We start from the raw sequence: 72089 nt of genomic DNA, 5'->3' as shown, positions 1-72089 counted from the left end.
GTGGAGGTCTTAAGTTCTGTGGTATTGCATTATAAACATTATTAAATCTTGCACAATAGTCCAATACAGACTCTTGAGGGCCTATTTTGATGGTGTCATATTCAGATAATATGTGCAAGGGGTCTTTCTTTTTCTCCCATCTGTTGATAAATGACTGATATAAGGCTTCTGGGTCTGTTATGGAATTGGCTGTGAGTGCTCTAAACCAAGTCCTGACATCACCTGTCAAACTTTGGACGAAAATCTTCATTCTCACGCTATCATCATCTATCTCGTAGTTCTCAAAATAGTCTTGCATCTTCTTTGTATGCTGAAGGGCTGTGCAAGAACCAGTTCCATCAAAATATGTGATTTTAGTTTGATAATCCTGAGGCATAGCCCTAGGATTTGCAGGTAATTGCAGGGGTGCATATCTATTAGCCATGTTCACAGGGATAAGTGGAACAACAGGAACAGCTGGAACAGTTGTAACAACAGTGGTGGTAGTGGTAGTATGTGCAGTGAATGGAGGTGTGGAAGGAGTGCTTTGAGAGGTGGATGATGAGTAAGGGGAAGTAGGGGTTGAACGAAATAAAACTTTGACAGGGGTTGGAACACAGATCGGCTGGACTGTTTCAGGACTAGAGTCAGCAAAATCTTCTCTTCGCTCTGGTTTCCTGAGTTTCCTTGGGATTAAATTGGGATTTTCAAAAGCAGCTGGGGGATTTGGGTCTGGGTTTGACCTTGTATAACGTGAGTTCCTTTTGGGAGCCAGATTCTGAATTTGTTTTGGTATTTTCTGTGAATGTTTTTAGAATTAGCAAGGAGCTGATCAAATTTTGGAATAGCTATCTATAGTGTAAAACTAGCATGAAGATTGACCGAAGCAGCGTTTATCTAATCCTGTAAATGCAAAGCAAGAACAGTTTCAAAGGGTCCCTGGCTGACATTCAGGCTTCATCTGTAGTTTTAAGGAATATACAGAAATTGGAAAATTCATTGGTCCCCAGTGGAGTCGCCATTATGTTATCACTCAGGTTGTTCCCTTTGACTCCCAAGGGAATACGACCGAGGTAACCACAAACCAATCTTTGGACTGCAGGTTCTAGCCCACCTGCAATCAGAGAGGGCTCTCTCTTTATGATTTAGCTTTGTTGATGATGATTTTAGGCTAGTTAATGAGTTCAAGGGGTTTTGTTTGAGTTTTGGTGGGAAGGATGATGCTTTCAAGTAGAGAGGTAGGTATAGTGTGAGAGTTTCAAACCATTGGGCATGGAGTCAAGGATTAGGACTACTAGTGCGTTTTCTTGGTCACAAGAGGGATATGGAGCAAGATAGCTACACATGAAACAATGATTCAAGCTAAAAGGATGGAATGAGGGCTAAGGAATGAGAAGCAATTAAGAATTTCTCATTCAGCTTAAAAGAGGGAAGGTGAATGAGCTCTATCTAGGAGCAGTAAAGAATCCCTAGATAACTGTCAAACATGAATGAAACAGAGCAAATATGAGCCATGAGGAATTCATATTTATGCCTGAATCAGAAGAAAACATATAGAAGTCACAGAAACTGAGCATAGAGTGCAGCCACGCAAATTTTAAGCTAATCTTTCTTTCTGTAACTTAGATGGTGATATATGTATGAATAAAACATATATGAATTTAAAACAGAGATAAGAAACACTTATTGAGTCATGTTGCAGCACAAGAATTTGATATTCATTCTTCAAAACAGTAATAACACATCAGACAGTCCATCTTCCAAGCTTTTCAACAGTCTTTGATTAAAGAAAACATATCAGAAATACAGAGCGAGTCTCTCTTGGAGAGCATTAACCAACCAACCCTCTAAACAGTAAATTAGGGTGGTTTTATAAGCAAAATATCTACAAGAATCAGATCTGATGCAATAAGTGTCTTTAACCTAACATATGCCTGAAATAAATGCTCAAAATATCTATCTAATGCTGCGCCGGGGGCAGCTGCCTCAAAAAACGAGTAACTATGGTGTCCTTTGGAGCTCTGTGCTAGCATTTGGCCATAACTGTGCTTTGATCTCTGATCCATTGTTGTTCGGTGGCTTTAAATGCTTTAACTGTGATGGGAGAGCCTTGATGGGCTTTCGTTGCTTTCTTTGACTTTGTTGGAGGCCATTCAATGTCACCTACTTTGGGAAATAAAGATTTCCGTTAAAAACATTTAACTGATACTCTTTGCCGCTTCCTTGATATGCTTTGGCACTGAATGTACGCCTTTTCTCACCGTTGATACTCTTTAAAATGTCCCATCGACATTTTAGGGTTGCTGCCCGGCCCTCTGTTTGCCTTCAGAACTAACTTTTCCCCTTTTCCGAACCTGTGTGAAGAAATTCCCGTCATTTTGTGAATTTCGGGCCTGCTGGTAGCCGCGCCATGAGAGGGCTTCCATTTTGGCCTATAATCGTGCATCAAAAACTGCCTTGGTTTTTCATTCCGGGCATCCGTTGGTGCAGATTTCGCGCTTCGCGCCCTTTTTGATGATGACGTCAGCGGTGGGTCCCAGTACGGCGGTGACGTGGCAGGGTGACGTCAGCAGTACGGCCAGGTGATGTGGCGGTACGGTAGAGGTGATGACATGGTAGTACGGTGGCAGCGACGTGGCAATGATGTGGCAAGGACACGGTGGCAGGAGGCCGACGCAGGATGATGATGTCATGATGACGTGGTGCTGACGTAGGAGGGCGGAAGGCGGTATCCGGTTTTCTCCCGCACCGCTTATCTGCGTAGGTGGTATTGGGGGAGGAGCCTCCGAACATGTCGGGAGGCTGACACGTGGCGGGGGTACGACGGGGAAACCGCCCATCCCCCGGACGTTAACCTCCGGCGGATCGGCAAATGAAAACGCCCACCCACCGTAGGATCTGAAGTGTCGGGCATCGGACGGCTGGCTGGCTGATTGAGGTAGCGTGCAACTTAGGAGCGGGGCCCGCGCGAATATAAAAATAATATTATGCCGCGGGGGTGAAAACTTTAGAAAATGGGGGTTTTATGTGTTATGCGGGTTAGGTTTAAGTGGGGGGGAAACGATAATTTAATGTTTAATGAAACCTTTAAACATTAATTTTGGGAAAATGACTGCGGAAGGGTAGGAATATGAGGTTTTTAAGGGTAAAGGGGTAGATATAGGTTATTGGCCTAACCAGAGGTTTAGACCAATCCCAGGGTTATGACATGGATGGGTTCATAATAGTCCCAGGTGGACTATTATATCCTAGAACTGTATGTACATAGCTATAGTGCTATAGGGTGGGATATGTACATAGGGGAGTTATTTAGTGTTTTTAGTAAGGGGAAGGGAAAATAGATAGGGATTTACATAATAATGTTAGAAGTTAATATGAATTGGTGAGGTGAAGTGTAGGGGGGCTAAGTTTGTGAACTGAAACTTAGACATAGGAAGTGAATGGACTGTGGAGACATGATTTTACACAAGAAATGTGGCTTCTTGTCACTGAAGAAAGTCAAAGCTTGACTTGGTATTTTACAAAAGTGAAGTAATAACAGGACTGGTTGGGCAGATCCCAAGGTCCTCAAGGGGATGTTAGTGAGTGATTTGGGGAATGAGAAGAAGGGGGAGTTAGACATGCCTCGCTTGAGCTCCTCCAAATGGGAATTGCTTTGCACTTGTGATCTGAATAAATATAACACTTGAAAACATGAAATGAATCACACAGCTTGATTCTGCAACCACAAAACTACTTACCCAGCCTACTTACCTAGCATTTTTTCTTCTTTTTGCATGGGTGCACTTGGACTTGCAGACACTGATTATCCTTTTTTTTCTTTTTGCTGCCCTCATATCTAAATCTACACTTATTTCTTTGAAGGGCCCAGATTAAGTAGTTGGGCTCCTTTGTTTCTCTACCTATCTACAAATCTGCCAAGGTTAAACTGTTTGGATAGATTATCATTCTCTACATTCTAGAACAAGAAATTGAAACCTAGGGAAGCCAAGATTAAGCTGTTTGGCCTTCCCTTAACAGAAAATTCTTCAAAAAGGAATAACTCATCAAAATTGGAATACAGTAGTGGCATTTAGACTGGCACACTTTCATGACCTCTTCTTTGGCTTCTTTTGGAAATATGGAGCATTGCAGCATGCAAAGTATGACATATTTGGCACTTTCAACTGTCAATCATGAAAGATGAACACCTGTTGCAATAGGAGGCTAATAGAAGCGTTATACCAAATCTCCCACAGTGACCTGATTACATACTAGTTTAGTAGAGCGAACTTGCACAAAGTGCCACGTGTCACCATTTCGACCTTAGTACCTGAAACTGATATACAGAAAACTACAGGTCGTACTCTTTCTAAAACTTCTTACGACATTTCAATATGATGCTCAGAACAAAAGTTATGACGATTTTACTGAGGTCACCTGTTTGGAATGTAATTTGGGAGTCTGCACAAACCCTAACTTCCTCAAATGATATCTCCGCAAATATAGCGAGAGAAGCTCTGAAATTCGGACCCAAAGTTCAGAACAATTTCAGCTCAAATGGGTTTTTTTTTAGCTTCTGAAAGGTGAAAAAAGTTATAGCGAAAATGCCACGATGACCTATTTGGAGCAGTGAAACCCTAGAATCTAAAGCTCTGATACCAAATGTCATGAAACCAGCTCACAAAAAGATAGAAAAGATAGGCCAACGCCTTAGAATTCAACCTCTTCGAGGGGGAAACCTCCTTTACATTACACAAATGAATAATTCTTGGATGATACAAATGACTAAACCTCCCTTCTATAGATAGGAGTCTAAGGGGTCACAATATATGTTGGAAATAATACTGAGAGGGGGGGGGTGAATCAGTATTATCAGATCAATAAAACTTTTTCATTTCATACTTAGAAACATATACGCTACTTCAGTTAAGTGAACCCGTGTGTACACGCTACTGTGTTTATTGCAACTAGCGTATATTAAGAGATCTTATGATTCAGTTAGCTTATCTTCAGTAAATGCATTAGAACATTATTAACCATATTAACAGTAAACAGGTGCAGTATAACAGAACAGATCATCACACAATAGCCACACACATGAACACCATGATATAAGGTGGAAACCCAATGTGGGTGAAAACCACCTGCTGCAATTCGTCTCTTTCTTCTTTAATAAGAAACTTATTTTACAATGTACTGGTGCAGTCCTTTACCAGTACGCAGGCTACAACCTGCAGAGGGCTACAATCCTCTTAGCTCTTGTACTAGCCGATCCATTTACTAGTACGTAGGTGCCTACCTACAGAATGCTCCAACCTTTACTCCCCTTGCTCTTGTACTGGCTGATATGTTTACCAGTACGTAGGTGTCGGCCTACGATCTACCCGGGACCACGTTTCATACATTTTCATACTGGATCCATAAGACAATCACCTTGTAGTACAACCTGCATCATTAATCACTGAAACACTGAAACACTGAAACTCTGTCAACAACACAGTCACCAGAACACAGAGCAGACACAGAACTCTGCAATAACCATCAGACCCATCTGCAACTTCAAATATCAAGCTTTACAATGTACATGCTACTTGGATGAACCCAACCTGCGTGTATACGCTCTTTTTCCAAGGCCAACCCACGTACAGATCTAAAAATATTTCCTTATAACTTTGCAGCTGTACCAGACATCAATCATACTATAACACTTATAGAACATTATTTGCGTCAGTATGCAGATCTAGAATAAGCATAATCAACCATATAAAGATAGTTCATTTCAAACCATTTTATCCCGATCTCTCCTTAGATCTTGTTCTCCATCAACCGGTGAGATCTCTCCTTAGCTCAGATCAAGCAATGCATCATCAACCCATAACCTGCATACTGGATCTAATACTTCATCAGATATTCAAGACATTTCAGATGCCTTTACCTAATGATCTTCTTCTCCTTATATAGCCTTAGGCTTTGCTCAATACCACGGGCCAAAACCATAGAAACCAATACCATCAACTTCAAAACTAGGGATCAACACGTCCGTCGAGACACCATGGTCCAAAACCATAGGCACAACTTCCAAGGAATAACCGCCACGGACCAAAGATAAGTTTTCCACATACACGCTCTTTTACTGAAGCCAACCTGCATGTACACGCGACTTGGTATATAGCTAACCTGCGTATACGCGACTTGGTATATAGTGAACCTGCTTGTATACGCGACTTGGTATATAGTGAACCAACGTGTATATATTTTCTCTTCATACTTGTAGTCTGATCATCAATTCCTTGCTGCTATCCTTCTGCACTATGATTTGTCATCAGTGTGATTTTCCATCAAGGACAACACTTGTCTCATAATGCCAACAATCTCCCCCTTTGGACTTGATGGCAAAGCTAACTTGTTACACTTAGAACTATCATCTGATTCCTTTGAGTTGTCCTCCATCAGTCACATATGACATCTTTTCTGAAGATTCATCCAGTTATACATAAGTGAGATGTTCTTCTATGAGAGGGTTGCCATCAAGTACAACACATGCATCATAATGCCAACAATCTCCCCCTTTGGACTTGATGGCAACAAAACCAAATCACTCTCCCCCTTTGACATCAAGGGCAAAGGGTGGACCAAGATATTCTCTTCCTTTGCTGAATCATTCCACTGTCCATACTCCCCCTGAGTACCTGCTGAAATCTCTGAATAATCTCCCCCTTTGTATATGCCAAGGTGTACCAATCTGTCCATGCTCCCTCTGAGTACATGCTGAATCTCTGTTCTTGCTGAAGTGTGGTGATCATGCTCTCCCTGACTGTAAGCAAAGTCTACAAAAAAATGTTCTACAAGAAAGAACACGACTCTATACATCATAAGTGACCTTCCTAGCACCAAAGACTCATACATACATCCATCTCCCAATCAAGTGGGGATATACCAAAAGTTTACACATGATAATTCAAGAGTATAACATCATTCATCCCAGGCATAGTGGGGAAACCAACATAGGCCGTTACATGACCTTGATGAAAATACATGATCGAAATATTTCAACATTCATCAAATGACCAGAAGAGATTTCATCAACTGATTACAATAGATAGAGACACTCAATTACTTCATGAGTCAAGAGACCAGACATCTAAGTAAGACCACGATAGTCATCAGCAGCTATCATACACAATGTATGATTTGTTCCATAAGCATCTAGTCCAACAATTATATTTTCTTTTTGTTCTCCCTCTGCATCTAAGGTAATGCCAACACTGCATCATTATCTGATCCCTCTGACTGTACCAGATGGTCTCTGTTAGACCCATTTCAGAATCTTTTCATTCAGAGTTTGCCCTTGCTGTTCAGAACTCCATATACGCGACTTCACCTGCATCAATCAGCGTATATACGCGGATATCCCTTAAACAACACGCGTACACCAATTTCCATATCAGCAACCTGTAAATGTCCTGTAGAGAATAAGTCATCAACCTATAACAAGGTATGTCTGCATCAATTCATCCCTTTGAACAGAATTCAGAGTCATTCACATTATATCATGTGTGAAACCACCATAGCCATTTCATCAAGCTCTACATGATCCAAGTATCATTACTTGGGAACATCTGCATCAACCAACATATGTAAGTATAAACCTATCATCATATAGATACGAACTCATCATCATGTCTCCAACAAAGTGACTTTGAGGAGTCATCCATGTATCAGCACTATGTATCTTGAGCTCAAACTCTTTTGACAAAGCTTCTTGATATCATCATCAGCAACAATCCTTATCCACATGAGTGCCTGCATCATAACTGTATGATGACAACAACAGTATATAAGTGACTCATCATCAAGTGAGGAAGATGTGTATTCAAGCTTTGTACTTCTCCTTGTCCTTATGAAGATCACCATGTAAGCACCATATATGCATCATCAAAGAATCAACCATAAATCTGATCTGAACATCTTCTATGTAACTTCAAGAATCATATGAGAGTTTATCATAGACAACTCACAACCACATCATAGCAAGATATATCATTTAGCCATATAAGAATCATCACCAAGGATTATTAACCATAATGCCAATAATGAATTACTAAAGGCATATGCTCCCCCTCAACCAGTGCCATCTGTTAGATCTGATCATGCATATATCAGCAATAAGCATCAAAACATCATCATCCTCAAGTTAGGATCAAAACACTTCTAGACATCATACAAGTAACAAAACATTTCCACACATCCTCAGCAGACTGTAACCAATAGAGCAAATAATAGACTGAATCATATCAAATCCTTTTTCTGATCCTGTCCCCACTGCTTTTCCTCAGACTGACATATACGCGACTTTGCAGTGTCTAACTCGCGTATATACGCAACTTCCCTTTAAGGAACTTGCGTATGAGATTCAGAACACTGAAGTTTTACACTTTCAGCTCCCCCTGAGTCTGATATGTCTGTGCTGTGCTGTGTCTCAGTACATTGTGCTGACTGTACTTCCTTCTTCCTCCATATCTTCAAGTGTGATGAGGTTTTCTCCTTTTGGTGTGATGTCCATCCTTTGTTCCTGCATTCCTTTGCTATATGTCCAAGCTTGTTACATGCATAACATCTTACATGTTTCATATTCCTCCTGTAGCAATCAGCAGCTTTGTGACCAAACATATTGCAAGAAAAACAATATCCATTAAAGTACCTTGAATGTGATGATCTTTCTACATGATGGTCTTGAACCCTTCTTCTTCCACATCTAGCTGCAACATGTCCAAGATTATGACATACATAACATTCAACATTATTCATAGGAGGAGTAAAAGATTTTCTTTGAGGAGTCTTTTTCCTTGAATGTTGATGGGGTTGACCTTTCATCTCCTTGTTGATCATTTTAGTTTTCTCTTTAGAGTTCCTTGCCTCACCTTGTGAGCTAGATTCACCTTCAACAGATTCATGAAAACCAAGACCAGTCTTGATAGCAGGAGACCTTTGACTACTAAGAATATCATCCAAGGCTTTAGTACTATCTTGAAATCTCAAAAGTTTATCCTTTTCTTCTAATTTACCTTTCAAGATATTTACCTCAACTTGAAGTTGTTCCTCCTTTTCTAGACATTTCTTCTTCATGTCTTCTCCATCTTTCCTTCCTTCTTCCAACTGATGCCTTAGTTTGAGAATCTCCTTTTCTTGTTCTTCATTCAGATCCTGCTGCGTTTGACGAATTCTGAGAGCACATTCCAGTTGAGATTTTAAGCTGATATCTTCGTTTACCTGTTTTTCAATAGCTTGGAGTAGATCTTTATTCTGCTTCTTTGATTCTTCAAGATCTTTCTTTAGCGAGCGGATCGTGGCTTCAAGACTTTCATAGTAACTGGATCTATCTCTGAGTTTCTTGATGGTTGTGCTTCTTTCATTGACTTCATCTCTTAATGATGTCACTTCACCCTGCAACTTTTGACATTGATTTTCCTTGTCCTTGAGTAACTTTCTTACCTTGTTTCCTTCCTCTGATTGAGCTTTTAGTTTGGTAACTTCTTCTTTGAAAGCACATTCCCTTTTTTTCAATAGATCTTGTTCATCTTTAACTTTGTCTGTAAGCCTTCTAAATACTGCCTCTATTTGATACTTTTCTTGCTCACCCATAAAAGCATGTTCAGTAGTTTCACTATCACTTCCATCACTTTCACAAGGAAATATAGCAGAAACATCAGAGGATAACACATTCATACCTGATAATGATTCTGAATCTGAAGAACTTCTTATACCTAATCCCCAATCGACTCTCCCACTGTCATAGATCTTCTGAGATGTCTTCTTCTTCTTATGAGCTTTCTTCTTAAGCTTCTTTCCCATTGTTCCACGGATCTCCTTCAAGCGATCAAGCTTCTACCAAAGGACCTGCTCTGATACCAATTGTTGGAAATAATACTGAGAGGGGGGGGTGAATCAGTATTATCAGATCAATAAAACTTTTTCATTTCATACTTAGAAACATATACGCTACTTCAGTTAAGTGAACCCGCGTGTACACGCTACTGTGTTTATTGCAACTAGCATATATTAAGAGATCTTATGATTCAGTTAGCTTATCTTCAGTAAATGCATCAGAACATTATTAACCATATTAACAGTAAACAGGTGCAGTATAACAGAACAGATAATCACACAAAAGCCACACACGTGAACACCATGATATAAGGTGGAAACCCAATGTGGGTGAAAACCACCTGCTGCAATTCGTCTCTTTCTTCTTTAATAAGAAACTTATTTTACAATGTACTGGTGCAGTCCTTTACCAATACGCAGGCTACAACCTGCAGAGGGCTACAATCCTCTTAGCTCTTGTACTAGCCGATCCATTTACTAGTACGTAGGTGCCTACCTACAGAATGCTCCAACCTTTACTCCCCTTGCTCTTGTACTGGCTGATATGTTTACCAGTACGTAGGTGCCGGCCTACGATCTACCCGGGACCACGTTTCATACATTTTCATACTGGATCCATAAGACAATCACCTTGTAGTACAACCTACATCATTAATCACTGAAACACTGAAACACTGAAACTCTGTCAACAACACAGTCACCAGAACACAGAGCAGACACAGAACTCTGCAATAACCATCAGACCCATCTGCAACTTCAAATATCAAGCTTTACAATGTACACGCTACTTGGATGAACCCAACCTACGTGTATACGCTCTTTTTCCAAGGCCAACCCGTGTACAGATCTAAAAATATTTCCTTATAACTTTGCAGCTGTACCAGACATCAATCATACTATAACACTTATAGAACATTATTTGCGTCAGTATGCAGATCTAGAATAAGCATAATCAACCATATAAAGATAGTTCATTTCAAACCATTTGATCCCGATCTCTCCTTAGATCTTGTTCTCCGTCAACCGGTGAGATCTCTCCTTAGCTCAGATCAAGCAATGCATCATCAACCCATAACCTGCATACTGGATCTAATACTTCATCAGATATTCAAGACATTTCAGATGCCTTTACCTAATGATCTTCTTCTCCTTATATAGCCTTAGGCTTTGCTCAATACCACGGGCCAAAACCATAGAAATCCAATACCATCAACTTCAAAACTAGGGATCAACACGTCCGTCGAGACACCATGGTCCAAAACCATAGGCACAACTTCCAAGGAATAACCGCCACGGACCAAAGATAAGTTTTCCACATACACGCTCTTTTACTGAAGCCAACCTGCGTGTACACGCGACTTGGTATATAGCTAACCCGCGTATACGCGACTTGGTATATAGTGAACCTGCTTGTATACGCGACTTGGTATATAGTGAACCAGTGTGTATATATTTTCTCTTCATACTTGTAGTCTGATCATCAATTCCTTGCTGCTATCCTTCTGCACTATGATTTGTCATCAGTGTGATTTGCCATCAAGGACAACACTTGTCTCATAATGCCAACAATATAATCAAGCCGACATAATGGTAATAACATAAGGGCACAAGAATAACAATAGTGGGTTTCTATGGGGCACACTAATAACAATATGGGGACAATAGGGGCACAATAATAACAATAAGGGCTACAATGACAATAGTAATGGGGGAATCACTAGTATTATAGGGACCTAACACCACTCTTCGTTATGCCGCCTACTTCTTCACTGCCCTCATTCACGTACCTGCGCTCTCCCTCTTTTCATGCTCTGTGGACTGCAAGCTTAAGTACATGTTGGAAGGCGGATTTATCAGGGTTCTGACCATTGGCACAATGGTAATTCTGGGCATTAATTGAGGAGAGGTTGGGGGGATCAAATCCCGCCCCTCCTTATTTAGCATACAGTTTGTTTTGTGGAGTCGCCGTGTGGGTGGGGCTGGCAGACCCGCCGGCAGTTGGCTCGACTCCCACTGGTTTTAGTGTAAATAGGTATATATGTTATACAACCAACCGATCACATTGCTTTGTGATCTATGATTGCGATAGCGCATCGTACTTTGGCTTTGTCAGAGCCGATTCCTTAACCGCCGCTCCTTGTGATCTGTGATTGCGATATCATATCACACTTTGGATCTGTCAGGGCTAATCATCACATCACATCTACTGGGGCTGATCATCGCATTGCACCTACTAGGGTTGATTCATAAAGCACTACCCCTTTGTGATTAGGATATGCAATCTCATCGCATCCTGATCTGTCGGGGCTAATCATCGCATCGCATTTGTCGGGGTGGATCATCGCATCGCACCTGTCCGGGCCAATTCGTAAAGCACTTACCCTTTGCGATTGCAATATGCGATCACATTGCATCCTGATCCTACCAGGGTCGATTCGTTACCACTGACTTGTTCCAATATGCGATTGTAATATCGTAAATCGCACCCTCTTGGACCTCTGCATGTGTTTGGAGCCATATGGATCACTACACTAAGACACACTCTCCAGGCTTTACCGTACATCCCATCCCGAGACAACTAGGTCCAACGAAGAGAAATCCACCTTTTGGCTTTACCGTGTATCCCTCCATTCACCAACAAGGATTCCTAGGCTTACGGAGGCACACAATCTGGCTTTACCAAAACCCATAGTCTAGTTCTGGGGTTTCTAGGCCAGTGGCTTTACCCTGATCCACAGTCCAGTTCAGGGACCACTAGTCCATGTGTTTTTCAGTTCGGAGATCCACCCGACTCAACTGGGAATCCATCCAACCATTCCACATTAACCAAATATGAGAAACCCATTTCATCAAGCTATCAGGAAATGGCAATGCTAGGCTGAAGAACACTATCACACCTGGCAAAACCCATGCCATGATAGAAAAGAACCACATGCAATACCATTCATGCCAAATATAGCAAGGAAAATACACATGCAAGTCGATACCTACAATGAAGCCTGTTGTATCTGCTTGATCCTGCCTTTCCCTGCTTGATCTTTGCTTCGTCTTACCTTGTTTTCCTTTCTTGCTCCAATGCCAAAGTGCTCTGAGAAACTCTAAGTGTCCAAGAGTGATATATAGAGAGAGAATAAATAGAGAGCTCCAAAGCTAAACTGACAATTAGTTACCAACTGATCCTGAGAAGCCTTTTTATGAATAAGGCCTCTATTTTCTTCATTTTCCATTAGTTTCCTTTATTTTACTCCTCACATGCAACCTATGACCTTTCACCTCCTTTTTCTCCTAATTTCCATTATTATCATAAATAATTATGCCAAAAATGCCATTTTTCCTTTCCAAATCCTTGTCCATTTCCTTTTCCAATTTCCTTAGCCATAAAAAACCAAAGAAGCACCCCCTAGGATGTCTTGCAAAACATTCAGCTTGGAATAAGTGCCCCATCAACTGTGGTTATTGTTTTTAACTTTTATTACATGGAATTTTCAGCAGGGCTATTATAGAAGCCTCCCTCTTGGGGGACATTGTCCTCGGTGTTCAATCACACATATACCTCAGCAACCCACTAAAAGAATACATACTGCTCATGAAGCTTTATAACATAGCTTATTATAGCATTTACAATGATCATCCTGGTGAGTTCCAACCCACATGACATTATATCATCATGATAACATAACCATATGATAGCATAGTAACATGACAACATAGCCATAATGACATGACACCCATACTACTTAGTGGAGCTTTATAACATAGCTCATGGTAGTATTTACATCAATATACATATCTAAATATAGTAATATCACCAAAATATATACCAAAACATATACCAGAACCTCATATCAAAAAATATAGCAAACCACCATATCAAAGCATATACCAAAACACCATATCAATGTTGCTTTGCCTCAACCGGTAAACAAGGAAGGATACATAGCCCGCATCAGATCCACCATCTCACATGTAGCTTCATCGAGCCCAAAGTGCTTCCATTGCACTTTAACTTGCTCGATTTCTCGGTTCTGGAGCATGAGCACCTTTTTTTGCAATATACACTGAGGCTCTGACTGGAATTCTCCATCTGGTTCCACCTGCAATACAGACCAGTCAATCACATGATCAAAATCCTTAACATACTTCTTAAGAAAAGATACATGGAAAACATCACATACTTTCACTGTCGGAGGAAATTCAAGTTGATAGGCTACTGACCTAATCCTCTCAATGATATTGAAGGGTTTGCAAAGTCGTGTTTCCATCTTGGCAGATGATCCAATCCGCAAGGAGCTCTTCTTTGGTTTGATGTGCAAGTACACCTGTTCCTCGACTTGGAACTCCTTGAACAACCTATTCCTATATGCATAACTCTTTTTCCTATCTTGTGATGCCTTTAGATTCTTCTTGATCACTTGCATTTCCTATTCCATGTCTGCCAACATATCTGGTCCAATCAATACCCTACTAACCGGATCATTCCAACTGACAGGAATGTTACAACTACACCCATACAATGCCTCAAAAGGACTCATCCTCAATGAATCTTGATAACTATTGTTGTATGTGAACTCTACCGAAGGAAGATACTCTTCCCACTTTCATTGTTGATGCATCACATACATTCTCAACATGTCCTCCAATTTCATGTTGACCCTCTTTGTTTTTCCATCTGTCTGCGGTTGATAAGTTGTACTGGAGGCCAACTTTGTTCCCAAACCTATAAATAACTCCTTTTAGAACTTGGAAATCAACTTCGCATCCCTGTCTGAAACAATCTTCTTCTAAACACCATGCAACTTGACCACATCTCTGATGAATACCTATGCTACATCGCTAGCTGAGAATGTAGACTTCACTGGAATGAAATGTGCAACCTTTGTCAACCTATCCACGATAACCATGATGGAATCATGTTGTCTCACTGTCCTCAGAAACCCTATGATGAAATCCATGGAAATCACCTCCCATTTCCCTTTGGAATCGCGATCGAATGCAGCATTCCACCTAGATGTTTACACCCTTCTTTCACTCGCTGATAGTTGAAACACCTCGCCGCAAACTTTGTTACATGCCTCTTCAAATTTGGAAAATAGTAAAGTCTCTTCACTATTCTCAATGTCTTCTGATAACCTAGGTGACTCGAATATGGTTTTGCATGAAACTCCCTCAAGGTCACCTTCTTGAGCTCACTGTTATCCGGTACATATATCCTATCTCGGAACCTAACCAATCCATCTACTGTAAGAAAATAATCCATACCCTGTGCACCTGCATCTATACCCATACCTATGCATTTACCTATACTGCCACCGGTACCTATACCACTACATGTACCTGTACTTGTACTATCACCTATACCTGTACTAACACCTTGCTGCAACCTATGCACAATCTCCATATACCTGACATTCTACTGACCTTCCTGAAAGATCTTATCCTGTAGATCTGTCCCATAGGAGCTCATACCTGCCAAGTGATTTACCTGTACCCATCTGCTAAGAGCATATGCCACCCTGTTCTTTGTACCTTTGATGTACTTGATCTCGAAATAAAACTCGTTGATCGTGGCCAACCATCTAACCTACCTGACATTCAGATTTGGCTATTCAAACAAATACCTCAACCCAATGTGATCACTCATAAGTACAAACCTCCTGCCAAGAAGATAGTGTCTCCACATCTTCAATGCATGTATGATCGGTGATATGTCAAGATCATGTGTTGGGTAGTTCTTCTCATGCTTGTTTAGTTTCTATGACTCATAACATACCATCTGTCCATCCTGCATAAGGAATCCACCAAGCCCTCTCTTGCAAACATCTGTGCATACCCCAAACTCTTTGTCTGGATCTGCAATCTGTAGCATTGGTGCATGTGTCAACAACTACTTAAGTTGCTCAAAGCTAGCCTTACACTCCTCTCTCCATTCAAACTTCTTACCTTTCCTTTGCAATGATGTGAGAGGATAAGCAATTTGCGAGAAGTTCTTGATGAACCTCCTGTAATAGCTTGCCAGACCTATGAAATATCTCACCTCATCCACACTCTTAGGAGCTACCCACTACATGATGGCCCTTATCTTCTCTGGATCTACTGCAGTGGCCTCCTTGGAGACAATATGTCCCAAGTAGTGTACCTCACTCTGAAAGAAATTGCAAATTTTGAGCTTACAACTGATGCTCCCTCAACAACCTCAACACTATTGCTAAATGATCTGCATGCTCTTCCTCATTTTTAGAATATACCAGTATATCATCAATGAACACAATAAAAAAAATTATCCAAATATGCACGCAACACACTATTCATCAAACAACTACATGTAGTTGGAGAATTAGTCAAGCCAAATGGAACAACAACGACCTCATAATGGCCATATCTAATTTGGAACGCAGTCTTGTAAATTTCATCCTCTTTGATGCGTACTTGATGGTATTCAGATCTCAGATCAATCTTTGAGAACACTGTTACTTCCTTCAGCTGATCGAACAAGTCATCAATCCTCAGCAAAGGTTACCTATTCTTGATGGTCACTTTGTTCAACTATCTGTAATCGATGCATAGTCTGAGAGTACATCTTTCTACTTCATGAACAATACTGGTGCACCCCAAGGTGATACACTTGGCCTAATGTATCCCTTGTCCAACATTTCCTTGAACTGAAAATTTAACTCAACCAACTCAGGTGTGCTCATCCTGTAAGGTGATTTTTCTGTTGGAGCTACCCCTCGCAATAACTCAATTGAAACGTATACCTCCTTATGAGGTGGCAACTCTATAATTTCCTCAAGAAATACATCCTAAAACTACTACAAAACTTGGTACTTTCTCAACCCATCTAGATCTTCAACCTCCTTACCCTTATCACTAGAAATGTGTACTGCAAATAAAATACACCCTTTCTTGTGGCTACGCTTTTCTTGCATAGCTATCACCATCCTAACTGATGTGGATTTCTTCTTACCCTGCAAGATTCTTGGTTCCCCATTATCATCAACACACTTAATAGCTTTATCATAGCAGCCTATTCTGGTTCTATGAAGATACAACTAATCCATGCCCAACAACCTACTGTATGATCCCAACGGTAATACATTTAGATGTGTTGCGGTATACATACCATTCAAGTCAAATGTGCAAGATCTTACCCAATGATGAACTCGCTTCTTTGCACATAGCTATAATTAGATCTTGGGTCAATCAAAATAGAAATAACTTGATCACAAAACTTACTGTCCATCTCAATAATAGATGCCTGGTGTTCTGCCTGTATATTATCAATTGTTGCATAAATATGAGGAATACTAGAGCCAACATCCCCAACAGTCTGCACCTCTTATGCATTGTATCTCTTAGGCCTACCACCCTGATGCTGCGGACAATATCTTATAAGGTGTTCCTCACCACATGTCCAACACTCCAACCAACCAATGCCCTCACCTCTATGTTGTTGTTGTTGTGACCCATGTCCTTGTCTAGCTTCATTAAACTTCTTTTGCAGTGTCATATTTTCTTTCCCATTTGCATTCTAAGGCCTTGTTCTCTTGGGCTTCCATTTACCTCTACCTTTGTCTTTTCCCTTCCATCCTTGTTGAGATTCATTCTTACGCTTTGAATGTTCATAACAATGCTTCAATTTCCCAATGACTTCCTCAAATGATCGAGGTTCGTCATACTCAATCCAAGCTCTAAATGCTAATGGAAAACCGCTAACAAATCTCTGAACTTCAACCTTCTCATCAGTATGATATGATACACACCTCATTAGTTCCAAAAACTTGGTCGTGTACTCTTCATTTGGCATTGATCCCATCTTTAGCTCATAGAATTATTTGGCCCTACTGTCGCAGTACCTTTCTAACAAGTACTTCTTCCTAAAAAGCCTCTTGAACTCCCGTCAACTCAAGTCATGTGTCCTAATGTCTCTCAGCTGCTTAACATTTTCCTACCAGATGTCTGCTTTACCTTTTAAGCTAAAGATAGCTATTCTAGCCTTCATGTTATCTGTTACTCATGCAACTCAAATAATTTGTTAATCCCAATTATCCAAGCCTCCTCATCTTCCCGCTTCTTCACATCTCCATCAAAAGTAGGTGGTTTTGGTTTCTTGAATTCATCCAGCAAGTATCCCCTGTCACTCTTCTTGTAAGGATGATAATGATGACAATCATGATGTCTATCAGAACCAGAACTAGAATACTACATGTAATCATCGCCTCTCCTATACGAAATGTCCAACAACCTACCATCTCTTATTGTATCAGATTTATCCAACCTATGTCTACCAAGAGACCTACTTCCATATGCCCCATTAGTTCTATCCTCTTATCCATGGCTGATCTGAAGTGGCCCTTGTCACTGCAAGTTTGACAAGCTCTGAAGAAGTGTTGCATTAAACTCTGCTTTCTTCTCTATTGCCTATATGATCCAGTCATTATTTGCATTACAACTGCTTATCTCTTCCTTCAAGCTCCTCAATGTATCTGCCAAATCAGAAGTGTGCCCCACACCACACTTCTCATCTGATGCGTAGGGAGATTCTATGTAGTCTACCATCTTTCTAGCCATTTGATCATTTTCCTGTAATGCATAATATGTTAGATAAACCAAATCACAATAAATCAACGTACCTTAGCATAATTCGGGGAGGAACCTCATTTGCCAAATCAGCGTGATACATGTATAACATAAACATAATATCACATAGACATACGCAAATAAATGTATCAACACATAAACATCGTTCTAGTTAGGGTTCAGTCATCAATGCAAGGCCATATCAACAATGCATGCTATGACCTCATGCATGACAACAACCATTACTCCATTGTACACATTGCCACATGCAACCAACAACATGCATAAGCAATGTCTAATCAACTACACATATGCATAAACACATGTAGTCGAACATAAGCGATCAATTCTTGTAATCAACCTACAAGGTTGATACATGTAATCAAATCTACAAGAATGTAGCCTAACATACAAGGATGTAAGTAGGAGACATAAAATCAACATGTAAGTGACATATAACAATATGTAACCAGTCATATACTCATGACAAATTCATTCCACAAAATCAACATCAAATTCAACATGGAAACCTTACTACAACCATAATCAATCATCCAACAAATGCAACAAGCACATGGAATGCAAGTGTAAAAGACATAGATGCAACTGACATGAATGCATGACCATCACACACATACCATCCAGACCGAGGGGTGAATCATGCTCTGATACCACTCTGTAACACCCTCCTCCCACATCTACCCAAGTAACTAGATAACCAGGATAAACATGTGATGAGAGGCTACTATTATTGGATTCTACCTCCTATGTGACCTTAAGGAAGTGGAATCGATGGAAACATCACACACAGTCATCCAACATCAGCTTCAGGACCTACAGAAACTAATCCAACACTTCAAACAACTTGCCCTTAGGTCCTATTGAAGGTTTGACCATCTTAGGCCTCAGTTGCTCTCATGCTATAGGCATGATGTCATTTAGAAATCCAAAGTTGCTCTCGTAGGCTTATATGCTAGCATCTAGGGATGCAATTTGATAGTTTGGTGCCAGTGACCCTGCGATTTAAGCCACTTTTTCAAGCCCAGAGCCTAATTCACTGCCTAGAATGGAGTGATAGCTTAAGATCAGTAAAAGAACAAAAAAATAATTATGCCGAAGAAATAAGTTAAACAATACCTTAACCAGACCCCTACTAGCCACAACAAGAATTTCATCAAACATATCATCAACATGTAACCTACAGGTTTAAACAACATAATTAAGTGTAGGGATCTCATACGTATTTGAGAATTGCTATGAACCATTGTTCCCTCATGTCATTTGCTGCATTATCATCTATTAAGCCATAGATACAGTATCCTTTCATTTACAAGTAAAAACATGCTAAGAACCATACATAGCTATTGTCACAAAAAATACATATAACCAGCATAACAAGGACATAAATATCATAAACATATCAGCCATAAAATCCAGAATACATTAGTACATTTACCCATGAAAATCAAGGGAATGAATTTCTCATTAATGAATGCAATAAACCAACCAAAGATGGGACTACCATGTTCCACCCGACCATAGATTAGCTGAGCCAAGTATCTCTTTAACCAATCACCCCCGTGCCATATTCCAAGAATGAATGTGGGACTCATAGAACACACCAAAAAACACCAACAAGCATGGATGCCAATAGAGTTCTCCGCCTACACCATGAGGAATTTGAGTGCCTCCTAGTCTCTCAAGCTTTACCGTAATCCACAGTCTAATCTAGGGATCACTAGGCCCTACACCGAGATACACTCTCTAGGCTTTACCGTACATCCCATCCCGGGACTACTAAACCCAACAGAGAGAAATCCACCTCTTGGCTTTACCGTATATCTCTCCATTCACTGGCAAGGATTCCTAGGCCCACCGAGGCACACAATCTAGCTCTATCACAACCCATAATTCGGTTTAGGGGTTACTAGGCTAGTTGCTTTACTGTGATCCATAGTCCGGTTCAGGGACCACTAGGCCATGTGTTTGTTAGTTCGGAGATCCACCCCACTCAGCTTCGAATCCATCTGGTCATCCCACATTAACCGAATATGAGAAACCCATCTCATCAAAGCTATCAGGAAATGGCAAGGCTAGGCTGAAGAACACCATCACACTTGGGAAAACGCATGCCATGATATAAAAGAACTACATGCAATACCATGCATGAAAAATATAGCAAGTAAAATACACATGCAAATCGATACCTGCAATGAAGCATGTTGTAGCTGCTTGATCCCGCCTTTCCCTACTTGATCTTTGCTTCCTCTTTCCTTGTTTTCTTTTCTTGCTTGAATGCCAAAGTGCTTCAAGAAACTCTAAGTGTCCAAGTGTTAAAGAGCGAGAGAGAGAGAATAATGAGAGAGCTCCAAAACTAAACTGAAAAAAAGTTACCAACTGATCCTCATAAGCCTTTTTATAAATGAGGACTCTATTTTCTTCATTTTCCATTATTTTCCTCCTCACATGCAACCTGTGACCTTTCACCTCCTTTTTCTCCTAATTTCCATTATTTTCATAAATAATTGTGCCAAAGATTCTAATTTTCCTTTCTAAATCCTTAGCCATTGCCTTTGCCAATTTCCTTAGCCATAAACAACCAAATGAACACCCCCTAGGATGTCTTGCCCAACATTGAAATTGGAATAAGTGTCCAATCAGTCGTGGTTATTCTTTTTAAATTTTATTACATGGAGTTTTCACTAGAGCTATTACATTCTCGCTCTCCCCCTCTCTCCCCCCTCCATATCTATGTCTCCATGTCTCTCTCTTCCCCTTCTTTTCCTATCCCTATCCTCTCCTTTTCTCTCCCTTCCCTCATCTCCTCTCTCCCTCATTCCAACTTCATATCTCCATTATCACTCCCTCTCTCCCTCTCCACCTCTATCTCTTAATGTATTTGTTCTTCCCTCCCTCTCTTTCCCCCTTCCAACTCTATCTCTCTCTCCCCCTCTCTCTTTCTTCTCTCTCAAGTCCCCTCTCTCTTCCTTCCTCTCTCTCCCTTTCTTTCCCACCTCCCTCCGTCTCTCTCCCTCATCACACACACTCTCTCTCTCCACCCTCCAACTCTGTCACTATCTCCCTCTCTCTCCCCTTCTCACTCTCCCCCTCTCTCCCCTCTCCATATCTATGTCTCCCTATCTCTCTCTTCCCCTTCTTTCCCTATCTCTATCCTCTCCTTTTCTCTCCCTTCCCTCATCTCCTCTCTCCCTCATTCCATCTTCATCTCTCCCTTATCACTTCCTCTCTCTCTCTCCACCTTTATCTCTCAATGTCTTTGTTCTTCCCTCCCTCTCTTTCCCCCGCCAAATGCATCTTTTTCTCTCCTCCTCTCTTCTCTCTTCCTTCCTCTCTCTCTCTCTCCCTCCCACCTCTATGTCTCTCTCCCCCACTTTTTTCCTCCTCCATATCACTCTCTCTCCTAAATATTTAAGAAAGTATCTAAATTTAAAAAATATATAATTGGTTGTAAAATATTAAACCTGTATTTCGGATCAATCATGTCAAAGAAAGTACAATAATAAAAAACTTAAAAGAATCATGTACTATCTTTTATCTTTCCTCTGTCATTGTTAGTCACTTTGTTTTCTCTCTTTACTTTGTCCTTGATTTAATGTCTATGGGAATATTTTTAGTACTCGTGAGGATGAAGGGTTTATATATACCTCAAAAGTAATTATAACCTTTTTCGTTTTAGATTTAATTAAAAAATGTTATAAAACTAAATCAAAAATAAAGTATTCGTAAAATATTTTGATTTTGAAATAAATTATGGTTTTTGGGCATGTGGTATTGATAAGCCATGGTATTGGTCCATGGTATTGTAACAGAATAACTAAAAGCCTAGATCCATAACATAATAATGAAAATCATATATGGTCCATGGTATTGATAAACCATGGTATTAGGCTATGGTATTATGATTTTGTTTCCTCCTCTCCCTCTCTCTATCTTTCGCTTGGGCATTGGCCCATGGTATTGTAAAAAAGACTATTTAAAATTTAATAATATCCACTGTAGATATTCGTGATTAAAAATCTTATTAAATTGTAAATATTAAATATTTATCCATTTATTAATTAAATCTAAATATAGCTACGCAATCATTATTTTAATGTGATATGTATATTATACTTTCTTTTATTTAAAAAATTGTTCATAATTTTATTAATAAAATACAAAGTTACAATATATATAAAAAAAAAAAGTGAATTTAAAAAATATCTTCACATCTCACATCTAACACTCACGCATCTAACGCTCACCCCCTAAACCGCATAATAGAGGGCCTCTCGGCGCAATGAATATTAGTTATATATTTTTTTAATTTTAAATTATAATATTAATGAAATAGTCCAATAAAAGAGAGATAAGTAATTTCTCCAATTAAAATCTTATGTTTAACAAGATTAATGGAATTAATTAAAGCAATATTTTAAAAATTGAATGGCTTCATTTAGTGTTTTTTATAAACTTATATTTATAAGATTTAAAATTGAAAAATAAAATTAATTTATTTAAAAAAATAATTATAATAATTTTTTTAATAATTATAAATAAATACAAAAATAGTTTTGTTTAGAAATATTTTTCTTGTCGACGAAGAATATTTCGCTTAGATCAAATCTTGTGTATTTATTTAAAAAGAAAATAAAAGAAAACAAGGCCACATCCACCGGGACTTGAAATAAGACCAAATAAAATTATTCCAAGAGAAGCTTATACCGACGAGTATGGAGTACGTTTCTACAACTTTCACTAGATAACTTGCAATTTTTTGTGACACTCAATGACACTAGATAACTGGCAAGCTTCCTCCAAGTTTAACCCAAAAATTAACGCCCTTGGCATTAGCCTTTATGGAATTCGCAATGGTTATGGATCTAAGTTGCTTTATCGCACTTGTGGATGGCGACATGGAATTTTTTTCGCTGCAGGAAACTACCTTCTTCACCTTCCCACTTCGCATTTCCTGCCATTCAACTTTCCTTATATGGCTTTGAACCTTTTGTCTTTCTTGGAATTCGAGGGACCAATCACATTCATTTATGCCATCTAATTCCAGTCGATCAAAGTACAACCTGCTACAATATCTGCAATATTTTCTCCATATCATAATTAAAGGATTTTTAAAGGAGAACTTATTAAAGGATTTTTCCCTTGGGATACGACAAGTTGAGCACGCTTTGTGTAGGTGAGCAAAGACGTTCTGATTGCATCCATATCACTTTAGCGACTCCACAAACCCCATTATCATTTATCATCCTGAATTTTAAAAAAACTCACACTCGCTCATATACCTCTCAGTAGAAATCTCCATTCGTATCTGACCTGGAGAAGTTAATTTTCAGGAAAGTGTGGAAGGAGAAAACTCCTACTACTTGCACTACTGACCCATTAGTCTTTGAAGCCTCCTCATCCAGCTCTTAACCCGATGTTACTCTCTATTCGGGAATTACTCCTAAAACCCTTACATACCTTGCTTTCAGTCTAGCCACTCCTACCACTATGTTTTTGGTCCAAGTTCCTCAGGCAAATCTAAATCCCCCTCCATTAATCCAGATGGCCCACCTCAGCCCCTAAGTGATATGCCACGGGACTACCTAAATCTTCTGCTTAGGTTCAATGGGGAGGATGAAAACATAGCACAAAGACACATTGAAACATTATGTGCCTTTGTTGAGAATCTAAATGTAGAACAAATGGATGTGGTCATGAGACTTATTGTACAATCCCTTGATGGAGAAGCCAAAAAATGGTTTAAATCCCTACCCAATGCCTCCATCACTACCTAGGTGGAACTTGAAAACTCTTTCACACAAAAATGGGGTGAAAAGAGAAATCATGAGTACCTCCTCACAGAGCTTAATGCTATAAGGAAGAATCTAAAAGAGGATATCTTAGAATTTATAAAAAGGTTCAATAACCAATATAATAACCTGTCGGGTGAGATAAAGCCTCCTCCAACTGCTACTCGGGTAGATTTTTTAGGAGCCTTTGAATACGACTTTGGTTTTACTCTAAGGGAAAGGAAGTCTCTAAATTTAGATCAACTCCAAATCGATGCAGTGTAGGTGGAAGCAAGTTTCACCTTAGCCAGGAAGTCAAGAGGAAAGCAAGAACCTACTGAGAATAAAAGAGGGGAAGAAGAGGCATCCTCCTCTGGTCAAGCTAAAGAATAACCAAACCTGAAGTGGGATGAACTGGATAAAATCATAGGAGTCTATCACATAAGGTTGGAAAGCTTGAACTTGGGAAAAAGAGTCTCTCCAAACAGAATGCTCAAGGCAATAACTAGGGTTATAAACCACAATATAGAAGGACTCCATTGTAGATACTTGCAAGGGAAAGAAAGGAATAGCTCGACCAGATTCCTCATCCCCTATATTTAGAAGATGATCCTGATGAACAATCATCAGATACACATGAGATGCAGGTAAAATTGTATTCCACTTTCTCTAAAGAAGAACATGAAATTATGTCTCACCAGGAGACCAGTCATGATAGAGAAGCAATAGCAAATGAGGAGGATATAGATTATTATTGTAAATGGTTCGCATATTTCATGCAAGCACAACCCCACTGAAAGTATGATCTAATATCTTCAAGAAATGGATTAAGGGAACTGGAACAACAAGAGGGAATTGCTCCCCATGTTATTCCCCCAATACTAGGTAAAGGGAAAGGTAAGTTGAATCCTGCCTCTTCCAAGATAAAAGTTCCCTCAAATAAGGAAAGCAATAGTTTCGAGGGACACATAGAGAAGGAGGCACCTGTTCTGCAAAAAACTGTTGGTGTTATGGAAGGAGACACGGAGCTAGGAGGTATAGAAAAAGTCCAACCTACATTCAATCTTCAGAAGGAGCTTGAAAAGGTAAATATTCATGTTCCTCTAATTGAGTTCCTACAAGTACCTATACTCCTTTAACTCTAAGAGGGTGAATTGCTTGGGAATGATAAAGGATCTGGTAGTAAACATGACTCAGATCCCTGTGAAGAGTGTGGTAATGGACATAGTAGTGGTAGACATTCCCCCTCAGTTCGGCATGCTCCTATCTAGATATTGGGGTTCCAAGGTAAGGGTCGCTATCAAGTTAGATCTAACTTATTCCACTATTCCTACATTTGGAGGAAAACAAAGGAGGTCATATAGAGAGTCGAGGTTTGTGAAAACTGTGACCCCAGCTAAAGGCTCAAAAAACTCCCCAGTGCATGGAAAAGAAAGCAACCTCTCCTGCTTGTTCTTAGAAGAAGATGATACCATCTTAGAAGAAACATTGGTACACCTAACAAGGCAGCTAGAATTCCAGAACACAAATGAAAACAAATTATGGAAACTATACTTTGACGAGGAAAATTACAAAGATGGAAATGAAGCAGGAGTATTGTTGGTATCTCCTAAGGGAAGCCTGATACCCCTCTCATTCAAGCTAGAGTTTGAGGTGATCAACAACATGGTGGAGTATGAAGCATTTATCATTGGGTTACAAATGGCAAAGAATATGAATATTGAATGCTTGATGGTCTATGGAGACTCAGAGCTGGTTGTAACGTAGATCATAAATCAATGCTAGGCCAAACACCCCAGACTGAGGACTTACCGGAATGAAGTGTGGGATTTAATTGATAACTTCTTCCTAGAATTTAACTTTCAATTTCTTCCCAGAGAAGGAAACATAATGGTTGACTCCATTGCAGTAGTAGCAAGTAGTTCTAAGCCCCCTAAAAATCCACTCCTCAGGTATGAGGTGGAAGTATGGTATTTGAAGACGATGATCAGGTGAAAATATTTATAGAAGTAATTGGGGAGTTTGCTAACTCCATCATCAATCAAGAAGAAGAAGAAGCAGATCAAGAAACCACTTCGTGGGAAGACATCGTGGCTAGGTGCAAAATTCTGCAACTAAAAGGGAATACCATCCCTCGTGGACTAGTCCCACTGGAAAATCTTTTTAATAAGGATGGTGTAACCTCCAAACTCATGGATCTGGAGATAGACGATCAAGTGGAAGATTGCAATATTGACTTAGAGGAGGAGCCCCAAATGATCAGGCTATCAAAAGGAATCCCTTTGCAATACAAACGAAGGTATTTAAATCTATTCAAAACCTACAAGGATTTTTTTTCTTGGTCTTATGAGGATTTGAAAATTTTTTATACTAACATAATACAACATAAGATTCCTCTAAGGGCTGGAATAAAACCATGCAAGAAGAAACTCAGGCAAATAAATCCACTCTTACTCCCCTCCATTGAAAAAGAAGTGAGGAAGCTGCTACAGGCAAAGATCATAGTGCATTTAAGTTACTCTGAGTGGGTGGCCAACTTAGTCCATGTTCGGAAAAAGAACAAAGAAATAAGGCTATGTGTAGATTTCCATAAACTAAACAAGGCATCGTTGAAAGACAACTATCCGCTGCCTAAGATGAATTATATATTGTAGAAGGTGGTTGGCTTAGTCAGAATGTCCATGATGGGTGGGTTCTCTGGTTACAACCAAGTGGGAGTCCACCCTAATGATAAAAAGAAGACTACTTTAACCACTCCATGAAGAACATTCATGTATGCTCGGATGCCTTTCGATCTTAATAATGCAGGGGCCACGTTTCAGAGAGCTATGTACATAGATTTCATATGGAAGCAAGACAAATTCATGGTGGTTTACTTAGATGATATCAGAGTCTTTTCTAAGACTGATGAAGAGCACATCCTCCACTTGAATCTCACCTTTGAGAAATATAGGAGGTATGGTCTTTCTTTGAATCCTAAGAAATATCAGTTTGCACTTGGCGACGGGAAGCTACTAGGACACATAGTAGCACAAGAAGGTGTGAAGATAGATCCTTAACAAGTCGAAGCCATTAGTCATATTCCACTACCCACGAATAAGAAAGAGGTCCAATCCTTTTTGGGGAGAATAAATTTCTGGAGGAGGTTCATACCCAACTATGAAGAAATCATCAAGGGTATTACGGACATGCTTAAGAATGAAAATGAAGTAAAATGGAGCCTCGCCCCCTGAGATTCTTTCATTAGAATTAAAGAAGCTTTGTGTGAAGCCTCGGTATTAGTCAACGGCTTTATATATCTTCTCTTTTGCTTCTCCGCATACTATTGCCGCAGTTTTTCTACATAATAATAAATATGGTTATGAATAGCCCATCGCCTTCTTCAGCCAAGTCCTGAGGGATGTTGAGATGAAAAATAATATCTTGGAGAAACAAGCCCATGCACTAGTCAAGACTTTGAAGGCATTTCATATGTATGTGCTACAATCAGAAATCACAACATTTGTCCCAATGACAATAGTCAAAGACATCCTGGTACAAGGAGACAACGAAGGAAAAAGGGGTAGGTGGATAACAACAATACAAGAATATGAGCTAGACATAAATCCTACAAAGCTCATAAAATTCCAGGGGTTGGATAAGGTTTTATCCCAATCTAATTTCCAAGCTTTAGGGATAAACCTGATAACAGAGGAAGGCAGAACAAAGGATCATCAGAGTTATCAGAGTGGCATTAAAACATCTGAGCAGAAGATCTATACTAAATATGAGGAATCACCCTAGTATAAGAACACCGTTCATTATCTCTTATTCCTAGGGTGCCCGCTGGGGCTGGATAGATCCAAATACAGAAATATGAGATTGAAAGCACAAAAATATATCATATTCAATGGTCTACTATACTGGAAGGACCCGATGGGAGTATTGTTGTTATGTCTGGTAGAGGACGAAACCCATAAAGTGTTCGAGGATTTTCATAGAGGAGTTTGTGGAGGTCACTACAGCTGGAAGACCACAACACACCAAATTTTTGCATAAAGCAAAAAACTTTCTCCTCTCCCCATGATTCTAGTGCATGTGGAAGAAAATTTTAGATAGTGGGGACTAGACTTCATAGGAGAAATAAACCCACCTTCCAGTGGCTAACAAAAGTGGATATTAACGGCCACAAATTATTTCACCAAGTGGGTAGAGGCCATCCTAGCTAGAAAAACTACAGACTCAATGGTAATCAAGTTTATGGAGGAAAACATATTATCTTGCTTTGGTTATCCTATCAAAATTATCACTGACAATTCTCAGGCCTTCAAATCTACCAAATTCACTAGCTTCTGCTAGAAATTCAATCTTACCACTGGGCACTCCACTACCTACTATCCTCAAGGTAATGGCTTGGCTGAGTCCTCAATCAAAACTGTGGTGAGGGTACTCAAGAAGACCATCGTCGAGAATCAGAGGAACTACGACTCCCAAACGATCCATGGGGAAATTGCATTTTGAGCTAGTGTATGGTAAGGATGTAGTCTTCCCGATCCAATTAGAGATGTTGGTGGCAACGTTACTACAAGAAGTTGAGGAAGAGCCAAATGTCTTGAACAAAAGATAAATCAGTTGGTCGAGCTTCACGAAAACAGAGAACAGGTGGGGGCCAAATTGTCGAATTACCAACAAAATATGAAATCCCTGTTTGACAAGAAGGCCAAGGATCAACCTCTACAATGAGGAGATTTAGTTCTTTGATGAGACATCCGATGGGAAGATAAAGGAAAACACAAAAATTTCGATCCGCTATGGTTTGACCCTTTCAAGATTGTAGAAGAGAGAGGAAATAACACACACATGCTTGAAAATCTAGATGATGAATCACTGGAACTTTCGGTAAATGGTCAGTTCCTCAAACTCTATTTCTAGAACGAGAGCTACCTATATTGCACTCATTGCAAATACAAGTGTGTTTATTGTAATTGTTATATGAAATTTCTAGTTTATGTTGAAAATTCCACTTTCACATAATTATCGTTTGTTTAGAAAAGACTCCATGCCCAAAGGAGAAGTTCACAGTTTGCAGGTTCTCAACACCTTGCTAGCAAGGCACTGTCCCCAGGTGGAGCCAATGTTGTCACCTTCTAAATACAGAGTTCCAGTTGTACAAAGAGTACCAAAGAACATATAGGTTTGCATTCATATTCCAAGTCACAGAACTCTCAAAACTAAATCGAACCCTCTCCACTAGATAGTTTTCAGAAGAATCTTTCCAGTGGTAGGTGGAAGTCCTAAAATAGACTCCTGGATTAAAAGTTAGAGTAGATTGAAGATACCCCTTCAAATCCAAAAGACAAAGGAGAAATGGCTAAGGTTCTAGCTCATCGTAAATCGTAATCGCAGTTCCCTAACATCAGCAGTGGGGGAGGACACAACAAAACTGTAATGGAGAGATCACCAATATTGTTGGTCACAAAATTCAAAGATCCAAGGTGCGTCATATTGGTGGGATTTCAAAGTGCTATAGAAAGGGGCAGAGCTCTGTTATCGACAAATCGATGATCGGCGGGTCCAACATACCATTCTTAAGGAATTGTAGGGGAATACACCAATAGTGTTAAAGCACCAAGGGAGGGCCTATGCTGATTTACAAAGGAAATCAGTTGCAAAGCCAGAGGCAGACACACCTTTTCTCTCTCCTCCATGGGGGCCATGTGGCAAAATACCATTGGTCCAAATGAATACACATGGCAACTAATGTCAGCATGATGTGGCAGTATGGAGGACATGTGGCACGCAGATTTGGAATTTTTAGGGGCCCTATGGGGGCATATCTGGGTGACACGTGTCACCACTCAGGGACTACCACATGGCATTGATGATTTCATCAATCCCAGGGCCCCTCCTCTCCCATCAAATAAACATCTCCCATCTCTGAACGACCTAGATTGACTCTGCTAGATCGACGGCTCCTAGACCTTTTCATGCCCCTCGTAATGTCTCCCTTTATCAGCAGGGGGGTTCGAAAAAGAGTTTTACCCACCAAGCCCCGCCGCTACATGTCCCTCTCATATCATTTTTCACCCTCCTGGCTTACCACTTACTGCTCATGCCCCCCTCTGAAAACCACTCATCCTGGCACTCTATCTTGTATTACGATTGCGATACCCCAGTGGGTGCAATACTGTAGATCGACGATCACAAGGGTCAAGGGGAGATATTAAAGGCAAAGAATTGTAAACCACCCGTGTGCGGGATTCTATGTAACAAAGGAACAAGACACCCGGAGGGGATTCCAAAGGCCCTAGTGCCCAAAGGATGAAGCAAAGGGGGCTAAAGTGGATCTAGAAGCCCTGTCTTGTAAAATATTTTCAGTGAGAAATCCCAATATGAGAACTCTGCAACCAGGTAGTACAGAACTTTAAAGGCATGGTGGATTGGCAACTGTGACATTTAATAAGGAAGATGGAGCATTCAAAACTGGCATGGGCTGATCCAGAAAGGCCCTCTATGACACAGAACCAGGGTCGACGCTAATAGAAGTAAACAAAGACTTGTTAGCTCGGGGAAGACGATGATCCAACATGGTGGCCCCATATAGAGGGAAGATGAAGTACCACACAGTGGTCCTCTTCTTCATTACTGTGGCATGAAACTGATAGTGCCCACTTCCAGCTTTGAAGGATGAATGGTTCAATCATTAAAGGAAAAAATGACGGGAGTCGACTGAGCAACATAGGAGGCCATACTGTGAGAAAACTAAAACCTAAAGCAAAAGCGATCACAGGGATGGGAATGAAGATATTTTTTTAACATTGTTCATTTGATTGATTAAATGATTTGTTATCCTATAATTTGATTCCCTTTAATGAGGAAATTAATATTTTGTAATGCTTTTGCGCCATAGATCCATCCCTGACCGAGACAGCTAGTCTACCTAGCAGTTGAGACTCGACTGAAGATATTTTGATGTAATGAATGTTCAATGCTCCTCTCTAGATAAATAGGGGAAAACAACACTTTACAAAGGTTCAAAAATCCTAAAGAAAACGCTACATGTTATTTTCAGACGGTATGACTTTTTAATATAGTTCTTTCAGAATATCAAAGAAATGGTGGTGATTCCCCCTTCGAGTATTACAATATGTTATCCCTCTGTTTAAAACCCATTATGTTCATGTTTCTTCTCTGAATTCATGCAATCATAGCTGCTAGAAATATTTCATATTTCCTCATAGATTCATTTGTATTGACTTATTAATGCATGTGCCTGTATGGATTATTGAGATTATATCTTTAAAATTGCGCCTCATGAATCCTAACATTCACTCTCTATTTTGTCCATTATATCTACCTGTAACTTAAATAAGTGTAGAAATTATTGATGCATCAATCTCTATGTGATAAGTTTAGAATTATTGACGTCTTAAGCTTTATATGATGTGTTACTTGTTCTCCTTATCCTCTCTCATAACTCTACAAAAGCTTATTAAACTGTAAGTCCTTGAACTACTCAGCCTGCATTGTTTTATGCATATATTTCTGCGATTTTCACATGAGAAGAAATACTAAAAATTCATGGCTTACTCCTTTAGATGAATGAACCAACCCATTCCACTTAAATATATACATATATAAAATATATGTGATGTCTCCAATCTCTTGAGAACCATACGAGACACACAGAATCTTGATGTGCCCAAGCACTGGTCTTGTAAGCAATTCGATGTTGTCTCTAGGAGCCACAACACAATCCTTGTTGCAATGTGCCATTGGACCATGGTTGACCTTGAATGATTTTCATATCAAGACAATTTTTGTCACAATGCGACGTTAGACCATGGTTGAGCATGATTTTTTCATATTCAAACAATCTTTTTCATAATGCAACAATGGACCATGGTTGACCATCATTGATTTTGATAAACCGTGGTTGACCATGGTTGCCCATGATTGATATTATAAACCCAAGGGATTAATACTAAAAAATATCTTTTCCTCTTATTGAAATCTGAATTTTTTGTTTTTTAAGGTTTCGTTACATTTGTCTATGACTCCAGTCAATCTTTGTGTGTTTGATCGAGTTTTGTGAAGGATTTTCTTGATTTTTGTCAATTGTCAAGGATTGAAATATAGGGTTTCTCAAGAATTAGTGTTTTGATGAGATGTTCTTCTTGCATTGCATTGAAAACATAAGTCAATTTTATTCCAGTACTGAAGTTTAATCAGAATTACACTTTAAGCACCAATTTCATAATATCCATTCAAGCATATTCATTTTAAGGATTTCATTGGGTGTTTTGAATTTGATTTCCTTTTATCATTGCTCAGAGATTTGTCTCAGTTTCTTAAAAAAAAAATCATGTTTTTGCTTTCATTTTTGCAAAAAAAAATTCCCCTCAATCGTCGGGGGGGAGTGGTTGAACTGTGTTTGAGTTTTTTCACCTTTGAGTATAATTATTTTCCAATCTTTATAATTTTCACTTGATTTCCTTTATTTACACTTGATTGGTTCTTTAGTTGTATTAGTGAAGGGAAATAGTCTTGTTGTTCTTTCATTGATTTGGAATCATCTTGTGTTTGAAGAATTGTCTTGCAAATACTACATTTGCATGGTTAGAATTCTCATTTCATGAAACAAAATTGTGCATAGATTACATTTTCATGGTTAGAATTCTCATTTTTCTATCTAGAATTCATCGAAATGAAGATATTACAAATTTCATATTTAATGCATTAGAGTTTTGAGTCAAATCATAATACCATCTGTTTCACGTCCATTTACCCTTTGAGTAAATATAATCTTAATAACACAATGCTAATAAAATTCATCTATAATTTTTATTATCTTTAGGGCTCTTTCCACCTACAATAGATTAGGTTGTAAGGCTTTGGAATAGGGAAGGAAGTAAAATTTCCAAAGCTACAAACAAACAATAGAATCTTGAGTTATGGAGAGAAATCCAGTTATTTCAGTTTTGCTCTGGGAAGCTCTTCTTATTCATGAGTTAAGCATAAGATCATGTTGGATCTGGTGAAGTGGTCGTACCCACTTCATTGGCTATGAAAGAGTGATTGGAACGTATTACAACGATTCTGAAAGGTACTTGGGGTCACTTGAAAGTAAACCTCCCTTTAACCACATTGAGGAGCTTTCAAGGGGATTGAGATTTGTTACCTTGCCCTTGCGTGTATGTCTGATCTATGACTGTCCCCCCATGAAAAATTATTGTAGTGGGTAAACTTAGTGACCATAATCCTAGGGCTCTACCTAAGGTGATGAAAGAGGGAAGGTCCTTTTGTACTTGGAACAAACGTTGACTAGACTCACTTAGAATTTTTGGAGGGTAATCTTTGCTCGAGATGGCATAAGCGAAGTTACTTGCACCAAACTATTTCATTAAGAAGGTTGTTAGGGTAATTGGTTCAAAACATTCAAATCTATAAATATTTTCAATTTGATCTTTGCGACATTAGATTTCATCACCAAGTAGTAAATATTGATATTTTTGAAAGGTGAGTATGTGTGGTTTCAATTCCTATATTTTTTAGCGTTATAAAGTTACCGATAAAGACCTCCCTTTTAACAGGAACCCTAATCCTTTCCCTAATTTTGCAAATGTCAGTCCTCCGTATAAGGCTACATTGTCACTTCCCAGATTCATGATAGGTTTACCTGTATGGTTGTTATCAACTTCTTTAATTCCAGATATTCCAAATGTACCAGGTCAACCGATCTTTTCACCTCAACCGAGTTCTCCATCTCAACACCACCAACCTACTGTTGACCCACTACCATAGGTGGAAGTCCAAAAAAAAACTCTTGGATCAGAAGTTAGAGAGGATTGAAGATACCCTTTTAAAGTTAGAAGACAAAGGAAAAATGGCTAAGGGTTTGGCTCATCGTAAATAGCAAACTTAGTTCCCTAGCAGCAGCACTGGGGGATGACACAACAAAACTGCAATGGAGCAATCGCTAATATCGGCGATCGCAAAAGTCAAAGATCCAAGGCGTGACATATCAGTGATCGACGGGATATCAAAGTGTGGTACAAAGGGGCAGAGCCTGATATCGGCAAATTGACAATTGACGGGTCCAATGGAACATTCTTAAGGAATTGCAGGTGAATACGTTGATAGTGTTAAAGCAACAAGGGAGGGCCAATGCTAATTTACAAAAAAAATCAGTTGAAAAACTAGAGGCAGGTGCGCATTTTCTCTCTCCTCTAAGGGGCCCACATGGCAGAATACCATTGGTCCAAATGAGTACACATGGAAGTTTACATAAGCATGACGTGGCAATACGGAGGACATATGGCATGCAGATTTGGTATTTTCAGGGGTCCTATGGGGGCATATCCAGGCAACATGTGTCACCACTCAGGAGGTGCCACATGACATTGTATGCATCATCAATCCCATGCTCCCTCCTTCACCATCAAATAAACAGCCCCCATCTTCGAACGACCCAGATTGAATCCACTAGATCGATGACTCCCAGGCCTTTTCGCCCCCCCCCCCCCCACCATGTTTCCCTTTATCAACGAGGGGGTTCCGAAAAAATGGTTTCCCCGTCAGGCCCCAATGCTACATGTCCCTCTCATATCATTTCGCACCCCCCTAGCTTACCACTTACCACTCATGCCCCCCTCTGAAAACCACTCATCCTCACACTCTCTCCTGTATTGTGATTGTGATACCCTAGGTGGGCCCAATACCGTAGATCGATGATCACAAGGGTCAAGGGGAGATATCAAAGGCAAAGCATTGTAAACCACCGATGTGCAGGATTCTATGTAAAAAAGGAAGAAGACCCCCAGAGGGGAGTCCAAAGGCCCTAGCACCCAAAGGACTAAGCACTTGGTCATAGCCCCCAACCACATGAAACAAAGGGGGCTAAAGTGGATCTGGAGGCCTTGTCCTGTAAAAGATTTTTAGTGAGAAATCTCGATATGAGAACTTCGTGACCAGGTAGTACAAAACTTTAAAGGAGCAGTGGGGTTAGCAGCTGTGGCATTTAATAAGGAAGATGGAGCATTCAAACTCAGCATGGGATGATCCAGAAAGGCCCTCTCTGACACGGAACAAGGGTCGACACTGATAGAAGTAAACAAGGACTTGGTAGCTCGGGGAAGACTTGATGATCTAGCATGGTGCCCCCATACAGAGGTAAGACAAAGTACCGCCCAGGGATCCTCTGCTTCAATACTGTGGCATGAAACTGATAGTGCCCACTCCAATATTTGAAGGGTGAATGGTTCAAGCAGTAAAGGCAGAAATGACTGGAGTCGGCTGAGCAACACAGGAGGTGATACCGTGAGAAAACTACAACTTGAAGTAGAACTGATCACAGGGATGGGCATAAATATATTTTGTTAATATTGTTCATCTAATTGATTGACTGATTTTTTATCCTGTAATGTGTAGCTCTTTAATGGGGAAATTAATATTTTGTAATTCTTTTGGGCCACAGAACCGTCCCTGGCCGAGACAGCTAGTCGACCTAACAACTAAGACTTGGCCGAAGATATTTTGATGTAATGAATGTTCAATTCTCCCCCTCTCCAGATAAATAGGGGAATGAAACACTTTAAAAGGTTCAAAGATCCTAAAGAAAATGGTGTTGATTCCCCCTTCAAGTATTATAATATGTTATCCCTCTGTTTAAAACCCATTATGTTCATGTTTCTTCTCTGAATTCATGCAATCATAGCTGTTAGAAATATTTCATATTTCCTCACAGATTCATTTGTATTGACTTTTAATGCATGTGCCTGTATGGATTAATGAGATTATATATTTAAAATTTCACTTCATGAATCCTAGCATTCACTCTATCTTTTGTCCATTATATCTACCCGTAACTCAGATAAGTGTAGAAATTATTGATGCATCAAGCTCTATGTGATAAGTGTAGAATTATTGACGTTTTAAGCTCTATATGATGAGTTACTCCTTCTCCTTATCCTCTCTCATAACTTTGTAAAAGCTTATTAAACTTTATCTCCTTGAACTACTCAACCTCCACTGTTTTATGCATATATTTCTACGATTTGTACATGAGAAGAAATACCAGAAATTCATGGCTTACTCCTTTAGATGAATGAACCAACCCATTCCACTTAAATATACACATATATGAAATATATGTGATGTCTCCTATCTCTTGAGAATCATACAAGACACACAGAATCTAAATGTGCCGAGGCACTGGTCTTGTAAGCAATTTGAGGCTGTCTCTGGGATCGATAACATCTTCTGGCGCCATTGCTAGGGAAATTATTAAAGGATTTCCCCCGGGATATGACAAGTTGAGCACTCTTTGTGTAGGTGATCAAAGGCATTTTGATTGCATCCATATCACCTTGGCGACTCCACAAACCACATTACCATTTATCATCCTGAATTTTAAGAAAACTCACTCTCACTCATATACCTCTCAGTAGAAAGCCCCATTCGTATCTAACCCGGAGAAGTTAATTTTTAGGAAAGTGTGGAAGGAGACAACTCCTACCACCTGTGCTACCATTCCATCATTATTTGAAGCCTCCTCATCCAGCTCTCAACCCGATGTTACTCACTATTCAGGAATTACTCCTAAAACCCTTACATACTCTGCTTTCAGTCTAGCCACTCCTACCACTATGTTTTTGGCCCAAGTTCCTCAGGAAAATATAAATCCCCCTCCATTAATCCAGATGGATCTTTCGAGTTTTTTGCTAAATAAATATGCTCCTCTTAATTTACCTCAGCCCCTAAGTGATATGCCCTAGGACTAGCTAAAGCTTCTGCTTACGCTCAATGGGGAGGATGAAAACACTGCATAGAGACACATTGAAACATTATATTCCTTTGTTGAGAATCTAAATGTAGAATAGATGGATGTGGTCATGAGACTTTTTGTACAATCCCTTGATGTAGAAACCAAAAAATGGATTAAAGCCATACCTAATGCCTCCATCACTACCTGGGAGGAACTTGAAAACTCTTTCACACAAAAATGGGGTGAAAAGCGAAATCATGAGTACCTCCTCACAGATTTTAACGCTGTAAGGAAGAATCCAAAAGAGGATATATCAGAATTTATAAAAAGGTTCAATAAGCAGTATAATAACTTGTCGGGTGAGATAAAGCCTCCTCCAGCTGTTACTCGAGTATATTTTTTAGGAGCCTTTGAATATGACTTTGGTTTTACTCTAAGGGAAAGGAAGTCTCTAACTTTAGATCAACTCCAAATCGATGCGCTAGATGTGGAAGAAAATTTCACCTCAGCCAGGAAGTCAAGAGGAAAGAAGGAACCTACTGAGAATAAAAGAGGGAAAGAAGAGGCATCCTCCTCTGGTCAAGCTAAAGAATCACCAGACCTGAAGTGGGATGAACTGGATAAAATCATAAGGAGTCTATCTCATAAGGTTGGAAAGCTTGAACTTGAGAACAAGAGTCTCTACAAATAGAATTATCAAGGCAACAACCAGGGTTATAGCCAACAATATAGAAGGCCTCCATTGTAGATACTTCCAAGGGAAATAAAGGAATATCTCCACCAGATTCCTCATCCCCTATATTTAGAAGATGATCCTGATGAACGATCATCGGATACACATGAGATGCAGGGAAAATTGTATTCCACTTTCTCTAAAGAAGAATAGGAAAGTATGACTCACCAGGAGACTAGTCATGATAGAGAAGCAACAACAAATGAGGAGGATATATATTATTATTGTAAACAATTCTCATATTTCATGCAAGCACAACCCCACCGAAAGTATGATCTAATATCTTTAAGAAAGAGGTCAAGGTAACTATAACAACAAGAGGGAATTTCTCCCCACATTATTCCACGAGTACTAGATAAAGGGAAAGGTAAGTTGAATCCTGACTCTTCCAAGATAAAAGTCCCCTCAAAAAAGGAAAGCAATAGTTATGAGGAACATTTAGAAAAGGAGGCACATGTTCTGCAAAAAACTGTTGGTGGTAAGGAAGGAAAAGCAGAACCAGGAGGTATAGAAAAAGTTCAAGCTACATTCAATCTTCAGAAGGAGTTTGAAAAGTTAAAGATTCTTGTTCCTCTAATTTGGATTCTAAAGTAGTCTACTTATAAATATCAAGTCTCTCAATTCATGCATCCATCTGCCTCAGCACCAACCCATGAAAGTGTAAATATTTAAGAAGAGAGGCCAATGGTTATTTTCAGGCCACATTTGGAAGAACTCGATCCTTCTACTACACCCTTCTATGTGACCCTAGTAATCCACGACCTCTTAGTGCATAATTTCATGTTGGATTCTAGAGCCTCACACAACCTCATGCCATTAGCAGTGATGGAACAATTGGGCTTGCAGATCACCAATCCCTACAAGGACCTATACTCCTTTGACTCTAAGAGGGCGAATTGCTTGGGAATGGTAAAGGATCTAGTAGTAAACATGGCTCAGATCCCTGTGAAGAATCTGGTAATGGACATAGTAGTGGCAGACATTCCCCCTCAATTCAGCATTCTCCTATCTAGATCTTGGGGTTCTAAGGTAGGGGTATCTATCAAGTTAGATCTAACTTATGCCACTATTCCCATGTTTGGAGGCAAACAAAGGAGGTTGTACAAGGAGTCTAGGTTTGTAAAAACTGTGACCCCAGCTGAAGGCTCAAAAAACTCCCCAGTGCATGGAAAAGAAAGCAACCTCTCCTGCCTATTCTTAGAAGAAGATGAGACAATCTTAGAAGAAACATCAATACACCTAAAAAGGCAGCTAGAATTCCAGCACGCAAATGAAAAAAAATATGGAAATTATATTTTGACGGGGAAAATTCCAAAGATGGAAATCAAGCAGGAGTATTATTGGTATCTCTTGAGGGAAGCTTGATACCCGTCCCATTCAAGCTAGAGTTTGAGGTGATGAACAACGTGGTGGAGTATGAAGCATTACTCCTTGGGTTACAAATGATAAAAAATATAAATATTCAATGCTTGATGGTCTATGGAGACTTGGAGCTGGTCGTAAGGCAGATCAGAAATCAGTGCTAGGCCAAATAGCCCAAACTGAGGACCTACCAGAATGAAGTGTGGGATTTAATTGATAACTTCTTCTTGGCCTTTAACATTCAATTTCTTCCCAGAGAAGGAAACATAATGGTTGAATCCCTTGCAGTAGCAGCAAGCAGTTTCAGGCCCCCTCAATATCCACTCCTCAGGTATGAGGTGGAAGTTAGGTACAGACCCTCTATACCTAATAATGTCAAGCACTGGATGGTACTCGAAGACGGTGAGCAGGTGAAAATATTTATAGAATTCATTGGGTAGTTTGATAACTCCACCATAAATCAAGAAGTAGAAGAAGTAGATCAAGAAACCACTTCATGGGAAGACACTGTGGCTGGGTGCAAAATTCTACAACTGAAAGGGAATACCATCCCTCGTGGACTAGTCCCACTGGAAAATATTTTTAATAAGGATGATGTAACCTCCAAACCCATGGATCTAGAGATAGATGATCAAGTGGAAGATTGCAATATTGACTCAGAGGAGGAACCCCAGATGATCAAGATATCAAAAGGAATCCCCTTGCAATACAAACAAAGGTATTTAAATCTATTAAAAACATACAAGGATGTTTTTGCTTGGTATTATGAGGATTTGAAAGCATTTGATACTAACATCATACAACATAAGATTCCTCTAAGGGCTAGAATAAAACCATGCAAGTAGAAACTCAGGCAGATAAATCCACTCTTACTCCCCTCCATTGAAAAATAAGTGAGGAAGCTGCTACAGACAAAGATCATAGTGCATTTAAGGTACTCTCAGTGGGTGGCCAACTTAGTCCCTGTCCGAAAAGAGAACAAAGAAATAAGGCTATGTGTAGATTTTCAGAATCTAAACAAGGCGTCATTGAAATACAACTATCTGTTGCCTAAGATGGATTATATATTGTACAAGGTGGTTGACTCAGTCAGAATGTCCATGATGGATGGGTTCTCTGGTTACAACCAGGTGGGAGTCCACCCTGATGATAAAAAATAGATTGCTTTCACCACTCCATGAGGAACATTCTTGTTCACTCGCATGCCTTTTGGTCTTATTAATGTAGGGGCCACATTTCAGAGAGCTATGTACATATATTTCATAGGGGAGCAAGACAAATTCGTGGTGGTTTATTTAGATGATATCACAATCTTTTCTAAGACTGATGAAGAGCACATCCTCCACTTGAATCTCACCTTTGAGAAATGCAGGAGGTATGGTCTTTCTTTGAATCCTAAGAAATATCAGTTCACCCTGAGTGAGGGGAAGCTACTAGGACACATAGTAGCATAGGAAGGTGTGAAGATCGATCCTTAACGAGTCGAAGCCATCAGTCATATTCCACTACCCAGGAATAAGAAAGAGGTCCAAGCCTTTTTGGGGAGAATAAATTTCTTGAGGAGGTCCATACCCAACTATGCATAAATCGTCAAGGGTATTATGGACATGCTTAAGAAGGAAAATGAAGTAAATTGGAGCCTTCCCCCTAAGATTCTTTCATTAGAATTAAAGAAGCTTTGGTTGAAGCCTTGGTACTAGTCAAGCTTGACTATTCAATACCTTTCTATATCTTCTCTTTTGCTTCTCTGCATACTATTGTCGTGGTTTTTCTACATAAGAATAAATATGGTTATGAATAGCCCATCGCCTTCTTCAGCCAAGTCCTGAGGAATGCTAAGATGAAATATAACATCTTGGAGAAACAATCCTATGCACTAGTCAAGACTTTGAAGGCATTTCATATGTATGTGATACAATCAGAAAAAGGGGTAGGTGGATCCCAACGACAACAACCAAGGACATCCTGGTGCAAGAAGACAACAAAGGAAAAAGGGGTAGGTGGAAATCAACAATACAAGAATATGAGCTAGACATAAAGCCTACTAAGCTCATAAAAGGCCAGTGGTTGGCCAAGGTTTTATCCGAATCTAACTGCCAAGATTTAAGGATAAACTTGATAGCATAGGAAGGCAGACCAGAGGATAATCAAAGCGGGATTAGAACATCCAAGCAAAATAGCTATACTAAATATGATGGATCACCCTAGTATAAGAACATCAGTCATTATCTCTTATTCCTAAGGTTCACGCCGAGGTTGGATAGATCCCAATACCGAACTCTGAGATTGCAAGCGCAAAAATATATCATATTCAATGGTCTACTCTACTGGAATGACCCAGTGGGAGTATTACAATTATGTCCGGTAGAGGGCAAAACCCGTAAAGTGGTCGAGGATTTCCACGGAGGAGTTTGTGGAGGTCACTACAACTGGAAGACCACAAGACACCAAATGTTCGCTGAAAGGAAAAAAATTTCTCCTCTCCCCCTGATTCTAGTGCATGTGGAAGAACCTTTCAGACAGTGGGGACTAGACTTCATAGGAGAAATAAACCCACCTTCCAGTGGCTAACATAAGTGGATATTAACGGCCACATATTATTTCACCAAGTGGGTAGAGGCCATCCCAGCTAGAAATGCTACAGACTCAATGGTAATAAAGTTAATGGAGGAGAACATATTTTCTCGCTTTGGTTGTCCTATCAAAATTATCACTGACAATTCTCAGACCTTCAAATCTACCAAATATACTAGCTTATGCCAGAAATTCAATATTATCACCGAGCACTCCACTACCTACTATCCTCAAGGTAATGGCTTGGCTAAGTCCTCAAACAAAACTGTGGTGAGGGTGTTGAAGAAGACCATCGCCGAGAATCAGAGGAACTGGGACTCCCAAATTAAATATTCCCTATGGGCCAACTGATTAACTCCCAAATGATCCATCGGGAAATCATCTTTTGAGCTAGTGTATGGTAAGAATGCAGTCTTCCCAATCCAATTAGCGATGTTGGTCACGAAGTTATTGAAAGAAGCTGAGGAAGAGCCAAATGCCTTGACACGAAGGATAAATCAGTTGGTCGAGCTTCATGAAAACGAAGAACAAGTGGGGGCCAAATTGTTGAATTTCCATGAAAAGATGAAATCCTTGTTTGACAAGAAGGCCAAGGATCTACCTCTTCAATGAGGAGATTTATTTCTTTGATGGGATGTTTGACGGGAAGACAAAGGAAAACACGGAAAATTCAATCCGCTATGGTTTGACCCTTTCAATATTGCAGAAGAGAGAGGAAATAACACATACATGCTTGAAAATCTAGATGGTGGATTGCTGGAAATTCCGGTAAATGGTCATTTCCTCAAACTCTATTTCCAAAACTAGAGCTACCTAGATTGCACTCATTGTAAATACGAGTGTGTGTATTGTAATTGTTATATGAAATTTCTAGTTTATGTTGAAAATTCCACTTTCACAAAATTATCGTTTGTTTAGAAAAAACTCCATGCCCAAAGGAGAAGTTCACAGTTTGCAGGTTCGCAACACCTTGCTAGCAAGGCACTCTCCCCAGGTGGAGCCAATGTTGTCACCTTCTGAAAATAGAGTTCCAGTTGTACAAAGAGTACCAAAGAACATAAAGGTTTACATCCATCTTCCAAGTCACAGAAGCTCTCAAAGCTAAATCAGACCCTCTCCACTAGATAGTGTTCAGCAGAAGCTTTCTAGTGGTAGCTAGAATCCAAAAATGGACTCCTGGATCAGAAGTTAGAGCAAATTGAAGACACCCTTTCAAAGCCAGAAGACAAAAGAAAAATGGCTAAGGGTTAGGATCATTGTAAATCACAATCGCAGTTCCCTAACAGCAGTAGCGGGGGAGGACACAACAAAACTACGATGCAGAGATCACCAATATCGGTGGTCACAAAAGTCAAAGATCCAAGGCACGTCATATCAGCGGGATTGCAAAGTGCAATAGAAATGGGTAGATCTCCGGTATTGGAAAATTAGCGATGGGCATGTCCAACAGACCATTCTTAAGGAATTGTGGGGGAATACACTAATAGTGTTAAAGCAGCAAGGGAGGGCCAATGCCGATTTACAAAGGAAATCAATTGCAAAACTAGAGGCAGACACATCTTTTCTCTCCCCTCCTGGGGGGCCACATGGCGGAATACCATTGGTCCAAATGAATACACACGGCAGGTGACGTTACCATGACGTGGTAATATGGAGGACACGTGGCACACAGATTTGGAATTTTCAGGGGTCTTATGGGGGCATATCTGGGTGACACATGTCACCACTCAGGAGTTGCCACATGGAATTGATGATTTCATCAATCCCACGGTCCCTCCTCTGCAATCAAATAAACACTCCCCATCTTCGAAAAACCCATATTGACTCCACTAGATCGAAGGCTCCGAGACTTTTAATTCATGCCCCCCATAATGTCTCCCTTTATCAGCGGGGGGGGGGTGGTGTCGAAAAAGAGGTTTCCCCACCTGGCCCCTCCACTACGTGTCCCTCTCATATCATTTTGCACCCCCCTGGCTTACCACTTACCACTCATGCCCCCCTCCGAAAACCACTCATCCTCACACTCTCTCCCGTATTGCGATTATGATACCCTAGGTGGTAGCAATACCGTAAATCAATGATCGCAAGGGTCAAGGGGAGATATCAAAGGCAAAGAATTGTAAACCACCTATGTACAAGATTCTATGTAACAAAGGAAGAAGACACCTAGAGGGGATTCCAAAGGCCCTAGTGCCCAAATGACTAAGCACTTTGTCATAGTCGTTGGTCACATGAAGCAAAGGGGGCTAAAGTGGATCCGGAGGACCTGTCCTGTAAAATCTTTTCAGTGAGAAATCTTGATATGAGAACTCCGCAACCAGGTAGTACAGAACTTTAAAGGCGTGGTCGGTTGGCAACTATGAAATTTAATAAGGAATATGGAGCATTCAAAACCCGCATGGGCTGATCCAAAAAGGCCCTTTGTGACATGGAACCAGGGTCGACGTTGATAGAAGTAAACAAGGACTTGGTAGCTCGGGGAAGACTTGATGATCGAGCATGGTGCCCCTATATAGAGGGAAGATGAAGTACCGCATAGGGGTCCTCTGCTTTAGTACTACGACATGAAATTGATAGTGCCCACCTCCATCTTTGAAGCATGAATGGTTCAGTCAATAAAGGCAGAAATGATGGGAGTCAGCTGAGAAACACAGGAGGCCATACCGTGAGAAAACTACAACCTGAAGCAGAAGCGATCACAGGATGGGCATGGAGATATTTTATTAACATTGTTAATCTGATTGATTAAATGATTTGTTATCCTATAATGTGATGCCCTTTAATGAGGAAATTAATATTTTGTTATGCTTTTATGCCACAGATCCATCCCTAAACGAGACAGCTAGTCCACCTGACAGCTGAGACTCGACCAAAGATATTTTGATGTAATGAATGTTCAATGCTCCCCCTCTCCAGATAAATATGGGAAAAAACACTTTACAAAGGTTCAAAAATCCTAAATAAAAGGCTACATGTTATTTTCAGATGGTATGACTTTACAATACAGATCTTTCAAATATCAAAGAAATGGTGGTGACTCCCTCTTCGAGTATTACAGTATGTTATCCCTCTGTTTAAAGCCCATTATGTTCATGTTTCTTCTCCGAAGTTAGGCAATCATAGCTGCTAGAAATATTTCATATTTCCTCATAGATTCATTTGTATTGACTTATTAATGCATGTTCTTGTATGGATTATTGAGATTATATCTTTAAAATTGGACCTCATGAATCCTAGCATTCACTCTCTCTTTTGTCCATTATATCTACCTGTAACTCAAATAAGTGTAGAAATTCTTGATGCCTAAAGCTCTATGTGATAAGTGTAGAATTATTGATGTTTTAAGCTTTATATGATGAGTTACTTGTTCTACTTATCCTCTCTCATAACTTTGCAAAATCTTATTAAACTATAAGTCCTTGAACTACTCGGCCTCCATTGTTTTATGCATATATTTCTACGATTTTTACATGAGAAGAAATACCAAAAAATCATGGCTTACTCCTTTAGATGAATGAACCAACCCATTCCAATTAAATATATACATATATAAAATATAAGTGATGTCTCCAATCTCTTGAGAACCATACGAGACACACAAAATCTAGATGTGCCCAGGCACTGGTCTTGTAAGTAATTCGAGTCTATCTCTAGGAGTGACAACATAATCCTTGTTGCAATGTGCCTTTGGACCATGGTTGACCATGAATGATTTTTTAGATCGAGACAATTTTTGTCACAATGTGATGTCAGACCATGGTTGAGCATGTTTTTCTCAATATTCAAACAATCTTTTTCATAATGCAACATTGGACCATGGTTGACCATCATTGATTTTGATAAACTGTGGTTGACCATGATTGATATTATAAACCCAAGGGATTAATACTAAAAACCCAAGAGATATGAACCCAAGAGAATAATATTAAACCCGAGGGAATAATATAAATTGAAGGTATATAAACCCTAAGATAAATATTATAAATCCTAAAATAAACATGGTAGACCATGGTTGGCCATGGTTTACTTTCATGTAGAGAAAATTTTTGTCACCAATGTGATGTTGGACCATGCTCGCCCATGGTTGAACCCTTATATTAATAAACCCTTAGATTGTCACAATGAAACATTCAAACATAGTTGACCATGCTTAATTTTCATATTGAGGCAGCCTTTGTCACAATGCGATGTTGGACCATGGTTAATTTTCATATTGAGACAATCTTTGTCACAATGTGGTGTTGGGCCATGGTTGACCATGATTTATTTTATAAAACATGTTCGACCATGGTTGATCATGATTTTCCATGGTTTACCGTGATTTATATTATAAACCCAGGTGAATAATAAACCCAGGGGACTAACACTAACAACCCAAGGGATTATAAACATAAGGGAATAATATTAAACCCTGGGAATATGAACCCTTAGATTAATAAACCTGAGTGATTGATATTATAAACCCAATGGAATAATATTAAGCCATAGGAATATGATCACTTAGATTACTAAACCTAAGAGATTGATATTATAAACCCAAGGGAATAATAAACCAAAGGGATTAATACTAAAACCCCAAGGGATTATGAACCCAATGGAATAATATTAAAACCAAGGGATTAATATTATAATCCCAAGGTATATAAACCCTAAGATGAATATTATATACCCTAAAATAAACATGGTTGACCATGGTTGATTTTCATATTGGGACAATCTTTGTCACAATGCGATGTTGGACTATGCTCGACCATGCAGTGAACACTTAGATTAATAAACCCAAGGGCTTGATATTATAAACCCAAAAGAATAATAAATCCAAGGGATTAATACTATAACCCCAAGGGATTATGAATACAAGAGAATAATATTAAACCCAAGGGATTAATATTATAAACCTAAGGTATATAAACCTTAAGATAAATATTATAAACAGAAGAATAAAAATGGTTGACCATGGTTCACTGTGTTTGATTTTATAAAATATGGTTAACCGTGGTTGGCCATCGTTGACGATGATTGACCATGATTGACTATGGTTGACGTTGATTGATGTAATAAACTAAAGGGAATAATAAACCCAAGGGATAAATACTAAAAACCCAAGGGATTATAAACCGAAGGGAATAATATTAAACCCAAGGGAATAATATAAAACCTAAGATAAATATTATAAACCCATAAATAAACACAATTGACCATGGTTGACTTTCATATTGTGACAATCTTTGTCACAATGCAATGTTGGACCATGCTTGACCATGGTTGAACCCTTAGATTGTCATAATGCAACCTTGGACCATGGTTGTCCATGCTTGAACATAATTGATTTTCAAATCAAGACAATATTTTTCACAATGTGACGCTGGACCATGATTGACCATGGTTGATTTTCATATTGAGATAAAATTTGTCACAAACTGACGTTGGACCATGGTTGGCCATGATTGACCAAAGTTGACCCTGATTGATTTTATAAAACATGGTTAAATGTGGTTAGCCATGATTGACAATTATTGTCCATGGCTGACCATGATTAACATTATAAACCTAAGCAAATAATGAACCCAAAGGATTAATACTAAAAAACCAAGGGATTATAAACCCAAGGGAATAATAAACCCAAGGGACTAATACTAAAACCCCAAGGGATTATGAACCCAACAACATAATATTAAAAAGGCATTAATACTATAAACCCAAGGTATATAAACCCTAAGATAAATATTATAAAACCTAAAATAAACATGGTTAACCATTATTTATTTTTATATTGAGACAATCATTGTCACAATGCGATGTTGGACCATGGTTGACCATAAATGATTTTCATATCGAGACAAGCTTTGTCACAATGCGACGTTGGACCATAGTTGGCCATGATTGACCATGTTTGACAATGATTGATTTTGATAAACCATGGTTGACATATTAATCTACGGGTTTATAATATTAACACTAGGGTTTATTAGCCACTTGAGTTTACTAGTGCTTTGGGTTTATAATATCAATCTCTTGGCTTTATCAATCTAAGGGCTCATATTTTGAGGGTTTAATATTATTCATATGGTTTATAATGTTGATCCTAGGGTATAATCTCCTGGGTTTTTAATATTAATCCCTTGGGTTTTCAATATTAATACCTTGGGTTTTTAATAATAATCCTTTGGGTTTAATATTAATCCTAGGGTTTAATGTTATTCCATTGGGTTTATAATCTCTTGGGTTTTTAATATTAATCTATTGAGTTTATAATGTTAATCCCAAGGTTTATAAAATTAATCTTAGGATTTTATGTTTATTTAAGGCTTTATTGATAGTGCTATAACAATTCATTAGGTTTATTGCTAGCGCTTGATTGTTGAATATAAGAATTAGTTAAGTTTTTTCTTCTTCTTCTTTTTCAAATTATAATATTAATGAAATAGTCGAATAAAAGAGAGATAAGTATTTTTTCCATTTAAAAAATTATGTTTAATAAGATAATTAAATTAATTAAATTCGTATTTTTAAAATTAAATTTCTTGATTTAGTTTTCTTCTCGAGTTATATTTTAAAAAATTTAAAATTGAAAATAAAGATAATGTAATTTAAAAGAAAATAACAATAATAAATATTTGTTTTAAAAATTATAAAAAAATAAAAATACATTTGAAGTTCTAACAAATACTATGGTCGTTTTATTTTTTAAAATAAAAGGATTTTTTTAATCTTATATTTCAAAAACAATTTACAAATATTTATAGAAGAGATATATTACAAAGAGAAATCAATTTTATAATTGTATACGAAGATACATATTTATTAATTCCTTTGATTTATTGATGATCATATTAATTGTTAAATATGATAATTAGTTATATATATTTTATTTTAAATTAAAATATTAATAAATAGTCCAATAAAAAAGAGAAGCAATTTTTCCAATTAAATTATTATGTTTAATAAGATTAATTAAGTTGTTGAATTTAGGCTTATGTGATCCATGTCAAGTTTTTGAGTAGAGTCTTCGGCGGAAATCACATAGTTAATCTACTTAAATAAACTTTTATTAAATAACTTCGTTATTATTTCATATGATATTAATGATTTAAGTTCCGCAATAAATTTAAGATATTGCTATGATCTAACTAACAAGGTAAGTTGGCCCCTTAATAAATAATTCTAAAAATTTCTTATTATTTCATTCTATATTAATAATATTATTTTGTTTTTAATTTGTATAGTTTTAATAGGAATAATAAATCTATCAAATTAAACTTTAGTTAATTATTAGGATGGTGTAATAATTAGTATAATAGATTTCACCTTAATGAAGAAATTAATAATTGATGCTAATTACCCCATTATATCTTTAATATAAATGAATAAGAATTTAAAAATGAATTTAACTAATAACTTTAGTAAGAAAGGTCCTTTGATTTAATATCTAACTAACTAAATTTATGATTTTAATTTTGTTTAATAATATTAGTTTATAATTATTTTATATAATTTTAATAATAATAATAAATCTATTATTAGTTTATACTCATTTAATATAAACAGTTAAATTTATTCCTATTTAATAATAAAGTTAACATAACAAACTTTTTTGAATGGCCCTATCCCTATCTCTTGGTCCAGTACAGTTTCCCGGTCAAATATAGTTGTTTCCTGGTCAAATATAGTCGTTCCCTGGTCAATTATAGCCATTGGATGATTTGCTCTCCTTATTTAAACTGCGGCCATGATCTGGTTCCTCAACTTGTCCTCACAATGAACCCACGCTTGTTGGTTCGAAACGCGTCGACAAATGTATTATTATGTGATTTCCGCCAAAGACTCTTCTAAAGAAAAGATTAATTAAGGTAATATTTTTTCAATTGAATCGCTTCATTTAATTTTTTTCCCAAATTCATATTTATAAAATTTTGAAATTGAAAAATAAAATTAATGCATTTTAAAAGAAAATAATAATAAATATTTTTTTATAATTATAGATAAATACAAAAATAGTTGTGTTTTTTAAATTAGAAAGATTTTTTAATATTATATTTCAAAATCGATTTACAAATATTTATGGAAGAGATATATTACAAAGAGAAATTAGTTTTATAACTGTATATGAAGACATATATTTATCAATTCTTTGGGTTTATTGATGGTCATATTGATTGTTGAATATAAGAATTAGCTATATTTTTTATTTTTTAATTATAATATTAATGAAATAGTTCACTAAAAAAAATAAGTAATTTTTCCAATTACAGTGTTATGTTTAATAAGATTAATTAAATTAAATTGAATGGTTTCATGTAGTTTTTTTTCTCAATAAACGTTTACCATCATCATCATCATCATTTATAAAATTTTGAAATTAAAAAATGAAATAATAAATTTTAAAGGAAAATAATAATAAATATATTTTTTAATAATTATAAATAAATAAAAATATGGTTTTGTGTTTTTTAAATTAGAAAGATTTTTGTCTCACATGAAGATTAAATCAAATCTTGTTTATCTATTCAAAAGGAAAATAAAAGTCAACAAGACCACATCCACTGTGACTTGAAATAAGATCGAATAAATTATTCTAAAATTAGTTTTTACTAATAACAAATCGCTTTTACTATTCTAATAACTAATTGAGAATATGAAATAACTCTCTAGTAAAATAATTGGAATGAAATTTTTTTACTATACTAAATTTTTTTTTTCTCGGTAAAAGATAATTCTATTAAAAAAGTAAAAATATGTACATAGAGGTTACAATTCGAGAGGAGGCCTCAGCCGTAAAAGCATGGATTTTGCAATAGATCCTTTCAATAAAAAATACATAGAGGTCCTGCAGACAAGATGTAGCATGCTTATGGATTTCTAGACCTACATTAACAACCCGAAGCAAAAAATCTCCGATATTGACAAAATCAAATGACAGAGTAAACCAGTCATCAACTTTTAACTTCCTATCCAGGGCCGTAAGAGCAAAAAGACAAAAAATAAGAGCAGGATGGCCACCCGGCCAGAAATTACTGAGCTGAACCAGCATGATTCGGGGACGGTGGCGCTTCCTCCCTTTCCGGACTGGGGGATGCTACCCAGGTGACATAGCCTTCTTCATCCAGGACTGGCTCACCGTTGGGATGGGTGACCAGGTGCAGGAATCCAGAGTGTCTGCGAGAGGGACCACAAGGAGGAGCATTAACCTGAGCTGGAGTTGAGTTCGGACTCTGATGCTGAGCGCCTTCCTGAACTGGATTCATAGGCCGAGTTTGTTCAGGAGCATCATGCTGACGGTCAGGATCATCGTGCTGACGGTCCGCGCGATAAACCCGCCCGGATAAATCCCCAAGCAGTATGCCTTCATCTTGAGAAGGTTCATTCTCAGAGGGAACAGAGCTGGAGGGACTACCTTCTACTTCAGCAACCGAATTGAGGAGATGGCGGAATTGAAGAAATAGGATTGACTATCGGGGGTGCAGGATGAGCACGACCCCCCCTATTACCATAGTTGCTACCCCGCCGAGGAATGCCACGCCTTCGCATTTTGCAAGCGGGCGCAGAAAAAGGCTGTAGGCAAATGGAGTGCCAATGAACCAGAACAGAGGGAGCTCTGTGAACCTTCCGACGTCTCCCGCTCCAAACACAAATGACTATGCTCCAAGGCAGACCCGGCATGGTATTAAAGATCGCTGGAACATAAATGCTATGACTCGGTTGCAGTACCCAGAGCCCATGCGCCATCCTGGTTGCCATGCTTGGGTTTAACTCTAACCAATTTCGAGAGAGCTCCATACTAAATGCTACCACCTTGAGCCTATAAATCATAACTGCCTCCTGTACCAAACAGTACGCCCTGCTGCCAGCGATGAAGCCAGCTGTCGGTTCAGTGCGGCAAGTCATTGTAACCTGGAGGAAGCACCCGCATCCGGGTACTATACTAATTACTAATAACTAATTGAGAATATAATTTTACTATACTAATAACTAATTGAGAATATAAAATAACTCTAGAATATAAAATATTGTGTTTGAATGGAAATGAAAACCTGCCTATCTTGTGGTAATGAGCATAGCACATCTGAGAGAAGCTTATACCGAAGACGTAATCCACCATTAGAGGTACTTCATTGGCGAGGAGTATGTGGTACATTTCTGCATCTTTCATTAGATAACTTGCAGTCTTATGTGACACGCAATGAGTAGTTCTGCTTGCTTCCTCCACGTTTAACTCAAAACTAATGCCCTTGGAATTAGGCTTTCCAGAATTCGCAATGGTTACAGATCTAAGTTGCTTTATTGCACTTGTGGATGGCGATATGGAAATTTTTTCACTGCAGGAAACTACCTTCTTGACCTTCCCACTTCACATTTCCTATAATTCAATTTTCCTTTTGTGGCTCTGAATCTTTTGTCTTGATCGGAAGGTGAGGCACCAATCACATTCATTTATGTCGTCTAATTCCAAATATGTAGCCAAATTAAGGGTATTGTTTAGTATGTGTTACATGTCATTTTGTCACATTAGGAAAATGATCATCAAAATGGGATCTCTCACCATCCATCCAAGTGTCATGAAGCACTCCCTTGCAAGTCAACAACTTATATACCTTGAATAAAGTGGAATTTCTAGATCTCATGGTACAAAACCCTGTTTTTGAGCATCTGTGCATTTTTTCTGAGCAAAATCCACACGTGCAATTTCTTCCACTGTAAATTGCACATATTTGTGCTATGTCTTCCACTATAAACTGTGCAGGTAAATCAATATAAAGTAAAAATAGAAAGTGAGATCTAGAAGCATTGTTGGGTAAAAAATTCCCAACAGAAAGCCTCGAACTCATGTTTATTCGAGCCTAACCTCATTTTTTATGGAACTAATTCCCATTCTTCAAGGAGCCATCATCCCTTTTTTAGAGGATCTCATCATTGGACTAAGGATCTCAAACTACTTCCTTTTGGCCTATTAATCATGCTATAGGTGGGGGAGTTGAGGGAGGCTACTGAGAGTAAGTTTACGCTGAGGGAATTAGGTTAGAGAGCTTATCATTCTTTGAGAGGATTGAGATCAATGAGAGGAGTTTCACAACATCAAGACACAGGTTTTGTAGCTCCTTTATGTTTCTGAAATTAACAAAAACAAGCATTTCTTCTCACTGCATTGTTTAATGGATTAATTGATGAATTTCATTGATGGTTTATGTTATTAACATTCTTCTATTGGAATGATGTTATTTATATTTTTCCATTGGAATGATGTTTTTTACTAGTCTCCTTGATCACTAGTTTGAATTATTGAATCATTTATGTTGCTTATGCGTTTGATCCTTTGTTGTTTCCATGTGTTTAGGTCTAAATTCAAACATGGAGGAGCTGCACTGAAGCAGAAAGGGGGATCTTCATCAAGCATGTCGTAATAAGGTATCAATTTTCTTTTCTCACCTTGTTAGCTTATGATTTAAGAAAATATAGATTCAGGAAAGGAATTAGCTTGATTTTTTGTTTGTTTCTAGTTTCCTTTAGGATCTAAGGAGATTGCTCTTGCCCGCAGGAGGGATTTTTTCGCTATGACAAATTGGCGACTCCACTGGGGAACACTCTGTTCTCTTCCATCTCTTTATTTTTTATTCTCGAACCCTTTTTGATATATTTATCTGAGTTTTGACAAGTTAATGATTTTTTTATTTTGTGATTTGTTTGGGTAATATTTTATTTTTCCTTTAAGTTTGTCTACCTATGTGGTTTCTATTTAGAAACAAAGTGCATATCTACACAGATTACCTTTAGCAATAATGTGCATTTGCATTGTACTATACTATCTACCTGTGCATACTCTGAGTTTTTTTTGAAAAAATAGCTTTTCCTCTTATTGAAATATGAATTTCTTGTTTTTTAAGCTTTCATTACATTTGTCTATGACTCCATTCAGTGTCGTGTGTTTGATCGAATGTTGTGAAGGAGTTTTCTTGAGATTTGTCCATTTTCAAGGATTGAAATATAGGGTTTCTCAAGAATTAGTGTTTTTATTAGATGTACTTCTTGTGCTGCATTGAAAACATAAGTCATTTTTATTCCAGTAGTGAAGTTTAATCAAAATTACACTTTAAGCACCAATTTCATAACATTCATTCAAGCATATTCATTTTAAGGATTTCATTGGGTGTTTTGAATTTGATTTCCTTTTATCATTTCTCAAAGATTTGTCTCAGCGTCTTAATGATTTTTGCATGTTTTTGCTTTCATTTTTGCAAAAAAAAATTCCCCTCAATCGCCAGGGGGGTTGAATTGTGTTTGAGTGTTAATCACCTTTGAGTATAATTATTTTTTGATCTTTGGAATTTTCTCCTGATTTCCTTTATTTACACTTGATTGGTTCTTTATTTGTATTAGTGAAGGGAAATAGTCTTGTTCTTCTTTTGCTGATTTGGAATCATCTTGTATTTGAAGAATTCTCTTGCAAAGATTACATTTGCATGGTTAGAGTTCTCATTTCATGAAAAAATTGTGCATAGATTAGATTTGCACAATTTTCATGCAAATTGTGCATAAATTACATTGCGTGGTTTGCAATTTAGAGCTTTAAATTGCATTGAATGTTTTTAGAAGTGGTACAATCTGGAGTTAATATTTTAAAGAATAACCTCTTACTTACTCTAGCTAGAATTCATCGACATGAAGATATTACAAATTTCATATTTGGTGCATTAGAGTTGTGAGTCAAATCATAATACAATCAGTTTCACGTCCATTTACCCTTTGAGTAAATATAATCTTCATAACACAACGTTAATAAAATTCATCTATAATTTTAATTATTTTTAGGGCTCTTTCCACCTACAATAGATTAGGTTGTAAGGCTTTGGAATAGGGAGGAAGTAAAATTTCCAAAGCTACAAACAAACAATAGAATCTTGAGTTAGGGAGAGAAATCCAATTATTTCAATTTTTCTCTGGGAAGCTCTTTTTATACATGAGTTAAGCACGAGATCATGTTGGATCTGGTGAAGTGATCGTACCCACTTCATTGACTATGATAGAGTGATTGGCACGTATTACAACAATGCCGAAAGGTACTTGGGGTCACTTGAAAGTAAACCTCCCATTAACCAAATTGAAGAGATTTCAAGGGGATTGAGATTTGTTACTCTGCCCTTGCATGTACGTCTGATATACGACTGTCCCCCCATGAAAAGTTATTGTAGTTGGTAAAATTAGTGACCATAATTCTAGGGCTCTACCTAACGTGATGAAAGAGGAAAGGTCCTTTTGTACCTGGAATAGACATTGACTAGACCCACATAGAATTTTTGTAGGGTAATCTTTGCTCGAGATGGCATAAGCGAAGTTACTTGCACCACATTGTTTCATTAAGAAGGTTGTCAAGATAACAGGTTCAAAACATTCAAATCTATAAATATTTTCAATTTGATCTCTACGACATTAGATTTCATCATCAACTAGTAAATATTGATATTTGTGAAAGGTGAGTTTGTATGGTTTGAATTCCTATATTTTTTAGCGTGTGTTACCTTGTTTGTTTTTACTTTTTACAAGACCTAAGGTGTGGATTGTGAATATTATTTAATTTTGGTAATAAAAACTTATTTGGATTGAATCTAATGGAAATAATGAAGAAAGTTACTAATAAATACCTCCCTTTTAATAGGAACCCTAATCCTTTCCCTAATTTTGCAAATGTCGGTGCTCCTTATATGGCTACACTGTTACTTCCCGGATTCATGATAGGTTTACATGTATGGTTTTTCTCAACTTCTTTAATTCTAGATACTCCAATTGTACTAGCTCAATCGAGCTTCTCACCTCAACTGAGTTCTCCATCTCAACGTCACCAACCTACTGTTGACCCATTACCTTCTGATCCAACATTTCCTCCTCTCTTTCTTCCTCTTAGTTTGGTAAAAGCCTTGATGCTATTAACCATGTGAATAAGAAGAAGAAGAAGCTAGAGAAGAAAGATTTCAACCAACCAACCATGGTTGTAAGTAAGGGTAATGTTGAGGGAACTTCTACAATGCATCATAAGGCCAAATACCCTTGCAAGATTTGTAAGGGTGACCACTTCCTTATCAATTGTCTTGGTATTCCTAAGGTTTTGGAAGTATGGTCAAATAATTCTCATCAACTTATTGTTGATCCATCAACCTGTGATTCCCATATTCTGGAGAAAAAGCTTAAAGTTAGGTTTCCTTGTAGGTTATGAAAAGGGAATCATCATAGTCACCTTTTCCCTCACATCGATGAAGCCTCAAAATTTTTGGAAAAACTTACAGTTTCACAACAACAAATTCCAACTCATTACCATGAAATTTCTCCCCATCTACCATCATTTGACAAAGTGATTGTTCTAAATCCAAGTACAATCAATCCCACTCTTCCATTGGAAGGTGACTATTTGTTGATCAAGTGGTTGAATCTATTCCATCTTTGGTCCATCCCACTCTCCCTTAGAGAGTGAGCTTCATACCACTCAGGTTCTTCATGTTACCTCATATTATTCTACACATGGGGTAATTTCATCTACTTTTAAACCCCATCCAAGTAATGAGGCTATTTATTTTAACTGGAATAGACTGATAGAAACCCGTCTTCCTTATTCCACCCCTTACCAGATCATTATGAAGGCTTACGGTAAGAATGTGCATCGCAAAAATGTAGATGAAGGTGCTTCTATCAATTAATTTTATCCTCGACTTCTTGTCAATATTTGGGTTCCCCTCAACTTGTGCTTGTTACACATAATCTGTTAGATTTTAACAAAACCGTTAGTGAACCTTTAGGGATCCTTCCTAAGTTACCTATTACATTGGAAGGTAAGATTGTTTGTATGGATACTATGGTAGTCCAAGGTCCCTTAGATTTCAATTTTCGCCTTGGGCGAGACTATGTCTATGCCATGAAAGTTGTTGTATCAAGACTCTTTCATGTGATGTCCTTCCCTCAAAATGGAAACATTGTGACGGTTGATCAACTTTCATACATTGATGTTGCTTCGACTACCAATCATATGACATCCCTGAATGTTCCTTATATGGAAGTGGTACATACCCCGCCACGGGTTAACTATGCGGCAACCTGTACCATGTTTTTAGTTATTGATGTAAGAAGCCTCTCACAGTCTGCTCGACTTATTTTGACTTAGATTTGGTAACTGACATGGTCAAAAATTCAATGGGGGCATTCGAATACGATTTTATTCTCCCTATTGATCCCCTTGACATGTGTTCCTTCTAGGGAACTATTATTCCGTTTGATGAAGACCTTTTGGAAGCCATGATCAAGGGGTGTCTGTTGACATGTGTTTCTTCCAAATGGAGGACATGATCCAAGGGTTTGATGAGGATAGTTCTTTTACTGTGTCAACCTTCTTAAAAAAGAAAATAGGTTTTTATGAGCATAGATAGTATTTTTCAAGGTCACATAAAAATGAAACAATCGATGAGGATGGTTCTTTTCCTATATCAACCTCGTTAAAAAATGAAATAGGCCTCACGAGGATAGTTATTTTACTATGTCAACCTCGTTAAAAAATGACACAGGTTCTCATGAGGATGGTTCTTTTACTATGTCAACCTCGTTAAAAAATGAAATAGGTCTCCTAAGGATGCTTCTTTTACTGTGTCAACTGGTGGGCTCCAATATTGTAGCAATAATTCTACAACTCCTGGAACTCCCTTCTTTAATTTTATCAACCCGGTAGTTCGTAACAAACTTGGAAGCGACGGTGCTGTATGCACAAGTACTAGCTCTTGCCGCAGCTGTCACTTGGTCAGCTGGCACAAGTCCACTAGGAGCTTAAGCCAACTTCTATGAGCTCTTAGAAGAAGCTTTTTAATTGATGGATGGAAGCTAACTCGAAGGAAGCTAATCTAATTGCAAAAAGAAACTGAGAGCCAAAAAGAAACGCAAACCCTAGCAAACCCTAATTCTACCAGCTAGTCCTACTGACGCAAAGGAGAGCATGCAAACTACTGAAAGAGATGCCATTACTTCTATGAAGGTAAACTACATGTTTCTAGACTACCTCTATCTGAAGAAAACATCTTTTTGTATTTTTGATTAAGTTGTTGGAATTATCATGCATGTGCTTCTAACTAGTTTTGACTGTGCAGAGGTGGATCAAGGAGGAGAAATGCTTGGGAAAGGTTGGGAAGGTTCAGAGAGGGTCTAAGGGGTCCCTAACACCCTTCCAGAGAGTCTCACAAAGTTTGGCTGCCAAGAAACCGTGTTTATGAGCTTCTACAGGAAGTCTACAGGGGTTCTACAGGATGTTCAGGATTTCTACAGGATGTTCTGTAATTCTTCTACAGGATGTTTCGAAATGGGATTTTGGAGCATGGATGGAGGGAAAAAGATGGAGGAATGAGTATGGAGGTGAAATAGGGGTGTGAAGAGGTCTAGGACTTGGAGGATGGAGTTGAGGAGAAGGTGTGGATGGCTGGACTTGTTCCAAGAAGACTAAAGTAATGTTGCACAAAAGGTAGGGTTATGAGGGCAGTATGGCAACGTGAGGCAAGAAACCAAGTTAGGAGAGGGAGAAGATGGGTTTGAGGGAGTCTGGGTAGATAGGGAAGTGGTACAGGTGCTCTGCAATTTGTGTTTCCAACTGAACCAACAAAGACAAGCAAGAAAACAAAGATCTAGTTATGCTACCCTAATATGATCTAGCTAACAGTAACAAGAATGGACAGCAGCTTTATTTGCAAGGAAACCATGTATATTAACTATGTAATGAAGCATTCAAAGATCTGAACATGTAACCAACTTCTGCAAATGAAAACCAAACACTAATGATTGCATGGCAAAGCAAAGTCAGTGTTTTTGTGGGCAGCAAGGTCACCTTTGTCCCAACTCACGATCCCACTGAGGGAGAGGTAAGATCATAGGTGCTTGAGCCCCTTTTTCCAAGGATCCTTTATGTTATTAATCTATCCAAATCAATCTGAACATGAAAATCTACTTTAATCATCAAAAGCAACCTAAATAACACAACAAGTTTTAAATCTAAATAGCAGATTTTACTCTAAGAATGCAGCAAAGACACATAAAGGTAAACAAAGGAGGTACTGGGCGCTTGAGATGGGCCCACCCCAAGAGCTACAGCCTCCTAAGAGAGATTTAGAGCTGGTGCAAAGCTGGATTCATCTTTATTGATCAAGAAATGAAGAGTTACATCAAAACTGTCCACAAGGAGAACTTGAAAATGAGCTGACAGCAAAACTAATCTATTGCCTAAAAATCGAACTACAAAATGACTACAACAAGACTATGAAATGACTAACTACCAGCTACAAAATGACTAACCACTAGCTAACCAAAATGAGGCCCTAAGCCTTCTTATTTATACAAATTGAGGACCCAACAGTCCTCCTAAACTTTAGGGACTCGGCTGCCCAAAACTTGTAGTTAACAGCAGTCCTACTTGACTTGCTTGGCTGCCCTTGTGCTAATTGATTTGGTGGCCTTTGAACTCCGAGCTGATGGTGGAGAATTCGAGGTAAGGGCCCATAAATGAAGGGGACACCTTCCTACAAATCCTCTCCCTTGTTCTCCCACGAATTTGGCTGCCAAGTGCTCATTAAGACCTTCAATTTTGTCTCTAAATAGACCAAAAAGGCTACACAAAGCACCCATTAGACTTGTTGGCATAATGACTAACCAAATTCACTCTATTAGCATAAATATAATCAAAAACATGCAATAAACTAATGAGAATGGTGGATTAAGTCAAATTAGGAGGTTGAATGAGCCCAAATAATTATCCATTTTTGGGGCTCATCATCACCCCCCTACTGAAAGTGTTGCTCATCCTCTGAGCAACCAATCTCTCTCCTCATCTTTGATGGCCCTGATGGCCTCCTTGTCATTCCAAGCTTCTGAAGTGATGTCCTCTTCTCTGTCATGAAACCATGCTTCTTTGCTTCCTCCCACTACTTGCTCCTTTTCCTAAAGAATTCTCAGCTTTGGTATGATTGTGCAAGTATATTCAATCTGATGGCAGCAATGGTGGCGAAAGGAGATGAAACCAGTGGAGGATGGAAGAAAAGAGTGGTTGCATGTCTCCTCAACAGTCTTCAAGCTTCAAATCCCTCTCCATAATTGATTCTAGCCTACCCAAAGGCTTCTACATGATGTTTCTGGTAAAAATACAGAACTTCCTGTAGAAAGTTGAACCATGACTAAATTGTGTCCGAACCTTGAAAAGAATGAGTGTTCATAGAGGGGATGGATGTGCTTAGGGTGGCCAACACAGGTGCTGCCTCCTTAGGTAAAATCTCGGCCGATTTCTCCTTTTGCTGCCCTTTTTCCAAACTTCCTGTAGAAAGTCCTATAGTGGTTGTTTTCTGTCTTCCTGTAGAAACAGTCTTCACTGTTTTGGCCTGCTTGGCTGAGGGTGCCTTCTCCTTGACTGTGTTGTGGTTGCCTTGGGTGTGTCCCTACTTGTTTTGACATTTTTAGTCCTCTCTGCCCGTGTTTGAAACCATTTCTCCCTTGGTGTTTGTGCCTTCATTCCTCCCACAATTTTGGCCTCAACAAATTGGCCTTTCCTCCTTTTCTTCTCTGTTCTTGCCTTGCCTGAATGTTTTGCATTTCTTCATCATTGGTTTTCTCATATTTTTCAATGTGTTTTTCTTCCTTGCCATCCTTTATTTTTCTTCAGCACTTCCACTAACTCATCAACATTAGTTCTTTGAGTATCCAGCCTTGTCCTCCCCCTCTCGCTTTTATTTGGCTGCTTGTATTTCTCTTGATCATGTAAAAGATCCCACCTATTCATTGTATGACTGTACTATGACAAGACACAAACTTTTTGTTCTTGGTTGGTTAATTACATGCCTTGAATGGTCCAACCTATGATTGATTTCCACCTTACACTTATTTCATCTCATTAGTCTTATGGTCAACTTTAAGTCGCACCAATGTTTGTTAACTCTTCGTTTGTGCAATTTTGGCCACCTTCAATTAATCCTTCTTGCTGTAACTGGTTGTCAGCTGCCAAACCTGATCTGTCACAGTAAATAAATTTTTCATTCCCAGCGTGATCGCTTTTATAAGCACTCTCAAAGTAGTGTTCCCCTGTTCTCGATTTAGACAGCTCCAAACTAGCTTGGATCTATGACATAATCCCTTTACAATCCTGGATCACCTGCATAAAATTTTGATATGATACCTTACTCTGTTTTAACAATTATGTTCATGCCTGCAAAAGACCCTAACCAAGTTTTCTTCTTTGGTTCTCCTTTTTTTTTTTTTTTTTTTTTTTTGGTAGAAAGAGATCTCAAGGACATTAAAAATTCTTCAGCTATCTGGTTATGAGAGGAAGAGTTTTGCTTCTACAGATAGAGGACAAGGACCAAGTTTTCTTCTCAAGACACATTCAGATATGCAAACTTCAAATTTTTCATACCCAGGCTGGCTTTCACAGCTGCATATGCCTTCCTTATAAGAGAATTTTAGATTGGAAACGTGGAGAGATGCAGAAAAAATGAGAAATTTAGTGCAACACACAATCACGCTGCTGTTTTTGACTTCCAGGCAGACTTGTCTCTAATTCTCCTACTCTAGACAGTTCAATTCACCACCTTTCAAAATATCTTATGCAAGGAATAGTGTTTTCGAGCCTACCTTTCTCGGGACTCCAAATTTGTCGAAGAAAAATCCATTTTCTCTGCTTTTGAAAGCTGTGTCGTACTTCCTGGAGAACTTCTTCCTATAAAATGCTGATAAGAAGGAGGGTTTTTTAAAAGAAAATGGCCAAGAAAGCTTGGTTTGCTGCTATGGAGCTTGTTGCAGCTGCAAAGACGATGATAAACTAGAAACAGTAGCTGTGAGAGTTCTATTGGCTGTTTATGAAGATTTTCGTTAATGGAGGGTGAGCTGGCCAACTGCACGTTGGCCCCATGCAGACCGTTGGTCCCCACTGTAGTGTAATTATGAACTGTAGTCCTCTTCCTGTAATCACTTACCATTAGTTGCACTGGAGTTTCGAATATCCACAACTGTCTGTGTTTTTTCAAATTTCACGTGAATGACCATACACGTATGCTGCGTGATTTTTGGCTGATTGCTAGAGAATTGGAAAAGGAACTTATCGGCTCAATATATCTATATTCTTGCTTTAATTCCACCATTCCATTTGCTTAAGCATTTCTTCAATTAGATTCATGCAACAAAGGAACAAGTTTTAGTCACGTACCTGAAGTCGTGCATGGTTGCTGTGAAGCTGAGATCTTTCATTCGCTGCATGCATTTGTTTTTATGATTGCATGTGGCTTGGCTGTTGATTTTTTGTTTGTTTTCCTTGTGCAGGTGTCCTCTGGCCAGATGCATGCTGCAGGAGTTCATTTCCAAGCTCAGATCTGCACCTTGAAGCTGCTGAATTTTCACATGACCAGAACTTGTTTTCGCCATTGCTCCCAAACGGTAAACCGGATCGATCTGAAACTTGCTGAGCATGTTCCTATCATCATTATTCACCTCCCATAGCAAAATCATGATCAATGGATGCACGGATTTCGAGAAAAATGGAAAATGGCTGAAGATTTCAGAGATCGATTTCTCGGAAACCGTGCATCGAAATCGGCTGAAACTACTGGGGTAGGTTACAATCACTCATATGCATATCCCCATGAAACAGGTTTTGAAACAGATGCATGGATATGGAGAAAATGAAAAAATGGCTGATGGTGATGGAGGCTGATTTCTTGGAAACCGTGCACCGGAATTGGCTGAAACTGCTTAGGCATGTTGCCATCACCCTTGTACAGTTCCCCATAAAACGGTTTTTCAAATGGATGCATGGTTTTCAAGTTATGGCAAAAACAAATTTTGTCCTAGGCATTTTTGCTTCAAGGCATTTTGCATTTTTGTTCCATGGTATGAAAAATGAATTTGGGTTGTGATGCAGGTATGGAGATGGTGGAGGAGGAGTTGGAAGATTGCATGAGGACTTCTGAACCCATGAGGAAGCTACCATGTTCACCAGACCACTTTTTTCAATCCATTTTTAACTTCTTGTAGCTCCTACAAGAACTTCCTGTAGAAAACATAGTTTTGAGGAAAGAAGCACAATGACATGAAAAAAAATGATGGAAAAGGGGTGAGGGATGGAAACATGGATTCTTGCAGGCATAACCAATAGATTCCAAGCTTTAAATCCCCTTCCAAAATCAAATCTGGCTCGCTTGAAGGTTCTACAGGATGTTTCCTGTAGAAATATAGAACTTCCTCTAGAAGGCTCAAAAACTCCTTTGTCTTTATTTTGAGTGATCCTCCTGACCTGCAATGTCATTGCTGCAACATGAAATTATTCAATGGAGATTAGCTTTATTTTTCTTCTTCTTTTTCTCTTCTTTTTTTTTTGAAAGACAACTAGGGTGCCTCATGGAGGTTTTCACCCTAATTGCCTGCCTTGGGCGCCTCCAAGGGAGGTTTTCACCCAGAGATCTTATTCTCTTTTCTCTTTTTTCCCAACCCATTGACCACCTCATGGAGGTTTTCAATCAATGAGCCAATCTAAGGCGCCTCCGAGGAGGTTTTCACCTTAGATTTCTATTTTCCTCTTTTTTTCATTTTTTCTTTTTCTTTTTTTTCTCTTTTTTTTCTTTTTTCTCTTTTTTCTACCCTAACCTACTTGAAAAACAAAATCATTCTCAAGTATAAGAATACTTCCGATGGAGCCATGTGCACATCGAGATTAGAGACAAAATGATGTGGAGGCTCGAAATGCATGCTTGGACAGCTATCCGGATTTTAGAGACCAAATGATCTGACTTTGAAGGGATGAAACATAGCTGAGGAAGATAGTACTGCTGCAACTTAGTGACCGTCTGAAACCATATCTCTATATAGCTCTGATATCCTTGCTTCTTTTGTTGATCTGGATCATGTTTTATGTCACCTTCTAACATGACTTTCTCATCTTCCTCTTTTTGTTGATCTTTCTCTTGACTACATGGAGGGTTTGATGGTAACCATGAGGAAGCTTTCTCGATCTTTGATTCTGATATCTTCTCTTCATCAAGTGCAGCCCATGGTTCTTTGATTTCCTCTTTTGAATATTCTTTTGCCTTTGGTCCTTCAATGTTGTCAATATAATCTCTACTTTGCAACACCCTTCCTGAGCTTTGGTGAAGATCATTGAGCTCAAGAGGAATCATTTGCACATGTTGTGCCTCAGCTTTGCAATTGGGTTGGGCTACTCCATTGTATGGCTTTGGAAATGGTACGGGTAGTTGAGTAGAGGTGTGAAATTGAGATGGAGATGGATGGAATTGTGGTTGGGTAGGCATTTGGGGTTGCCTTGGTGGAGGAGGAGGCGATGGTTGTGGATGAGCAGGTGGTGGAGGAAAATGAGCGGGATGAGAGTTGTACTGGGGCCTCCACTCCTGATAAGGTGCATTCCACTGAGGCTGTGGCTGAGCATAAGAGTGAAATGAATGAGCAACTGGTTGGGCATAATATGGATCTGTGAAGGAACAAGGAGGAGGTGTGAACCAGGAAGGATGAGCAGGGGGACCCCAAGAAGGCATGAAAGTGGCTTGGTAGGGGTCATAATAGGTCTCAGGTGTCCCTTGCAGTTCCTGCTGGTAAGATTTAGGTCCAGGCGGCTTCCTTTGGTTCATATGATAGAGTGGTTCAGTGGCTCCTTTAACTCTTTGATATGCAACTTTAAGTCCAGGCAAGGAAGGGCACTGATTTGTAGGATGGTATTCTTCACAGATGAAACACACTTCTAGGGAGTGCATTGGACATTCGTTCCTAGGATGCTTTCTAGTGCACCTAGGACAAAAGATGACCAAAGCGCTCTTGGCTCCCTCTTGCTTCCTTTGGATCTGTAAGGTATCCAGTTGCATGGCAAGAAACTGCCTCATATCACTCTTGAAATCTTCCATTTGAGTTGCAAACTCATTCTTGGACAAGGTATTGCTCCCAACATTTCTACTTGTAGCCATTTTCTCCAGAGGAATGTTTTCTTCTTCTTCTTCCCTAGAGGTTCTTTAAATATGCCTTGATGTCCACCCAGGGGTTCTTTAATCACAGCCATCGAAGAAGAGAGAATGTTGGCTGTGTGAAGCAGTGGGGGTGTTGTGCAATCATTTTTCTAACTTATCTCTACTCCTACAATGCATGAAATGAAATATTTTTGGTTGATTTTTGCTTTTTTTCTACTTCTACCTACAAAACTGAAATAGATTGAACTGCAACTAACTACCTTGCTAAAATGAAAATGCGGAATTGAAATGAAAGCAGGAAATGACTAATCTATTTTGCTCAAATGAAATTGCAAGAATGAAATGCTAGTCTACGCTTGCGGAATTGAAAGGCTAATTTACGCTTGCAGAAATGAAATTGCGGAATTGAAATGCTAATCTATGAAAGCGGGAAATGCTAATCTACTTTTGCATAAACGAAATTGCATAATGGAAATGAAATAAACTACTTAGCAGAAGATTGTAGTGGAAAATAGAAGAAAAGCGACAATCACCAATACTCTGACGCTTCCCCGGCAACGGCGCCAAAAAGATGGTGGGCTCCAGTATTGTAGCAATAATGCTACAACTCCTGGAACTCCCTTCTTTAATTTTATCAACCCGGTAGTTCGTAACAAACTTGGAAGCGACGGTGTTGTATGCACAAGTACTAGCTCTTGCCGCAGCTGTCACTTGGTCAGCTGGCACAAGTCCACTAGGAGCTTAAGCCAAATTCTATGAGCTCTTAGAAGAATCTTTTTAATTGATGGATGAAAGCTAACTCGAAGGAAGCTAATCTAATTGCAAAAAGAAACTGAGAGCCAAAAAGAAACGCAAACCCTAGCAAACCCTAATTCTACCAGCTAGTCCTACTGACGCGAAGGAGAGCATGCAAACTACTGAAAGAGATGCCATTACTTCTATGAAGGTAAAATACATGTGTCTAGACTACCTCTATCTGAAGAAAACATCTTTTTGTATTTTTGATTAAGTTGTTGGAATTATCATGCATGTGCTTCTAACTAGTTTTGACTGTGCAGAGGTGGATCAAGGAGGAGAAATGCTTGGGAAAGGTTGGGAAGGTTCAGAGAGGGTCTAAGGGGTCCCTAACACCCTTCTAGAGAGTCTCACAAAGTTTGGCTGCCAAGAAACCGTGTTTATGAGCTTCTACAGGAAGTCTGCAGGGGTTCTACAGGATGTTCAGGATTTCTACAGGATGTTCTGTAATTCTTCTACAGGATGTTTCGAAATGGGATTTTGGAGCATGGATGGAGGGAAAAAGATGGAGGAATGAGTATGGAGGTGAAATAGGGGTGTGAAGAGGTCTAGGACTTGGAGGATGGAGTTGAGGAGAAGGTGTGGATGGCTGGACTTGTTCCAAGAAGACTGAAGTAATGTTGCACAAAAGGTAGGGTTATGAGGGCAGTATGGCAACGTGAGGCAAGAAACCAAGTTAGGAGAGGGAGAAGATGGGTTTGAGGGAGTCTGGGTAGATAGGGAAGTGGTACAGGTGCTCTGCAATTTGTGTTTCCAACTGAACCAACAAAGACAAGCAAGAAAACAAAGATCTAGTTATGCTACCCTAATATGATCTAGCTAATAGTAACAAGAATGGATAGCAGCTTTATTTGCAAGGAAACCATGTATATTAACTATGCAATGAAGCATTCAAAGATCTGAACATGTAACCAACTTCTGCAAATGAAAACCAAACACTAATGATTGCATGGCAAAGCAAAGTCAGTGTTTTTGTGGGCAGCAAGGTCACCTTTGTCCCAACTCACGATCCCACTGAGGGAGAGGTAAGATTAGAGGTGCTTGAGCCCCTTTTTCCAAGGATCCTTTATGTTATTAATCTATCCAAATCAATCTGAACATGAAAATCTACTTTAATCATCAAAAGCAACCTAAATAACACAACAAGTTTTAAATCTAAATAGCAGATTTTACTCTAAGAATGCAGCAAAGACACATAAAGGTAAACAAAGGAGGTACTGGGCGCTTGAGATGGGCCCAACCCCAAGAGCTACATCCTCCTAAGAGAGATTTAGAGCTGGTGCAAAGCTGGATTCATCTTTATTGATCAAGAAATGAAGAGTTACATCAAAACTGTCCACAAGGAGAACTTGAAAATGAGCTGACAGCAAAACTAATCTATTGCCTAAAAATCGAACTACAAAATGACTACAACAAGACTATGAAATGACTAACTACCAGCTACAAAATGACTAACCACTAGCTAACCAAAATGAGGCCCTAAGCCTTCTTATTTATACAAATTGAGGACCCAATAGTCCTCCTAAACTTTAGGGACTCGGCTGCCCAAAACTTGTAGTTAACAGCAGTCCTACTTGACTTGCTTGGCTGCCCTTGTGCTAATTGATTTGGTGGCCTTTGAACTCCGAGCTGATGGTGGAGAATTCGAGGTAAGGGCCCATAAATGAAGGGGACACCTTCCTACAAATCCTCTCCCCTGTTCTCCCACGAATTTGGCTGCCAAGTGCTCATTAAGACCTTCAATTTTGTCTCCAAATTGACCAAAAAGGCTACACAAAGCACCCATTAGACTTGTTGGCATAATGACTAACCAAATTCACTCTATTAGCATAAATATAATCAAAAACATGCAATAAACTAATGAGAATGGTGGATTAAGTCAAATTAGGAGGTTGAATGAGCCCAAATAATTATCCATTTTTGGGGCTCATCATCAACCTCATTAAAAAATGAAACAAGTGCATGAGGATGGTTATTTTACTATGTCAACCTTGTTAGAAAATGAAACAGGGTCTCATCAGCATAGTTCTTTCACTGTGTCAACCTCATTAAAAAATGAAAACGATCCTTTTGAGGATGATTCCTTTCCGATGTCAACCTCATTAAAAAATGAAATAGGTCTCATGAGCATAATTCATTTCCCATGTCAATCTAGTTAAAAAAATGAAACAAATCCTCCCCTATGTGAGTTGAGTCTTTAACTGGATTTGATAAATGTTAAGTCGAGTCTTTCCTCTAATCTCGTAAACAAGCCTTCATTTCATCTACCTATTAGTAACCAGTAGTCTACTTAGGTGAATGAAACAAAGTTTAGGGGGCATGAAAACTTATCTCAAGCACAATTTTTTCATTTCAAGCTTGCGTAAAAATAAAACCAGTCTCAAGAAATATTTTCCTATGTTTCAAGCTTGTGTAAAAATGAAACCTATCTCGAGTCCATTTCGGTTATTATTTTCAAGACTCGTTAAAATCATGAAAATCCCGAGATCCTTTTGCTATCTTTTCATGCTCGTAAAACATACATGAAAATGCCGAGTTCTTTCTGTATTTTCATGTTTGTTAGTTAAATTGAAAGTTGATAAGATGAGTATATTTTAATCACTTTTTCGAACTCGTTAAAACCTACAAAAAAACGAAATCATGGAGTTCTCTTTACGCCCTTTTTAGACTCGTTAAAAATGAAACATTCTTTCCTAAAATCCAATGTTGCCACAAATGCAACATTCTCTTTCTTTGTGATTCATAGTAAATCTGGAGCTACTGAGTATCATAAGGGGGTAGACAATTACTCTGTAACCTTCTGATTTTCCGCCCACTGTAATATTAATGATCCATCACTAATGAAATGATCCATCACCCATTTGAGACAACGATCCATCAAACATAATGCACACGCTGAATTAATTAAACAAAAAATATTATTAAATAAAAGGTAACATGGAAGATGAAGTGGATGGGTTAAATCACCATCATAGATAAGTCTCTCAGACAAAGAATATTCCACTTAAATGAAATATTCTCTTTTTATTTAAAAAGAAAATAAAAGCCAACAATGCCACATCCATAATGATTTTCATACTGAGACAATTTGTCACAATTATTGATAAACCTAAGGGATTGATATTATAAACCCAAGGGAATAATAAGCCCAAGGGATTAATACTAAAACCCCAATGGATTATGAACCCAACGGAATAATATTAAACCCAAGGGATTGATAATATAAACCCAAGGTATATAAACCCTAAGATAAATATTATAAACCCGAAAATAAACATGGTAAACCATAGTTGAACATGGTTGATTTTAATATTGAGACAAGTTTTGTCACAATGTGATATTGGACCACGCTCAACCATGGTTGAACCCTTAGATTAATAAATCCAAGGGATTGATATTATAAACTCAAGGGAATAATAAACCCATGGGATTAATGCTAAAACCCCAAGGGATTAATACTAAAACCCCAAGGGAATAATATTAAACCCAAGGGACTAATATTATAAACCCAAGGTATATAAACCCTAAGTTAAATATTATAAACACTAAAATAAACATTTTTTACCATGGTTTACCATGGTTGACCATGATTGACAATGGTTGACCATGATTGATATTATAAACCCAAGGGATAAATATTAAAAACCATGGTTGGTTTTCATATCAAAACAATCTTTGTCACAATGTGAGTAGGTTTTAACCCCGTACAGAAATTACCTGCATACGAATTCTAAAACATAGAAAATAAACAATGCCAGAGCATAACACATAAAACACATATACACAGAGATTTTCCCCTCGATCACAAAACCGGGACTACCTGTTTGATTTTTCATTATGTTCCTTTCAATGTTATAATACATATTTATACATGTTGAAGCATCCAATACCATGGACCGAAAACCATCGCGTCCAATACCATGGACTGAAAACCATAGGTAGGTTCGCCCAACCTAATATAGGGTCCAAAGAATATAACACAACCCAACATTCTCCCACTTTTTGTTTTCTTTCCACAGGGGGCCATAGGAGAGCTTACTCATTTTTCCAGCCCTGAAACGCCCATTGTTTCTCTACACCAGGAGAACTTCTTAGAGCTCACAGATTTTGTCAATGCATCTGCAGTATTCTTCAAAGTGTCCACCTTTACCAGCAACACCTTTTTGTCTTCTATCATATCCCTCACAAAGTGATATTGAACATCAATGTGCTTTTTATTTGAATGATAATCAGGGTTCCTTGCCAAGAAAATTGCACTTTGGTTGTCACAGTCTATCCTTATAGCTCCCTGTACTAACCCCATACTTGAACACAATCTCTGCAACCAAACTGCTTCCTTGCTTGCATGAGTGGCTGCCATGTATTCTACTTCTCTAGTTGATAGTGCCACTACAGATTATTTCTTACTCATCCAATTGACTACACCTCCAAATAGGTTAAACACATACCCACTTGTAGATCTTCTCTGATCCAGATCTCCAGCCTAGTCTGCATCAACAAAGCCATGAATATCCAACACTCTGTCTAATCTTGGTCTTCCTTAGTAGCACAAACGATAATCACTAGTGCCACGCAAATACCTGAAAACCCACTTCACTGCTGTCCATTGCTCCTTCCCTGGTCTAGTACAGACCATTCCATACATTAGACTACCGACTGCACTTGCATATGTAAAACAGGACATATCCTCTTCCTCTTCTTGTGTCTTGGGACACAGTTTAGCAGATAACTTTACACCTACAGGAATAGGAACCTTCATCGGTTTACTATCCTGCATATTAAACCTCTGTAGTATTGTCTCGACATACTTCCTCTGGTTTAACCAGAGCTTCCTCTTTGCCCAATCTCTTTTAATTTCCATGCCCAAAATATAGTTTGCAGCACCAAGATTTTTCATGTCGAATTTGGAGGACAATTGGGTCTTCAAATCCTGGATAATTTCTTTGGCATTTCCAACCAGCAACATATCATCCACATACAAGACCAGATAAATAACATGATCACCAATTAATTTGAAATACACACAGTGATCTGCTTTGCTTCTGGTGAAGCCAAGTCCTCGTATAAATGTATCAATTTTCTGATACCACATCCTTGGTGACTGTTTTAACCCATACAAAGACTTCTTTAACTTGCATACCAGTTTTTTCTTACCCTTCACTGCAAAGCCTTCAGGTTGCTTCATGTAGATTTCCTCTTCCAGATCCCCGTGAAGAAATGTTGTCTTCACATCCATCTGTTCTACCTCAAAATCAAAAGCAGCAACAACAGATAAAAGTAATCTAATAGAAGTTACCTTGGCAATAGGAGAAAAAATATCACCAAAAACAATTCCCGGCGCTTGAGAATAACCTTTTGCTACCAACTGAGCTTTGTATTTCTCCACCTTTCCTTCTGCATTTGTCTTCTTCTTGAACACCCTTTTGTTGCCAATGGGTTTCCTTCCAGCCGGCAACTCCACTAGATCCCAAGCCTCATTTTTGTGCAAAGATGCCATTTCATCAACCATGGCTTCTTTCCAAAGTTTTCCATCCTCTGAATCCACTGCTTCCTTCACAGTTTTGGGATCATCATCAGTGATATATTAAGAAAAATTTGAATAGAAATTAGATGGACTATACCTTTCTGGCTGCCTTCTTTCTCGAACTGAACTTCTTAGACCCGAAGTTTGTGGCTCATCATCTTTTGATTCCTCCTCAGTTGTAGAGTTTGATTCTTCCTCCTTTAGCTCAAACTCTATCTTCTCAGGTTCCTTTGGTTGGACTTCATGTTTAATAACATATTTCACCTCTCTGAACACCACATCTCGGCTGTACACAACCTTCCTTGTTGTTGGGTTCCAAAGCTTATAACCCTTTAAACCATCCTTGTACCCAATAAAGATGAACTTTTCAAATTTACTATCCAACTTGGTTCGTTTCTCCTTTGGAACATGTAGATATGCATCACATCCAAATACCCTCAGATGTGAAAGAGAGGGTTTCTTACCAATCCATACCTCTTGTGGAGTCTTATCCTCCAACGCTGATGAAGGTGACCTGTTGACCAGGTAACGTGCTGTCTTCACCGCCTCTGCGCAGAATTCCTCTCCTAACTTGACACCATTGAGCATGCTTCTTGCCCTTTCCATCAACGTCTTGTTCATTCTTTCTGCAACTCCATTTTGTTGAGGTGTATATGGAGTAGTCTTTTGCTGTGCTATACCACACTTCTTACAGAATTCTTCAAATTCCTTACTTCAAAAATCTCCACCATTATCTATCCTTAACACCTTTATCTTATTCTCTGTCTGGTTTTCCACCAGAGCCTTGATTTCTTTAAACCTGTCAAAGACTTCAGATTTATTCCTAAGGAAATATATCGAGGTATTCCTTGAGAAGTCATCTATAAATGATACATAGTACATAGACTTACCCAGTGATTGAACCTTCACAGGTCCAAACACATCATTGTGCACAAGCTCTAATATCTGTTTCGCCCTCTTACCACCATAGGGGAAACTCACCTGATTCTTCTTCCCATATACACAATTTTCACAGAAATCAAAATCCAGAGAGCTATTACTCATACCTTCTACCATACCTTTACCATGAAGTATTCGAAGGCCCTTCTCTCCAATATGTCCAAGCCTTTGACGCCACAGCATGGTCTTCTCTCCAGAGACCACTAGATTTTCTGCTCCACTTTCAGGAACCACAGAACTGTTGCACCCA

This window comes from Pinus tabuliformis, chromosome Q, assembly GCF_031772625.1.
Source record: "Pinus tabuliformis cultivar Carrire ecotype Pingquan chromosome Q, CPIR1, whole genome shotgun sequence".
In the NCBI taxonomy this organism is placed as follows: Eukaryota; Viridiplantae; Streptophyta; class Pinopsida; order Pinales; family Pinaceae; genus Pinus; species Pinus tabuliformis.
Note: the sequence above shows the minus strand (reverse complement) of the source record.